Source organism: Sinohyriopsis cumingii, chromosome 4, assembly GCF_028554795.1.
Source record: "Sinohyriopsis cumingii isolate HCF-2022 chromosome 4, ASM2855479v2, whole genome shotgun sequence".
NCBI lineage: Eukaryota > Metazoa > Mollusca > Bivalvia > Unionida > Unionidae > Sinohyriopsis > Sinohyriopsis cumingii.
This window is the reverse complement of record NC_142964.1, coordinates 45,388,164-45,460,089: the sequence shown is the minus strand read 5'-3', so window position 1 is coordinate 45,460,089 and position 71,926 is coordinate 45,388,164. Positions and strand designations below refer to the sequence as shown.

The following is a 71,926-nucleotide window of genomic DNA, read 5'->3' as shown; positions in this document are numbered from 1 at the left end:
GTTGCAACAAGCTGGCCTGTCCAAAGACACACCCTGTGGCATTCCTGAGATGCAAAAATTGCAAGATGCCCTAGCTCCACGCTACACCTTGAAAGTGCACCCTCAAGAAATGCTCGGGTCTCTGTTGTTTCGAGGCCAGGATTTTAAGGACGGAAAATACATTCATGTCTATCATCACGATGACCATTTCGATACCATTACCAGTATCACCGGATTCATGGGATACAGTTATTATTGTGAGAAATGTGATTATGGTTATAACAATCGAGAGCAACACAAGCATTGTGGATTGAAATGCCCAGGATGTTTGGCCTCTCCACCCTGTCTGAGCGAAGAACCAGTGCCTTGTTCGACTTGTCTGCGCACGTTTGTCAGCCCTGCCTGTTACCAGCAACATTTGAAAACACAAGGTTCACAGCAGAAATGTGCTTGTCAACTCCTGAGATTGTGCCCTACGTGTGGACAAGGCATACTTACCAACAATGCCAAGGCACACGTATGTCGAGGAAAGAAAAAATGTCACATTTGTCACCACATCGTGGACTTGGAACACGAATGCTACGTGCAAAAATACCAACCCCCACCAGAGAAAGAGGACGGTCACAAGAAGAAAGGCAATTTCATCTTTTTCGATTTCAAATGCATGCAAGAGACCGGCATTCACATTCCTAATTTCTGCGTGGCTCATCGAGCGTGCGAGAAGTGCATTCAAGAACCTATCTTCAGTCATTGCCCTCACTGCAGCAAGATTCCCGGAGGGCGTGAAAAAATCTTTCGGGGACCAAACACGTTAGCCGATTTTGCCCAATGGGTCTTAGACCCCATCGACAAGACGTGGAGCCAAGAGGACATCGAACGTTACGGAGATTGTCATCGTCATGCCACAGTGATGGCTCACAATTTCTCCGGATACGATGGACAGTTTCTTTTGAGGTACTATACGGAACATGGCACCGAACGTCCTAAAGTGATTTTGAACGGAGCCAAAATCATTTTCATGCAAGTTGGACAAGTACAGTTTAAAGATTCGATGAGTTACTTGGCCATGCCTTTGAGCCGAATGCCTAAAACGTTTGGAATGACAGAAATGGCTAAAGGGTACTTTCCACACTTTTTCAATACGGAAGCCAATCAACATGCTGTTCTACCCCATTTGCCTGAGGCTCACTATTACGACCCCGACAACATGCGTACCGAACAACGAGAAGCTTTCTACGCTTGGTACCAAGCTCACGCCTCGGACCCTTTCGACTTTCAGGAAGAAATGTTAAAGTATTGTCGTTCCGACGTGGACATTTTACGACGTTGCTGTGGAAAATTTCGAGAACTGTTCATGGAACACGGAGGGGTCGATCCTTTGAAAGAAGCTTGCACCATTGCCAAAGCGTGTTCCTTAGTGTACCGCCAACGATTCATGCCTGAAAACACCGTGGCTGTCATCAGTCCTCAAAAGACCCACTATGTCAAGCGTCAATACTCGGTCAAAGCCCTACGTTGGTTACATTACTTGTGCGACAAGGAAGACAAATGGATTCAGCATGCCCGCAACGGAGGAGGCGAAAAGACCATCGGAACGTATTCGGTCGATGGCTGGGACTTAGAAAACCCCAAGATCGTGTACGAGTTTAACGGTTGCTTATTTCACGGATGTCCCGTCTGCTACCCTGACCGTGACACTAAAAATCAGTTTTTACAACGGACCATGGAAGACCTGTACCAGGACACTTGTCAGCGACGCCTAAAGCTAGAACAGCAAGGATACCAAGTGGTGGAAATGTGGGAACACGAATACGATCACCGTTTGAAAACCGATCCCGAGTTTAAACGCCTCGTGGAAAGTTACCAGTTCATGGACCCGCTGAACCCGAGGGATAGTTTGTACGGAGGAAGGACCAATGCCACCTGTTTGCTGTACCAAGCCGACGAAGAGAAAGGAGAAGAAATCAAATACTTGGACGTGTGTTCGCTGTATCCCTACGTGTGCAAATATTGTCGCTTTCCTGTAGGGCACCCGCAATTGCTGACGGAACACATCGACCTGAGAAACATTCGACAATACGAAGGCTTGATCAAGTGTAAAGTTTTGCCTCCCACGAACCTATACCATCCCGTCTTACCTCACCATTGTCAAGGCAAACTGATGTTTCCCTTGTGCCGTACTTGTGCCGAAACGTGCAACCAGGACCAACCTTGCCATCAGAGCCAGGAAGAACGGGCCTTGACGGGAACCTGGGTCAGCGTGGAATTGTTCAAAGCTCTGGACATGGGATACCAACTGTTAGAAGTGTACGAAATTTGCCACTTTCCCAAGACACAACAGTACCACAAGGGTGACCCTACTGAGAAAGGCATTTTCGCCGACTACGTGGATGCCTTTTTGAAACTAAAACAAGAAGCCAGCGGCTATCCTTCCTGGTGTCACACTCCCGAAGACCAAATACAATTCAAAGAGAAATACTACGAACAAGAAGGCATCTCTTTAGACCACATCGAAAAAAACGAAGGCAGGCGATCGTTTGCCAAAGTGATGTTAAATTGCTTGTGGGGTAAAATGGCACAACAACCGTGTTTACCTAAGACGGAATATTTGACAGAACCTTCCCGCTACTTCCAGATGATTCACGACAAAACCAAATACATGAAACACGTGGACGTCGTTCGAGAGGATTTGATCTTGGTCAATTACGAAGAAGATCTGGACTTTGTACAAGACGACCCTTTTGGAAATGGCATCATTGCGGCTTACGTGACAGCTCATGCTCGCTTAAAATTGTACGAAGCTTTAGAACTGTTAGAAGAACGCGTCCTGTACTTTGACACGGACAGTTGCATTTACATCCATCACCCGAGTCAACAGCACCCTGACATCGAAGGAGACCGTTTAGGAGCCTGGACAGACGAGCATCCCGACGACAAGATTCTAAGTTTCGTCAGTGGTGGTCCCAAAAATTACGGCTACGAATACCGGGACAAACAAGGAGAAGTGCACACGACGTGCAAAGTGAAAGGACTGACTCTGAATCATCGTACCAGTCGAGTGGTCAACTTTGGGGTATTGAAAGAAGCCTTGCAATCGGGAGAGGATGGAAACTTTAAAGTGACCACCTATCAACCGAACAAGATTGTACGTTTACCCACTCACCACATCGTCAGTCGACCCTTGGAAAAAGTCTATCAAATTGTATACCAGAAGCGAGTGCGACTTCCCAATCACTTCACCTTACCGTACGGTCACGTCGGTATTGGTCTGTATATGAAAAGGAACCCTAGGCAAGATCGATAGTTCATTGTTCATTGAAGTAACTTACCATGTCGTTGACGAAGAAGAAACCAGATTGGTTAGGAGTCAAATGTTGGACATCACCGAGACCAGGGTTTTGAGGCTTGGACACAAGAGGTGGCCTAGTATGCACGAGAGTTATTCAAGGAAAAAAGTTACTTTTCAACCTGTGTTAGTGACGGTGCCAGAAGAACCCGTCACCCAGGACAGGACTGTCGTGGACAGGCCGGAAAGACCCTTTCGGGAGGACACTTGTGTGACCTTACCCCTACTATAGAACTAGTTAGAACTTTACCCAAAACATGTTGTACAGACACTTGTGTTTATTCCACGTTCATGGTTATCATGTGCCTTTTATTCTTGTACTTAAGCCTTTGGCTTTTATGTATTTTTTGTCTTTCGTATTCATGTTTGAAAAAAAAAACATTCAATAAACGTGTTCTGAAAAAGTATATAAACTCTTGTTTGTTTTTCGTGTCACAAGTGACATTTCTCACACCATGGCTACCTCTGCTGTCTCTGCTCCCTCTTCCTCTACTGTCAAAGTCATCGACGAACACTTAGATCGTGCCAGTTGGGTGGCTTTGTATCTTCGCCATCCCTTTAACATGCTCATTGCTGGACCTAGCGGTTCAGGCAAAACCGAATTCGTCAAACGTTTGATCGAACATAAACATCATTTGATCGATCGACCCCATCAACGAATCGTGTGGTGTTACAAAGAGTGGCAATCGGCGTACAGCCTCTTGCGAGAAAGTCAAGGCGATTCCATCGTGTTTGTGGAAGGCATTCCTAAAGAAGACGATGGCATCGTCTCTGACTCCCGTCTAACCCATTTGGTCATTTTCGACGACATGTTAGGAGAAGACGAAGAAGAAATTAAACTGTGGTTCACGCGCAAAGGGCATCACCGTAATGCCAGTGTCGTTTACATCACCCAAAATTTGTTTTAACAAAGTAAAGCCCATCGCACCATCAGTCTCAATGCACATTACGTGGTCTTGTTTAAAAGCCCTCGAGATAAATCGCAAGTGCAAGTCTTAGCCAAACAGTTAGGAACGCCTTGGTTGACTCAGGCGTACGACGATGCCACTCAAACTCCACACGCCTATTTACTCGTCGATTTGAAACCTACGACTCCCGAGGATTTGTGATTTCGTACCCACTTGTTTCACCACTGGTGCCAAGACGGAGGGCCTGTCCTGTACACGTCTCCGTCCTCGACTTCATTTCACTCCCCATAAAAAAATCTATAAAAACCTCAGACCCTTTTTCGTCTGTCTCACTCTCAGTGCGAACATGACGTCCCTTCAGTCGCATCTTCCCGTCAAATTGATTCGTGCCTTGTATGGCATCAGTCGAGAAAAAGATCCACAAACACGAGCTCGTGTCTTAGAAGCTAGTCTCAAAGAAGTCTTACGATGGTTCACGGTGACGGCACGTCAATTACTCCAAGGAATCATTCAGATTCCTCATCAAACCAAAGGCTTTTTCGATCGAAACAAAGTCGCTTTGGTCCAACTGGCCGATCCCCGCATCGACACTCAAACCAAAAAACAAATCATTTTGAAACGTGGAGGGAGCGGTACTCTAGGAGGGGTCATCATTCGCTCACTCTTAAGATGGGATCCTAATGCCCCCAAAGTTATCCCCAAGACAAAAGTCCAACGAAGCCCCAAGAAGAAAAAGACCAGGTCCCCAAGGAGAACTTCTCCAGTGGCAGGACCCTCCTCTGACCAGACACCACCACCACCCCGGAAAAAGAAAAGAAGCCCCCAGAAAAAGAAAAGTCCACAGAAAACTAGTCGCAAGAGAGGCACTTCGGCCAGGACGCAAGATGTTAGTGCAACGTGGAGGTATTTTACCTCTCTTGTTAGGCCCCATACTGAAAGGAGTCTTGGGAACCATGTTGGGAGGACTGGTGGGAGCAAGATAAAAAGGCCCTCGGAAGTTCGAAGATCTCAGAATCGACCCCTGACAACCCCATGGAAGGACGAAAACTAGCTTTAGTGCCTTACAAACGATGGATGGAATACCATCGGTGGCAAGAACAACGCACCCCGCATTTACCTCCCAATCCCCATTTGAGCGAGATGTCCCAGTTACAACACGAATTGCAGTCCTTGATGGATCGCCAAGATTTGTCCGAAACAGAAAAATCGCAAAAGTACGGTCAACTCTTGCAACGACTGCTAATCTTTCACCAGAAAGCTTTAGACGAAACAGCTCTACCCACTCTGAAAGATTTTAAGACCTTGATGAAAAGTCCAGCACCATCACCAGTACCAGTACCAGTACCAGTACCACCAGTACCCGTGACCAAGACAGAAAAAGGAGAAGAAGAGGAAGGGTTTCAAACTTCACCAGAAAAAGTACGCAAGTTAACAACACCACCTACCTCCAGAATTGGATGGATTAAAAAGATGATGGCCACCCCTTCTTCCTCACAAGAGAAAAAGAAAGTGAAGACAGAAGTGAAGACAGAAGTGAAACAAGAACCGATATCCCCCGCTCAGACATCCTTCTCCTCTTCGACACCTATTGCTGGCCGCACACGCAAATCATTGCAATCCAAGAAAATACCCCAAGAGAAAAAGAGTAGCATCCTCCAAGAGTGGGTGTCTTATTAACACACCAACCAACACAAAAAAATGGAAAAAGTCTTGTCCAGCATTTACTACGATCCCTCCCATCCTGCAGGTTACGCAGGAGTTCAAAAATTGTATCGTGCTGCCAAAACGCGACTGAAAAGTCTCCGTTTACCTCAAGTGCAACGATGGTTACAAGAACAAGCTACCTACACTTTACACAAACCCATTCGACGCAAGTTTGCCAGAAGTCGCACCCGAGTGGAAGGCATCGATCATCAATGGCAAGCCGATTTAGCCGATGTCTCTCATTTGGCCAGCTACAATCGTGGCTACAAATATTTGTTTTGTGTCATCGACGTCTTTTCCAAATTTGCCTGGGTCGTGCCCTTGACTTCCAAATCGAGCAGCGAGTTAGTGCGAGCCCTGCAACGGGTGTTGAAACAAAGCGGTCGTCACCCTCTTCGATGGCAAACGGACAAAGGCACCGAATTTCTGAACCAAGCTTTCCAAAAAGAATTAAAGAAACGTGACATTCATTTTTTTACCACCGAGAATCCCCAAACCAAAGCCAGCATCGTGGAACGTTTTCAACGCACTTTGAAAGAACGCATGTGGAAATATTTTACGCATCACCACACTCTGAAGTACATCGACATCTTACCGCACCTGGTGCAAGCGTACAACCAATCTTACCATCGAAGAATCGGACGTGCCCCGCAAGACGTGACTCCCGACAACGAAGTGTTGGTGTTTGAGCGTCTGTTTGGTACGTCCCCGACGAGGGCTGTCCCCGAGAAAAGTGGAATGTTGGCCGTAGGAGATTGGGTGCGCATTGGCAAAACCAAACGCACTTTCGACAAAGGTTACTTACCTAACTGGACGACCGAATTGTTTCGCGTCACTGGACGAGTGCATGGCCGTCATCCTGCCGTCTATAAATTGGAAGACATGAACGGAGAAGTACTCAAAGGAACGTTTTATTTGCCCGAGTTACAACGTGTGACCAAAAAAGAAGACGACGTGTACGACATCGAAAGCATTCTCGAACGCAGAACCCGTAAAGTGGGCAAACGACGTGTCAAAGAAGTCAAAGTACGTTGGAAAGGATATCCACCCAGTTTCGATTCTTGGATCGACGCTTCGCAAGTCATCGACTATAAAAAGAAGTGACCATCATGCCCTTTCACACAGCAGACGCAGCTACGTCGACCAGTCCTTCTTCCCCTAGTTCTTCTGTGCAAGATTTACAAAAACAACCCTTGTGGGTGTGGTGTGGAGAACGTGTGCCTAAAACGCAAATCGTCTTTTTCTGCCAAATCTTCGTGGTGTATTGTGTCATCGGGGCAGCCATCGCCAATTTGAGTTTGCAACAAGGAGACAAACAATTGTGGACCATTTTATTGAGCAGTTGCATCGGTTACCTGCTTCCTAATCCCTCCCTGAAATTCACCTCGAACGGGTACCCCGGGAACCTTGTGTCCAGTGCCAGTGCCAGTCACGACTTCAATCACAACCAGAATCCCATTTTGGGCGGAGACACGCCTCTGACGTCCAGTAACCCCTCGGACAGCCACAGAACTCTGGAATTATGAGTCACCAAAACCAATTTTACTTAACTTTACCCAGTGACAGTTCCATGGAGGTGTTTCCCAAGAACACGTTGTACTGTTACACGGCCAAATTACCTCAGGCCATCCAGTTAGATCACGAAGCCCATTGGGAAGTGGCTTTAGTAGAAATGATTCACCCGACCCAAGTCCTCAATGTCCTTCCCAATCAAAATTTTTTTGATGTGGAAGTTCATGACGAGCAAATGCAACAGTGGATGGATAGCAATGTCAAATATGACAAGAAAACCCGTACACAAAAGTACACCACCTATCACTTGTTCATTCCCCCAGGCTATTATTTTAGTGGTCAACATTTGGTCAGCACCATAACCTCCAGGTTTAATGTCGTGTTTCTGAAAGCTTTGGAGCATGTCAACAAAAATGTCACCATGGAGTACCACAAAGCAGCTCGTCGCTTCTTGATGAAATCCTGTCCATTTTATTTTGTCCTGAATTGTATAACATGTTGGGCGGAGACATGGACATGAGAAAGACCATGATCAAGAAAAACGAATTACCCATCGTTTACAACAACGAGTCTTTTAGCAAGTTATTTCGTGCCCCGGTAGAACTGAACCAAGGACTGAATTTGATGTTCGTGTATTCCGATGTGGTGGAGTACAACGTGGTGGGACACACCTCCGTACCGTTACTGCGTGTCATTCCTTTCAAAGTGGATTCTGCCACGAACACTGACGAGGAAGGTGGAAACACTTACCACGTCCATCCTCACTATTTGCCTGTCAGTAAGTCGTATTTGGACACGGTCAACATTGCTATAAAAGGAGATCTGGGACAAAATATTCCATTCACCAAAGGAAAAGTCACGGTGAAACTCCATTTTCGAAAACGGTTCTCTCACGACTCTTAAGTCATGTATCCAGTGTACCGAGGGGTTGCTCGACAGCGAGGACACGGCTTAGGAGACATGTTAAAATCGGCCTTTCGTTCGGTGGCCCCGGTGTTGAAACCGATGGTGACACGCGGATTGCACGCCTTGAAAGATGCGGCACTGACGCAAGGCAAAGAATTTCTCCAAAATGTCATCATCGACAAACAGAACCCTAAAGAAGCCTTCATGAGGGCAGGCAAAAATGTCTTGCTGCAAACGGGTAAAGACATTTTAGGCCAACGAGAAACACCTATAAATGCCCTGCACGCTACCGAATCAGGCATTCAGCAAGGACAAGGCAGAAAGAGACGACGAAGAAAACACCCTTTCACCAGACTTCAAGCGAGAAAGGCCAAGAAAAGAAGAACCGTTCGAGACTTAGACGTTTTCGATTATTGAGAAAAGAGACAAAAAAATGATGCACCGAGAATCTTGCGCTTGTTCCAAGACGGAACTGGATCTGTTTGCCATGCCCCCCACCATGATGACCATGCAAGAATCCCAGTGGGTGGAATTTCACCCCGTCTCCTCACTGACCGATTCCGCTCCCATCGAGTTTGAAATCAAGGGACAGCCCGAAGATTACATCGATCTGAATAGCAGTTACTTGTACCTGAAAGTCAAAATTCTAGATAAGACTGGAGGTGCTATAGACGATGAAGCAGTAGCTCCCGTCAACAATTTCATGCATTCCTTGTTCAGTGGAGTGGACTTGTACTTGAATAACAAACTGGTCAGTAGCAGCATGGATACTTACCCTTATCGTGCCTACCTGGAAAATCTCTTGACGTACGGAATAGATGCCAAGAACACTCATCTCAATGCCTGTGTGGTATGGGAAGCTGACGAACCTACCAAGTCTGAAATAAATATTGGAAACTGATGAAAAGAAAGACAACAATGATGGATTTGTAGAACGAAGAAAGAGAATCACGGGAGCCGACACAAGTTTAGAACTGATGGATCGTTTGCATTTGGACATGTGGTTGCAGGAAAAGTATTTGCTGAACGGGGTGGATGTCCGCCTGAGACTGAATCGTAGCAGTGCCGCTTTCCATTTGATGGCTGATAGTGACGGTTACAAAACCAAAATCCTAGAAGCCAGACTCTACGTACGCCGTGTGGAAGTGTTACCTAAAGTGGGAAACGACATCAGTCAGACGTTGAGCAGAACGACCGCCAAGTATCCCATACGACGCGTGGAAGTGAAAACCTTCACCATTCCCAAGGGACAGCGATCCATGATCGAAGATCATCTGTTCCAAGGACAGTTACCCAAACGTTTGATCGTTGGTATCGTCGAGAATACAGCCTTCAACGGAGCTGCCGAAAAAATCCTTTCTACTTTCAACACTTTGGCGTGTCCAAAATCGAAGTCAGTCGCGATGGCAAGACCTTGTGTACCCGACCTTTCGAACCTGACTTTACCAAGAAGAATTACTTGAGATCGTACTTGTCCCTGTACGAAGCCACCGGACAGTTAGGAACCAATACCAGTCACGGTATTACGTACGAGGATTATGCAGGAGGCTACGCTTTGTGGGCTTTCGATTTCACTCCAGACCAAGGCAGCGACGAGGGACATTTCCACCCTATAAAATCCGGCCAGATTCGTGTGGAAATTCAGTTTAAAGACCGAGACCCTGATTAAACGGTGAACGTCATCCTGTATGCAGAATTCGATAATACCATATAAATCAACAGTTTGAGAGAAGTCATCCTAGATTACTAGAAACCACGGAAGACTGTTATCCCTCTTTACCTAGTGGAGAAACTTTTAGTGTCGGATTATTGCTAAAAAATGTTAGAGTTGTTGTTGTTTAGTGTTAAGTGATTTTTGAATAAAAAATGTTGTGTTTTGAAAAAATTGTTTGATGTTATATTGTTGGATTATTGTTAAAAATGTTAGAGTTGTTGTTTAGTGTTAAGTGATTTTTGAATAAAAAATGTTGTGTTTTGAAAAAAATGCCTTTGTCTTTTGTTTAGCTATAAGAATGTTGGATTGATGCTCTTTCATTTCTTACTATCCCTCTCATGACACTCACTAAACGTTGCGACTCAAAAACCGTGTGGAGATGTTTTCCTTCACGTCCGCGCTTTGACTTTAAGAACCGGGTTGTTTCCAGTCTAACCATCCATTGTCGACTCATCCTCCTAAGAAGATGTGCTCCAAACTAGCTAAACTCAACGAAGCCTACGTGAATTTGCATAGGGTCAGACACAGTCTGATACCGAAGCCAGAAGAAATAGAGAATGTGAGAATGTTAAAAATCACTGAAGACCTGATAGAAGAGCTCTTCAGAGAAGAAATGAACAGGGAAAAAGAAGAATGGACAGAGAAGTACAGACTTCAGAGACAGCAGCAACAACAACAACAAGAGCAGCAGCAGCAACCTGAAGCTGACAGAGGCTTTGTCGATTGTAGTATCGACACCAAAGAGTTCTTCTTCTCTTTCCGAAGAAGCAGACCTATCGCCAGAAAGTCTATCCTCAGAGGACATCGCATTCTTAGAAACTAAAAAGAATGCCATAGCAAACAAAAAAAAAAACAGCCCTTTTCAGGGCTACCCAATACTCTAGAAAAGAAATAACAATCGATTTGCCAATGTGTGTAGGTAGAGTAGTGTGAAAATAAACACTAACTCTTTTTTAAAAAAATGTGAGGGTATGTGTTTGTGTGTTTGTGTTTGTAAGTGGTTAAGTAAGTTGGTATGGATAGTAGATTAAAATGATGTCTTTTTTGGTGTTTGAGGTGTATATTTGGAGTTAGATTGGATTGCTTTGCGTATGTGGATAGTCTATTGAAGTGATTTATAAAAATTTTTAAAATAGTGATGGGTAGCATAAAAAAGTGAGTGAGTGTTTCTTTTAGGTCGGCGCGTTGTTTTATGGTCATGATCTAGGTAAGATCAATTTTATGTTTGTAGGGGATGTTTTCGTTCACGTCCGCGCTTTCACTATAAATTGAAACTCGTTCGGCAGTCCAGCTACCCTTGTTGATTGATCAACACCAAAAATGAACACGAGACTGGAGAAACTGTTAGAACTTCATGTGCATCTGGAATATGCCAGGCGCATATTAAATGAACTGGCCGCGGAAGCCATTGTGGAGGAGGGAAGGATAAGAGAGGAGGAGGAAAGAAGAAACAAAGAAGAGGAGGAGAGAAGATATAAAGAAGAGGAAAGAAGATACAAAGAGGAGGAGAGAAGATACAAAGAAGAGGAGGAGGAGGAAAAGGAGAGAAGAAGAAGAAATTTCAGAATCCCAGAGAGCGAAAATTGGGATTCTGAAGCGACATATCCTGCCTCTGCTCTCTCCCCCCAAAAGGTAAAATGTAATTGGGGGATAAGATGTGTATGCGGCGCCAGGCCTGGAAGGTGCCACCATTAACCAGGTGTCCATGAAGTTCCAAACAAAAAAACAGCCCTTTTCAGGGCTACCCAATACTCTAGAAAAGAAATAACCATCAATTTGCCAATGTGTAGGTAGAGTAGTGTGAATATAAACACTAACTCTTTTTAAGATAGTGTGAGGGTATGTGTTTGTGTGTTGGAGCTTGTAAGAGCTAAGGTATGTTTGTGTGAATAGTAGATTATGGGTTTCTTTATTGTTTCTTAGCGTAGGTGAAGAGTATAGTTAGGGTTCTGTAAGCGCTCACGTACGATTGTGTGGATAGTAGATTATGGATTTTGTTTATTGTTTCTTAGCGTATGTGAAGAGTATAGTTAGGGTTCTGTGAGCGCTCACGTACGATTGTGTGGATAGTAGATTATGGATTTTGTTTATTGTTTCTTAGCGTATGTGTTTGTGTGTTTGTGTTTGTACCCGCTCACGTACGATTGTGTGGATAGTAGATTATGGGCTTGTTTATTGTTTCTTAGCGTATGTGGAGAGTATAGTTTGGGTTTTGTAACCGCTCACGTACGATTGTGTGGATAGTAGATTATGGGCTTGTTTATTGTTTCTTAGCGTATGTGGAGAGTATAGTTTGGGTTTTGTAACCGCTCACGTACGATTGTGTGGATAGTAGATTATGGATTTTGTTTATTATTTCTTAGAGTATGTGTTTGTGTGTTTGTGTTTGTGTGTTTGTGTTTGTGTGTTTGTGTTTGTACCCGCTCATTGAGTCATCCACCCTTGTGTCTTCCATGATGTTTAGGACGGACATGCTCATGTATGTCAGGTCCAAGTGGACTGTTGTTGATAGGACAGATACTAGTCAATGGATGAGGAGAGTTTACATAGAAAGACAAGGATGTCTCAAGAGGGTACTTGTGTATGGACCGGCAGTTAGAAGGAGTTTAAGAAGAAGAAGAAGAAGATGTGACAGATGCCATCTATGTTAATATTAATATTAACATAAACCCAAAGGCCCTTTTCAGGGCCAGCCATATTTCTCGAAAAGAGATAGCCTTTCCATTGCCTAAATTTAAATTTAAATTTAAAAAAATTTTAAAAAAAAAATCCCATATTCAATTCCCCTTTTCCCTAGACAAGCCCAAACTCTATTCCCATGTTAATTTCCCCTTGTCCCTAGACAGACCCAAACTCTGTGTTAAATTCCCATTGTCCCTAGAGTTGCCCACGATTTTTCTCCATGTTAAATTTCCATTGTCCCTAGAGTTGCCCAGGGGTCTTTTTAATGCTAAGTCCCATTGTCCCTAGGGTGCCCCACTTAACTACTCACAGATATTGCATTTTTCTCTAGATTTGGTTTCGGTGTTTATGACTGATGCCACAGTATTTGGGTTCATCTGCTTTGTTCTGCCCATGGCCAATTGTTTTTCATGTCGACGATAATTATGACAGGAAGATTATGACGGGTTATTTTTTTTGGTCTAAATGTGTCAAAATGTGAATATATGTGGCTTAATGTTATTTTTGTTATAGAGTGTAAACTACTATAGGGTAAGTAAGATTGAGCAAGATTACAAAATATTTCAATTAAGACTATAATTTGATCGAATCATCAGAAACCTGTTTTGATCATATTTGTGGTCGACTATAACCCAACAGACACAATTTAATTTGACAATGAAATTGATTGATGTAATCCATCAAAGAATTTTTCTGGAAAGACTACGTACTGAGTTGTATTTTTATAATGTTGCTAATGCGCAACCGTTCTCTTTTGTTGAATAACTTCGTAAAATTAAAATTGAAAAATTAAGTTATAGTTATATTCAGCGACTCGTTACCAAGGACGTATGCAGTGTTCTATTCATCTCAGCACATATGAACATGCAGAAAATGTACAATCGGTAGCGGAGAGAGTTCTCACATAGACATTCTTTTGGAACAAACAAGTTACCACAGCTGTGCACGCACACATATTCCCCGCCGTCTACGACATGCTGAACAAGATTGCTAACAGCAACCTCTACCTAATGTGTAGAAAAAAGGTCATGGTAAATTGAAGACAGGGGCATGCTTTTATATCACACTTTTTACCAAGCACCGTCAGTCTCCTATCCAACAAGTGAAATTTGTGTAGATCGACCTAGATTGTTATTCGAAAACATATTTGTTTAGACGAAAAACGCCATGCTACAAATGCTGTTGTTGATAACCATTTAGGCTGAGTTATTGTTTATATTCCCATATTGCTCTAAATCCCGATGAATAAACCACGACAATGTTAAATCAGTCTATAACTTCCCAATAACATCTGTTTTTTTTAACACATTTATAACTTCATTTGCTTTCTGTTAACTGATCATTAACATATTTTTACTTAATATGTAATTGTCCCATATCTGAAAGACAGACATGACGTCATCATAAAATTATTTTAAATGGAAAGTGTGGCCTCATATCAGCATTGACATTTGACACCAAAATCATAGGCTTACTCCTTACTTAAAGTACAGTCCATTTCTACATGTAGATGGCGAAGAACTCGAGTTACTGTGTAGTAACGATAATTGGTAACAGACGGAAGACAATACCATAATATAATACTGTCCGCCTTATGGCTGACATATACAAATCACAAATTACTGTAATTGTTTGTGAATATACTTTGGTCATCCGCGTATGGGAAACATGCGGAATCTTGCATAAAATGTTTTTCAGTATGGTCAGGAGGATGGATGTAGGTATTATAGACGCGATTTAGGTCGGAACACCCACAAAACTCATTTGTATGGTTTCAAACAATAACACCCAATCGTCCACTTAAAGCAATTCATTATTAATCCTTATCCCGAGGACACTAATACAAGTTAATCATCTAAATAAAGTTTGACCAACAAATGAGCAAGTTATAAAAGTGTATTTATGCTTACTAGTTAAGAACATCACAAAATACCATACCGTAGCATACGAAAGAATTTGTCCAACAGTGTCAGTAAGTTATATACGAACTAAATTTTAAGGATTTGTGTGTTTTTTCTGCATTATTGCAGTGTTTCACATTTTCTACGCTGATTTAACTTTGGCGATATAATAATTTACAAATATTCATCTAGTTCACATTTTCCTACCAAAGTTTTAATTATGTTAAAGGTGCTTAGTCTATACCTAGTTGGGGGTTGATTGGGGTGGGGTAGGGTGGATGTCTAGGCAGATGGATTCTGGATTCTTAGCCATATGTTGGATCATAAACTGGAATGAAACAGATTTAAGCAAATAAAGTTGACTGTCTGACGATGTCTCTTGTTCTCAGGCACGTAGCTTTGGCGTGTACTCTTCCAGTCAATATAGATAATTCACCGTTAATAATGCCAGTGGCAGAGCAGAAAATACCATATTCTCTATATAAAAAAATCAAACAAACATTATAGCAGGAAACAACACCATGGTATTAGGGTCGTTCAGATTTGTTCAAATGGTGCTTGTCAGCAATTGTATACGGCTGACATTAATAAAATAGCAACACAAAAGCCACTCTGCACAGTAACATGTCCACAGAAATGGAATAAATTAAGCAGAAACAGTATTGGTAGTATTCTAAAGTGCTATGGTATCGCGGGTCTGATATTTAGCAAATAAAGAAACCGACCTTCCAGATATTATATAATTTGGTGTTTGTTCTATATTAACATACATTTAGTTCAGTTTAAATCAGATGATTGTGGGAAACGATCCATATACATACATCATGTAGATTCCAGGTTATGCAAGCGGCGTTACTATGATATCGCGGTAATAACAAAAAATAATGCCAAATACTTGTCCTAATGTTAGGATCTTGATGTATAGGCTTCACAAATTGTAAATCAATTTGAAAAATGGATGTTACTTCAATGACCATAATTCTTTCAGCGTACAGTATAAACTTATCTGCGAGCATTGAAGCAACGCACATGTAACCATGATTGTCGGTGAGAATGCGCACACAATCATGATCATGAATATACTAGTTTAAACAAAACCAGGTGTTATAACGAAATGCAATAAATCGTGTACAATATGTTTTTAAGTCTACACCTGTCAATTGTGAAAGTCAAAAGAAAACAATATTAACACCCTTCATACTTTTGTTCTTTTTTTGCTACCGTAGATTCGATCTATTTTTCTAGACAAATATAGTAATGTGATCTGACTCTCGCATAAAATCACTGGACCTTGTCAGAGGACCAAATGGTTACCGATTCGTTAGAGTGATATCGATTTCAACAAGATGTTAATTTATCTGAGAACACGGGATACTGCCATAGTTGTGAAAAAGTGAATTTCTTGGGTATATTGATAAAATAGTGTACTCACCAGCAGTACCGACACTAAACTGATAATGCAGAACTAGTTACTTATGGTCATCTAGTGTACGTATGATAAGCAACGATAAGGTGCACTATTCAATAATTTACCGAAAACCTCGAATACCGCGATACCAGAGTCCCCACAATCTCGTAGGAAGCTAGCATATTTGCATTCTAATTTGCACAAAAGGGTTCTGATTGTTCTTAAAATATTGTCACCATTACTCCTTTAAGCAACTTCTTCTTAACACAATTAAACTTTTTTGTAAAAAAGTCTTGCATAACGTCTTCAAAAATAGGACTAGATAAACATTGATGAAATTTGACAGAAAATATCGTAGATTAAATGCACGTCTGATTATTTACAAATGATGGTGTGTCACCCTCAAGCTATGGCTCCTGCTAGCACATGTAGAAAAAACATTTCACAATAGGGACCTTGCTGGATTAGACAAATAATGTTGATGTGGTATCACATATGAATGGAGATACAAACAAAGACGAAACTAGAAGAACACTATACTAATTATTACATCTGCATTAAATGGTATTCGAGAAAAAAAATGAATAGAAAGCAGAGCCTTGGCCTAAAGTTTCTACATTTGACTATTAGGTAGTTGTTGGAAAGGTGAATGACCTTAGGTTTACAGGAGACTCTTGTTTATGTATTAATACATTATTATTATTATTATTATTATTATTGCTATTATTATTATTATTATTATTATTATTGTTATTATTATTATTATTACAGTAATGCCCGACCTTGAAAGAAAACTCTTTCGAAAGTTACCTGTCAAAAAACCCACAACGTTTCCACACAGATCAACTGTGTTATAAATGAGAAGATATTTAATGAGATCACCCATCTTAGAAAATGATCTGTTGCTTGCGCAATGTTTGTTAAGTTAGATTTCACTGTATTATTATTATTATTATTATTATCATCATCATTATTATTATTGATGTTATTTATTTACTGTTATTACTATTATCCTTGTATTTTTTAAGAAAAATGGGAGATGCTATTGGTCAAATGACTTGACGTGTTTGTAGGAGTAACATCAAAATGTTTAAGATATACAATTCTTACATTGGCTATCTTGGCTCTAGAATTCCTCAGATAGTCGCCACTTGTGGTAGACATAGAAACCCTGATACTGATGGCTTTTCCAGAAAACCACTGCTTTATGGACTTTTAAGTTCCAGATCTTGTTCTTTTTTAAAAATATCTCATACCATATATTATTAGCGCAAATAGGCAATGCACAAGTTCTTCACAGTTTGAATAGCCTTGCCCGTAACAAAATTAGCCTTATTCAACAAAAATTATGCGAGTCTCTGTGAAGTCTAAATGCAAGATATCAAAGCTGGAAAAACGTCTCAGGATTTTGAGGCATCTTTAGCAAAACGTCAAGAAATCCTTTGCACAAAAGATGTTAATAATGATATCCGATATCAATATAAATCAAAAGCCTCAGAATAATTGGTGAGAGGAATGATTCTAGCTAAGTCGATGACGGTTGAAAAGTAAATTCTGTCATCTCTCCCGCTACCTCTTACTCAAACTCACTCTTCTCCACCCCACCCCACCCTCTCTCTCTCTCGCTGAAACTTCCCGATCATACTTTTGCGATGAGTACTGTCATTGATTGCCGTGGAGAAAATGGATTTGATCTTTAATTAGGTTTGGCTCTTACTATTTAAGAGGTGTGTGTGTGTGTGTGTGTGTGTGTGTGTGTGTGATTGGAGGCGTAATATTTTATTCATTCTTTGTGAGGAACAAGGCTATAGTTTTCACAAATTACAATGGGAGATACGCGTAAATTAAAGGGGCTACATTATATTTTTTTTATTTTTTTGTACAGCAAACGAAATAGGGAATTATCCTGGTAGATCGCTGTATAATTAAAAAGTGACGATACAGCTTCAGGGGTTAGCCTATCCCCTATCTTTTTCATGGAGAATGGTAAATATTGAAACAATCGGATGAAAAATATTATGCGCTGAACCAATCATCTTTCCTGGGCTCTCAAGTTTTGTGTGGCTCTCCTTCCAAGCCTCTTTTATATCGCTAATTTGTTAGGATAAAATATAAACTATGAGTAGCCTCTTTTCCAATGCGATAGCAACAAATTAGTGCTATATATAGGTCTATACTTATCTGAGTAATAACAATAAAGTATAACGGTAAAAGATTGCCGTTTGGTACCGAGAAAGTCACAACTGTACTGTATGCCAGAATTGAAGAACAACTACATATTCATCCGCAGGAAATATTCTGTGTAAGCATGCTGTCTACTGGCTGTATTATTCTGCGAATACCAATTTAAATAAAGAAGGAAAATATTTATAAATTAGTTGTGTCCCACCAATTGTGGCGCAATACTATTTTAATATATTTTGTCTTTAAAATGCAGCCCATTGTATTATATTTAGCGTAACAAAATTTAAAGGAAAAGAAAACGTGGCAAACGGAAAACAATGAGATTCTTTAATGTCATTGTCGAAAGCTTGGTTTGTATTCGGCGTAGACTCGTGAAAGGCGTTGTTTCAGATAAAAATAAAATAGTTCCGTACATTGGATAATTTTGTAAGTATGCCCATTTTTCAGATACAAATAAAATAGTTCCCTACATTGGATAATTTTGTAAGTATGCCCATTTGACTTTATATTTAAAATTGCGTTTAGTGGTATTGTTTCTGAAACTTCAAGACAGTTTGTTTAATGGTTAGCAAGCACATGTCAGAGAGGGTATATTCTACTGTGTGTGGTATGCAGTATTAATTAAGTTTACACATATTAATAAGGTGGACATCTAATTATGACCCAGAAGCATCATTCCCCAACTCCCGTGTCTATACTCAATGGTGTAATCATAACGGCTTTTAACATGCCATATCACTGGGTTTAAAGCTTATATATTTCAGATTTCAAGTATTCACCGTAAGAAATTGTTGAATAGAATTAAAAAGGATCCAAACCCCAGATTTGTCATATAACATTTGATAAATCTTTTGGCACATCGACAAACTACCACAATTGCATTTCAAAATTTCAAATCTGTTTCTTCGACCATGTTGGAGGACTTTCAGTAATACATCATTAATAATGGAGAGAAGCAAATCTAGGTCAATGTTAACTTGTTGACAAGGTCAAATTCTTTCGATAATTTTCATGACTTGCATCCGGGTCGAGATCGGAAATGTACTCGAAATAAAATGTTACATCGTGGCTAAATGTATTAGTCTACATATGATTTGTGGCTCTAATTATATTTTAATATTAATGACTGTTATGTAACACATTATGGTTCCCGTATGGTTCCCGTACGCAAGGGCAAGGCCAGTGGTTAGCTTAGGTCAGGACTGTTAAGCTATTTCGAATAAAGGGACGAAACTTGACATTACTGCGTATTTTCTAATATACGGTACGTTGCTTGAAACAGTAAATGAAGGTTCTAAACTTAGAATAAACCATCTCAAAATCCGACGCAATAATCTTTTTCTGTTACACAAAAAATAACCCTATCAGAAAACATCAGTGATTCTGCATATATTGTTATATGTGAAAATATTTTATGTCTGAGAGATTTTTCGATTGACTTTCTAACCATCATAGGAGATATGGTATTTCCCTATAAGATCTCCTATTTCCCCCTGAAACCCTTTGAAAATTAAGAAGGTGTCGCATTTTAATTGAAACGAAGAGAACGTTGAATCCTGACAATTCATGCGCGAGAAGAATATAACTGAACAAAATGAAGACAAAATTAATTAAGAAAAACATCCATATATCAATTTAATACTTAAATGTTACAGATCAAACATGTAGTTGTTTAGAATATACCTAAATTGATTTTTATTATCTCGATACAGATTCGGTACAGTCTCCATTTTAATATAAAAGTACATACAGATTCAAAAATGTAAAAAGTTTCATTTTCATCATTTGTACTAAAGACCAAATACAAACTTGGTATCTTTGTCGATAACCTTCCTTTCTATCCAAAGATATTTAGCATAAAATGGCATTTCAGTTATAAAAATAATAAAATAGTAATTCCTTTGTACCATTGTTTGGCTGGTTGTGTGGTTTGTTACATTTTGTTAGCTCATGTAAATTGAAAAATTCAAAACGTGTATGCATCTTAACAATTGGAAACTTTTATCAAGCCTATGTAAGAAATGTTTAGATCGGCTAAAGTCGGGTCATATGACAAAAGAAACTAAATGTTATTAATTCATAACACCAGAGACGAACTACGTATGTATTTATGCGCTTCGACAATAGTTGAAAGCAATGTTAAAGATGTAGCCTTTTTATTCACTTGCTGATCTTCGGTATTAATTTTATAGGTATTTGTACTTATAATAATTGAATTGCATCTTTTACAGGATAAATTAGTCATGTAAATTGAAAATTTGTTACATACTACGCACGACGGCCATTAATGCCGTGTATAATGGAGCTTCCAGCTTCCTGACTTCATGATAATACTGCCTGACCTACTTTTTCTTGGATGATTTTTAAAGAAATAATGAACATTACATTAGAACCTGATTACATATTTAATGACGTCCCAAATATGAAAATTAATTTATTTTATATGAACTGGGACCGATGTCACATGGACTTGGTCCCTAGCCCATGAAACGTTACCACTATCACTGTATCGACATTATCTGTGCATAATTTGCTTGCGGCAATCGTGAATCATTGGGGTCAGTAAAACCAACTAGTGTGTCGTACGGTGGCTCGGCAGATCTTGCACTCAGAAGGACATTTCGGGCAGACTTCCATATTCCGTAGACCATAAAAATCGCGGAGCTCAGATTCAGGAGGCCGGTCAAAATGGTTATAAGTATCCATATCCAGGATGTAAACGTTGTTAAGATTGCATCTAGGATGAAAAATAGGAGAAATACAACGAACCACAGCATACTGAGGATAAAGTTGAAATGGACCTGTAATAAGATGAAATACGCAAGAATTGAGAAAGATAGGTAAAAGCAAATCAATAATGTAATTATAGGTACATGACAATCGAAATCATTTACCTCAAGATTTGTTTCAATTCAATTCAGGTCAATTGATTGTTCTCAGAAGCATGTACATGCTCAAAAAGTACATATTAAAATATAGCATTACTATTAAATGCCGTACGTACAACCTTAAACAGATACTCGGATAAATTAATGAGCAGAAGATGGACACGATACCCTGGACAAATTTAAATAATCTTACAACAAGCAACTGTAATCTATCTCTTTTTTAAACGATTCATACACAACGTTACCTTGTGAGTTTAATGTTTTCTTATACACACTCACTATCATGGTTGTCACATAGCGAACTCTATCTCTTGCATCGGTTGATTTTGTTATTCCCATAACTTCCAGTCAATACTCAGATTATCAGAGACAATAAGTTTTGTCAAAGCTATTCCATGTTTATGGTTACACAACTATGAAATAATATTTAAGGCTGAAGACAGTTTTGAAATGTGTAATATAGAAACAGTTTATCATACCATTTATAAGGTATTATTCCAGTCTGACAGATAAATGTCGCAAACACTTTGCTAAAAGTTGGAGTAAACTTGGAGCAGGTTACAACATCGGGAAAACATCAAACTTCAAAATAACCAAATCTGATTAAAGTAGCACCTATGAATGAACATGATTTATGCTAATATTTGATTAAATTTCAATAAAAATAACTTCTAAATGCATGACTCAGTATGAACTTTACTAAATTTGTAATTCTAAAGCAAAGCTTAACTAATGTAATTAACGGGTAGTATTTACGCGGGATTATTAGTAACTGTATGTATTGAAAGCCAGAGGTGAATATTAAATTGAAGTTACCACGCCCACGTGAAAGACTATAGGGTTATCAAGCCACATTTGCTATAAAGGGGTTTATTGCAGTTATATGATCCGCTCAGTCGATGTTGCGTACAAATGAATTGAGATATTGGCCTTTATAAGTCTTAGAGTGAAGTTTAGAATAGATTACAATTAATTTCAAAATATTGAACTATGCAAAATGACTATTTGATGGTTTTTAAACAAATTAAAATCAAAATCCAGAGGTCACTGAAATTGAAATGAAGCTACATCAATTGTTCTTGTTGTTTTTACTTCTTTCATCCAAATAACCGTGAATCCAATGAATAAAAGTATTTGCACAAAGACGAGAACATTACACAGATCTGAACATTTCTTACTATAGCCAAGTACACGAGATCCATTGGGTCGCTTTATTTTACAAATAAATCGATTTGCAAATTGCTTTGATCGTACTGCTTAACGTCGGATGCTTGTGTCCAAATGACACTGCAGTCTGAAAAAGCTTACTTAAGGTTATTTTACAGTATATCGCCAAAACAAATTTTTTTTTTACCAATAGACATAAATATTTAATCTGTATATTTTCTTCATCAGTCAAATAATTAAAAGTGATAAGGTTCCCCTCCCCAGTTTTCATCTTCGCACGTTTTGAGTTGAAAGGTAAATATTTTCGTCACTGGTAATCTAGGTTATTTGATAAGTACATTCTATATCTGGGGTATTGTTAACGAAGATTTAGATTCTTTATCTTCGTGTGTGCTGGTGCAATTTAGCTTGCCTTTACTTCAAATGTGCATCTTTTAAAAGACTTTTTGCATGCACGTAATGAAGCAAGTATTGTCTACTAATTGAACATGTATTTTCCATGTTTTAATAAGTGCTTACGTTACTATATCTTGGACTAGTTCAAACTAATTATTTGAGCACAAGTTTCCATTAGGAGTGTTGTTGTTGTTGTTGTAGGGTTTAACGCCATTTTTCAGCACACGATAGGCTATACATGGCGGCCAGCATTAATGGTGGAGGAAGAACCCGGAAAAACCCCGGAAAGAACCACCGACCCATGAGAAGCTACTGGCAAGCTTTCTCACATGCCCACATTAGCCGAATCCGAGACTCGAACCCACGCAGACAGAGGTGAGATGGCAGTGATCCGTAACGGAGAACGGTTTAGACTACTCGGCCACTCGGGGCCCCCCATTAGGAGTGAGATAGCGCATTGTTTCCTTAGCACTTTATAAAGAAATTTCCGCCACAGTTCATGAAAGCAACATAGAGGTTTGCAAATATTGTCTCCACTGTGATTGCTGCTAATGCGCACAACTTCACCTTATGTTTGTTCCTCTTTCACAAATACCTAAAACCTATATTTCCGTGCTTTCATTGATCTTGTCTAACCTGTCGCAAACCCGTCGTCCATTTATGAGTACCATTTCATCTAAGAAATATAAACGTCGACAGTGACCCGAATACTATTTCCTTGCAATAAACACATATTTAAAACGTCCAGAAAACAAAATGGGTTTGAATGCCACACATTTGATGATATTCATACAAAACCATACCAGAGAGACAGTTATTGGAATCATCGTCGGTTTCTGTGACAAAGCCTGGGCAGGGTGGTATGGAGAATCAGCTGTTGATAATAGTAATATTGATGCCATGTATAAAAATAAGCTATTTATACCTATCTTGCTTTTGATTACGCCAAACTCCTGATAGTAGTACTACATGTGTACATGTCCTTAATTAGGGGGCAGCTTACAGTTTTAGAACACAGACATAATATGTATTAAATGAAATAGCAAATACATCTGCTTTAAGTACGTTGGACTGAAATTAAATAAGACGGCTCCGGTGACAAAGTGGTAAGAGCGTCCGCTCGGATGCGGGAGATCTCGGGTTCAAACGCCGGCCGAGTCATATATCATAGGCTTATAAAAATGGTACTAACAACTGCCTCGCTAGGTCCTCAGCATTAAGAGGTTAGTGTTAGGACTGGTGACTCTGTGGCACATCATGCTACATGCCTGCATAATAATGCCCCAGTGCTACACATCACAGTAAACCGCCACACTGCAGACATCGTAGCGATATGACTGAAAAATTGTTAAAGCTAGGTTAAAAATCCAAATCACAAACACACTCACACAAATCACTAACATTAAATAGAAAATGACAACAAAGCAGTTTCGCACGCTCCTATATATATTGGTGTTCGAATAACTAGTAAACACCAATTTGACCCTTGACAACTGGGAACCTGATTTGTTTGTTCCCTTTTCAAGCTGTGAAATCTTATTTCAGACATAATTTTGGTAAGTTTCATGTTCCTGTCTATTAGCATAACATGACTGCTAGGCTGATAAACTGCAAGGTGCTTATTTGTTTGGGATGGTGGGAGTGGGACGCGCTGTGTAAGTGTTTGTTTCTAATCGTTACTGTTCTGTTTAAGAAATGCATGTTGGTTAGATTCTTCAGATTTAAACATTTCAGCCATACAATTGAATAATATTAAACTAACACATAGGTGGCCTGTATGGTGCCTCTCTACGTTTTATGCCTACTCCTAAAAGATGGTCATGTATAAGCTATAGCTGGTTGCATTTGCAACATGTACATTGGAGAGAATATTTCCATGGCTCTACGCTACCTCAATGTACTGTGACAAACAGTTCTATGCACGTGCTAATTATTGGACTCGTGCACTATCTCAAACAGTTGATCAAATTCGTTGTTGCTGCGTACATGATAAATGAGGTTGAACTTGTCCAAAATACATCAAAATTAGCAGTTATCAAAAAAGAGAAAACTAATTTAGACAGAGTAGGCTATATGAGTTTCTAAAAGTGGAATAAATGAATTATAAAAAACATACAAATTTCAAAATGTCATCGGCTACATCGAGGCATAGGAAGTGAAAATGAACAAACTCGACAGGCAGTGTTCTGATATATGTACATTTGAAGTCAGGCCACACACACACACACACACACACACACACACACACATATATATATATATATATATATATATATATATATATATATATATATATATATATATATATTTAAGTTACATTGTTAGAATATCCTCATTTGATTTTGATTATAATGGGTTAGAAGTTTTGTTGCAATTACTAAAATTAAGCTTCACGAACGAGACTCGATGATACGAAGGTGTTTGCGACTACTGATGTGTCAGACCTCCTTCTCCTAGTATTAAGAATAAGTAGAAATAGCTTACAATGATGTATCATTAGAGATGAACATATTACAGAGAGATCATCATTATTGTGATTCTTAATGGAAATAGAGGACTGCAATGGGCAGGCTTCATTTTATTACTAAGGGCAAATTGATTTAGTGTTTATAGTTACAGTATCCAGTCCTTTTTTGTTCCTTTGGTCAGCATTATGCGTAGATCCAACCATAGTTAGACTTCATTGATAACATCTCAATGGGCTATACTGAACGTCCAGGCGTATCTAACTGCACATACATACACACACACAGACACAGACAAACAGACACACACACACACACACACACACACACACACACACACACACATATATATATATATATATATATATATATATATATATATATATATATATATATATATGATATTGAACAGTCATCAATAATATATCAAGATATATTATTAATTATTATATTTTATTTTGATTTTGTTGAATAAAATTTTCATATTTATTTATATATCTTTTTTAATGTGCATCATACATAATACAAATATTATAAAACTGCTTATCTCTATTTATTCATAAATTTTATGTATATATATATATATATATATATATATATATATATATATATATATATATATATATATATATATATATATATATATATATATATGTGTGTGTGTGTGTGTGTGTGTGTGTGTGTGTTGTTTCCTATGGTAGTTGAATACTTACAAGAATACGAAGGAGGCCCTGATAATTGCAAATTTTTGCAATGCAGAAGATGATGAACAAAACTGTAGAGATGATGGCCTGAAAGATTGACAAAGTTGAAGATTTATTAGGTTTCTTATTTTTACTATGAATTCAAATTCATTTTCTGATTTGATTCTGCGACAGTCTCTACTCTACATACGCACGCAAGCACGCACGCACGCACGCACCCACCCACCCACCCACACATACATACATACATACATACATACGCACGCACGCACGCACGCACGCACCCACCCACACATACATACATAGATACATACATACATACATAAATACATATATGCATGCATGCATACGTACACACGCACATACATAATTACATTATTATTGTGTAACAATTCTTGACAAGGGGAATATAATTTGTGGTAGTGTGATGTGTGGAGATAAAATGTGAGGGTAATCATTCATTTAAAACTTCGTTCGAAATACAATGTGATAATCGATTTTTTGAACTAAATCACTACTTTTGGAATTATAGTGATTCATTCAAGACTATGAGGATTAACACATTCAATATTGGATTTCGTTCCGAAAATTATCACCTTTTGGAATTATTTGGGATTTAATTCATATTACCGTAAAAAAACTATTTTTTTGTTGATTTTCCTCTTAAATTTTTACTTTGTAACAGAGAAAAAAACTTTATGTTAATTTTGACAAACGTGATGATTTAGTTTTAGATCATAGAGTCATAACACATTGGTATAACAATGATCACGACTGTGATTGCCTTGTTAGAATTGGCTGTTATAATTGAAGTGTTTGCAATAGTAGAATCAGTAACAGTATTTGTAATAATATTGGCATTATCAGTATCTGTATATGTAGCTTCAGCAACAATAGTAGTAGTAGTGTCATTAGCAGTTATTGTTACGGTAACAGTAGTAGTAGCTGCATCAGAAGTAGTTATTGACGGTGTTATTGTAGTCCCCGTAGTTATCGTCCTTAAATAAAGTACGATATAGTTACATATAAAGAAATAATAATAATAATAATAATAATAATAATAATAATAATAATAATATAATACTGTTATTGATTTGACTGACGCTGCTGTATTGACTTTAGTTTCTTACCGAAAGGAATAAAAACAGCAAATAGAATGGCCCCATTGTGAGACCAGTTACGATGCCAAACACCACTGCACTAACCACATGAATTATGTGATTTAGAGCGATGACATCCTCTAGTAAAGGATTCAACTCCATTTCTGCTCCTATTAGAAAACGAAAAGACATGAAGACGAGAAAGAGAAAAAGTTATAAACAATCTGAGAGTCTGTGAGTCATAACATCACAATTGGTCATCATCCTCATGGTTGCCGATGTCATTTCACGATGGGAATTACGATCAAGTTCCAGATCATAAACTATTTATACAAAGGTCTTGAGAAAAAAGCAATAAAACTGGTCATGGGTGTTGATTGTTGACAGCTTATGTTTTTTTCTAAAATGATACCACGCCTTGGGAATATTCAGAAATCAGTCACATTGTCTGTTTTACATACTTTAAGGCATGAAAATGGTATCTACCACAGTTATGTGGTATGAGTACCGTGAACGTTACATTATGCACGCGGCTTCTATATCGGCACTTAACATTAATGTGTAAGTCATCCACTAACTTTAATGAAAAAATATTGTGGATTGGAAAAACCATTTGCAGAGTGACCTTGACCTTCATATATTGATCTAAAATTGGGCAATCTTCTTTCTTACCCCAAGTGGTAGCAACTAACACAATTTGGAAGGTAACGCCACGTATTATCCTGGAACCATTTGGTTTTTTAGTCTTAGTGACCATGATTTTTTGACCCCAAAATTGACGCAGTTCTTCCCTGCACTATGTGCAAACTATCCACAAAGTTTGGTACCTGTAAATAGTGAGCAAATTACCTTATTCTAAGGAAATTAAATTGATAACAGCGATACAGACATTCAACGTAATGCGCTAATCCTTTTAACGGGGGTAGAAAAAACCTCAAAATCCATAAATACTGAAAGAATACACGCGCAGTTGATGTATCTCTTAGTCATGACCTTGTCATTATCTTGATCCAAGCAGTAAATACGTTTCATTGCATACATCTAAATCTCGACGGCTACAAATCTGCATACATGTAGTTCTTAGGAAGTGGTTGCATACAATGGGATTCAAGGATAGGGATAGCTTGTATGAATTTAGTCCACAGGCTGAATTCACATAAAATTGATAACAATTTAAATGTAGAAAAGGGTTTTTGGAAGAAGAAAGAAAAAAAAAACTAATATATAAATGGTTCTATAATGATAGATGAGAAGAAAAGCCTCGCACGAACTGTAAACATGTTCAAAACAGTAAATGTTTGTGGTATAGTAACAAACAAACAAATAAAACAGTAAAGAGAGATAAAATAGGTTGACAAATTTTCTCATGTCAACGATAAGTATGAGATATTCTTGCAGCCCCAATTACTCACTCTGAATAAAAGGTCAGACAGATCATTATTTGTATAAAAATACGATATCAGTTTTAAACAATATTAATTAACGGAGTGATGTAAAAGCCAACGACAGCTACAATAGCAACTATAGTAATATTAATACTAAGCATGCTACTACTAGTATTACTACTTATAATAATAATAATAATAATAATAATAATGGCGTGGAAGGGTTATGAAAAGAAAAGGAACATGTTGACCACACAGTGTGATATTTACAGCTACTATGGAATTCTTTTGTTAAAATGTTTACATGTACAGTTCATTCTGTGGTTTATTGTCATTTTGCATTATTAAAAAGGAGTTCATGAATCTGTTGACATAAATAAAAAGGATTTTGATGAAATATGTTGGACCCCGCTTGGATACATTTATAGCCGCTATGGCATCAGGGATAACGTCGGATTATATTTGTCATATATGACTGTACTATGTTGCTTTAGTATTTTAGATACTGCATAGTTAGTCGATTTTCATATTTCATCTTGTAACCATACATATATCACATTCTCACTTGCACAGTATAAACAAGCATATCGTTTTTTTCCCTTGATAATCCTATCAACTCAATAGCGTAAAATATTAATCTATTTTTTCTGTCCATCCATCCAGCATACTACAAATAATAGTTATATATGTATTGAATATTTCCCAATTATGTAAATCAGAATTAATACAAAGAGGATTGATTCATAGTTTGTACACAGGTAACAATGCAGATAAGAAAGCATTTGTCTACTCCATTAGACTTTTTCCAGTAAGCAAGGATTTGAGACAGACGAATGGACAACATTTAAATATTATCAGGAATTTAAAGGTATTTAATCGGATTGTAGTTAACTTTAGATTTTATGGCTGTAAAAATCAAGTTGTATATGAATTTATTTTAACAGTGATCATCTGTACCAGACAAGTACAATTAGGAAAATTAGACCATTTGGGTTTGCCAGTGTATGGCTGGCTTCGGAGTCAGACTTCGGAAGTGACGTATAATTGAGAAAGAAGAGCAAGCTGAGTTAGATGGTTTTACAGCACTAGGCATCGCATAACATTGAACAGAAGTGAGGAGCTGCAATGCAGACTGAAATATAAACAGTTTTATGATATTACACTAATATCGGGCAAAAAATAAGCGAGCATGCTCTGATGAAGTACGACAAAAGAGATTATCATTGTTTGTATAAATATAGAAATATAACTAATATATTTTTATTAATGCTGTGCAATTCGTGATAAATTCAAAAGCAATAAATTTAAACAGATCATCAAAATATAACAAGCAGTCATACAGAGATTGTATGGGATAAATTTGATAAAACTTGAGAATATTGGAAAAGTACATCAAAGCAGCCCATAAGGAATACAGGCTCATAGTGTACATAGGGGACATACTGCATCGGAGTTTTTATCCCGATTTAATTAAAAACGTAAAATGGGTGTACAACATAAAAAATCCAGTGAATAGAAAACCTGGTGCTCACAGAACAACATGAAAATGAAAAACATCGTAATTCAACAACAGTTCGTATACGTGAAAGACAAATAGTAAAAGACAAAATGGGTGACTTGGGTTACCTAAAGATACATCCACACATTCTGAATCACAGAGAGAGAAATTAAGTTATAATATTTATTGACAGCTTGTCTATTTTCGATAGCAAGTCAGTTATTAAAACATCATTACAAATTACACAGACATGGACGTGCAAACACTACTAAATGATAATTAGAAATACGTTCAATTTAGAATTTATTTTATAGTTAATAATTCCAAAAGCAAAAAAAGGAGGCATTGGGTAAAATGTCAGCGAGATTTTTTGATGGCTTTAAATTCATGGTAGGTACTAGTACGACTATTTAAAACCTTATCGAGAGAAACAGTCAACCAGATAATGAAACATTTTGGAAACATTAAACTCCTGTAAAGACGGAAAGATATTATTCTCAAAGTTGTCAATGGATAATTAAAGAAATGTTTTTCAGGTGCAGTCTATTTGAATTTAACAAAATGAGCAAATTACCACTATATTCATGATGTCATTGAACATTTGGCCTTCATACTCCTGAAGATCGTGATGATTAGATCGGTATAGGAAATACTTCAATGTTATATGATTTAGACGAAAGATTCAGGAATGTTTATATGCAAAACTCAGCACTAAACTCTGCTTATTACTGCAGTGATTTGTTTTAGCTAATGATGCGTCACTAACACGGGTAAAGTGGAATTAGAATGTCCAACAGAATATTATAAAGCCATGACTATTGAACATGGACTACGTAGAGGAAAATCAAAATGAAATCTAGTATATATATATATATATATATATATATATATATATATATATATATATATATATATATGAGAAAACCATACGCATTACGTGGACAAAAGAGAGTAAAATAAAACGTATTGTAAGCTCGATTTCGACAGGTCAGGGTCGTTCAATACGTACCTGTATACGAACAATCCTTACGTTTAGGAATATCTCTGTACATGAGGCTAAAAGGACCAAAGCCATTAAATGGGGAACTGAAGAAAATTACAATCAGAAACAGAGAAGAACATAACTGTGCTTAATTGGCTCATAATCTTAGATGAGCTGCATATGAGCTAAAATAGCGATGCTATTACACATGCTTTACTATTTTAGGACTCAAATTTCCAATTAATGTCAAAAAGCCACGAATTCTTCTGGCAGGACTTATTCAGTTAGCGAGGAAGGTTATATGCTGACGAAGAACTCTTTTACAGGCATCAAAACGATTTGACATTCCTGATTACTATATGTACTTGAGATTTTGTGCTCATGCGTGTGCGCATTTGTGTTGGGAGAGAAATATTTTTAACTTATCAGTTTTGTTTTTTTATTTCATATTTATCTTGACATATAAGTTCAAAATATTTAAGAATTTTCACATACGAAAGTTCTACCTTTATTAGTTTATTAATTTTCTATGAAGGCAAATACAAATCTTACTACCTGGTTGAATCTGATTTAGATTCATATACGTGCAAAGAAAATATACAAACAAAATACTTAAGCTTAAATCCCGATTAACGGATTAACGTAACGTTTTGATGCATTTGTTTACTCATTTTAAGAAGCATCTGCGTGTACTTTTTGTTGGTGAGGATAAAAAATAAAGTTAACTGCATCAGTGTGCAACCAACGTATTGCTAAAATTATACATGGTACTCGAGCTGGGAAAATGGGTTACATTGATCAAGATTTTGGGTTACTTGAGTTACGTTTTAAGGCGGATTTACATACTATGTTTCAGAGGTGCTAACTGAAAAAGGTACACTATATCGAGTGTGTAATGAACATTAGCAGTTGAAAATACATTTACTCAAGCGTGGACATTATGTTTCATTGACCTAGTCTAGATAAGCTTGTTGTGCGCTTCCTATAAAGAATTGGACTGGTATGAGAACTGGTAATTATTGTCGCATGGGTGCTACATGGTTTAAGGTATAGAGCGTTTAAGAAATAGATTGCTGAAAATCTAAAAGAAACTGTCTTGAAAATTGGATCACAGTGCCTTGTTTTGGTATGTATGTTACTGAATGCTGAATTAAATTCTTAATAGTCCTAGAGGTTCTATCACAAGTCCAAAAGTATTGAGTATTCCTAATGAGTTCAGTTGATGTACAGAATGAAGTTAAATCTATTGTGGTGATGCGCCAATAGTTTGGATTAGTTTGATGTCCTAACAGGCTTGATATACCACAGTGATATAATCCAAAATGTCTTTAAATGAATTAACACCAATTCTAAAATAGTAATTTATTCATAAAGTTTATAAACACCTTGAGTAGTGTCATCACGCCGATTTTGCCATGTTTTGCAATTGTGAGCTGCTTATACACGTAAAAGCCCCCATCACTCATGACGTGGCAAGCTAGCTGTTTTTTATGCGCCACCTATGGTTGAAATCATTAATAATCCACGAAAGTGACCAGGCATGGGTGATAGAAGCTTATGACGTACATCAGAGCCGAGAAGGGTACAGAAAGATAAAATAATGCAGATTGACACTACTCATACAACCCATGTAATTATAGCATGCTTTTGAGAATGTGTACCGTATGTGCACACATTCAGGTCACCTGGCAGGCAATACCGGATCGATTGATACATCACAAGTTTTATATATAAGATTGCTGTGCGATTACAACAGATGCCGATCGTATCGAAACTGCCCATCGTGCGAGCGTTTAAATTAAAGGAGAGATAATCTATTTTGATTTAATCTGCACTGGTGGTAGAACAACTTTTGCTAATATCGGAAACAACTGAATATTTTGAGTGAGCGTTCTGGGAATATCCGGTTAGTCTTTACTTATTATGTATGCATACCATTACACGACTTTTGTTGTCTCTTAATCGGCAACCGCACACTTTTTTATCTGTGTTCGGAGTTGACTGTTATTTTCCATTTTCGCAAGCACAATGTCAAACTCGACCATGCAAATTATTTTGTCCTCGATAGCCATCGAATACAGTTTACTGATCGTGTTGCTGCTTGATGCTGTTGCAAGCAGCTCTAGATAGAGATGTACTTTTCAGTGTAATCGTATCAAAATTAATTTGCTTGCACAACCAGAGACACCCATTATTATCGATATAGCCCAAACAATAATACCGATTGGTGTACCTACGATGGTTGTTGTTGCTGTGATTCCAACCACACCAAGATCAACAAATGCTGCTGAGGCAAGACCACCAATATCATCCATTACCAAACATAAGCGTTTGAGTTTTCCGAGTAGCTCGGTTCTCGTAGTGATTTCATCTCGTAGCTGTTGTTTCGCTTCGATTATTTTTCCAAATAGGTAACACTGAGGGCCTGTCACAGTTCTTCTATTAATTAAACAACTGGGTATTTAAATTGCTCGACCGGTAAACCCTGTCCTGATTCATCACGTAAAAGTGCAATACGCACAATAACTTCTAGCCAATTACCCTTTTTTAACAGCACAACACTCATACAGTCATAGAAAACCTCTGCCTCGGGAATACTTATATTTCTAGCGATTGTGGGTTCTGCGGGTTTAGCACCATTTTCATTTAGAAATAAGCCTATTGCAGAATAACTGTTACCCAAACAAGCGCGATCTTGTGAATAATAGCATAGATCTTTCCTTTCTCAACTGAATCGATATTGCTGTAAAATACGCATCGGTGAACTTAACTGGTGTGTATACATCGGTGAATACCACTTAGCCGTTATAGAAATTATCCCAGAGTGTTTTCGCATCTGGCGCTGCAGTCAACGTTTGGGAGTTTGACAGTGCGATTATTCCAAGGTTACCTTGAGTTGGTTGTAGCAGGGTAAATCCAGCGGCAGAATTCTCCTTAAACCCTGACAAAATTATATGGCAGTTCATACAGGGGTTTGGTAACAATCCTTCCAAGTGCAATGAATCCAGCAAGGGATCGTGTGTGTCAGGGATTGATTCTAAAAAAATTAAAAATGAACAGTGCAAACTAGTTTCTAACTAGCCTAAGCGCTTTCGACTGTACAAAGGTTAGTCCAACACACAGACAAGATCAACAAAAAAACATAAAAAGCGCTGAACATACAGACCTTACGTGGCTATTAATACAGAAATAAAAGCTTGAAAGTTTTGATCTTTCTACTAGTTGGCTTCAACTTGATGCTGATGTTGAAACATATTTTATATTGACTTAGAAATCGATCAGTCATATTACCATTTGTATTATTATGTACATTTGCGTAACCGCAAATTGTATACCCCAGATTTCACTGTTTAAGTAGTACTTGTAGGATACTGGGTAACTAATAAGCAAATTGAAAGAATTATTTAAATGAAAATGTGCCTGGTGCAGAACTATGATGATTATATTTGTGCGTGGCTTCTTTCTCTAGTCTTCTTGGTTTAAAAGATTTGGTTTCAACGTGCTAAGGCGGCGAATTCAGTAAGATACCTTTTTTCATGGTTTCGTAACTCCAGTTAGGATTGTGGGCAATTGCAATAGGTGTTACATAACTGAAAGTGTGGTCATGGGAGAATAGGTGGCCTGCACTTGGGCTTCTAAACAGCTTCTTTGTCATCCAATCAGATCTTTGAAATTTGACCCTTTTGTGTAACTTTTCATTTTGTCTGATATGCTGAAGGCTACAGATCGTACATGCGATGAGATAAATTACATTCTCTGTTGTGTGCGTTCTGTTTGGATCATGTAGATTCATATGTTTTGGTGCAGTAAAGCGACGTTGGGTTCTTATTTGCCAAGTAAATAAACCGTCTCGCTATACCAGTTGGTGGGTACGCGTCTGTGGCATGCGCCAGAAACGAAAGAATTATAATGATTCCAGATTGTTTAAACGACAATAACGCGATTCTTTACAACGTGAAGTGAATTACACATAATGTTATTGTTTCTAATACAAAATCTACCATCATCAGCAGCTGCACCACGCAAAATCGTTGTAGATGTTCATATGGGTTATTTTGACTATATTGGGCCCCAAAACAAACTTTGCGAACATCTCTACAAAAAACCAAATATGTGATTGAGTGAAATTGTACACGAAGTTATCCTAAGTGCTAGGCAAATCCTCCAGTAAAAGTGCCTGCAAAGTTTACAACTACAGGTTGCACATCTGCATCAGCATTGCGTTCATGACCTTGAGGTCGACCATTTGAGTACGGTTGAGAATCCACATTATCAGATGTATCCTTGATAAACATAAAAGGTGGACCAACCGATCTCGCGTAGTCATTGCTGTATCTGACAAGTACATAATCGTTCTGGCAACATCCACGTTGTCAAGAATTGATTCTATTTCCTTTCCATCCATGGAATAATGTGTACTGATAAAAAACGCCACTTTTCCGTTGTTAACAAATCTAACTGAGGTATTCTCACGTGTCCACCTCTTTCAGTTCTATTTCTAATTGATTGCGGTGTCTGGCCGCGTATGAATAATACGTTTAGATTTCTGAGCACGTTTGATACGCCCGTAAGCAATCCACGAACATCGTAATCAAAGCCAGTTCCATAATATATAGCGTAAAACGGTTTCATCGCTTTAACAACGCACACGGGTCTCATATGTCCACGTACAAATGTAATTACAGAGGAATGTTCGTTAATCTGAACTCAGTTTATCCGGAAACCTCGCTATTGGGAACATAATTCAACGGGAACGGAATTCCTAAACGTTAATTTGCTCCGTTAATCAAGAGATCCGCGTTCCGGATCCATAAATCAAAATCGGGGACCAAATTGTAAAATTGTTATAAAACTTGTCTCGATAATCAGGAAATAATCTGTCCAAAAATAAAAAAATTCCCAAAATCGTACATGAAAATATAGTCATTTGGATAACATTTTCACCTACGCAAATTTGGATATGTGTCAATGTATCAATCTCTGATTGGTCACATTCTAGTGGTATATTAAAGTTATCAATTGATCACGTGATTATGTGTGTGGAAAAACTAAGTAGGGTGACCATACTGTAACCAATGATTGTATAAACAATGTCTGTTTTAGCTAGTCGCCGACGGGGCTGTTAATAATTAAGTAATAACACTGGGATCAAAACTTCCACCCTTTTTGACATAGCATATGTGTGTCATAATGCCTCTTTGTTGTTTACCAATTGTATGTAACAATCACAGTTTATTGATGGCTGTACAAATACAGTTGATTGATTTAAGCTGTGGACCGTATAGGGCTTCATTTCAGAATAAAATGGTGACGTCAGTTATCATTAGCAGCTATAGTAGCTGTAAAATACGACTTATAATATGACTGCATTTTATTAGCTTACCATAACGCATTTAACTGCGAGATATCAGTTTGTGTTCGTTCTACGTTTTACATATATTATGGCGATACAATCAAGCAAGCGTAGACGAGTAGAGATATCGGCCAGCATAAAATTTTGTTGCCAGCATATGTTTGTACAAGCGCATGTTATAATAATGTGAAATAAACACAAGTCAATATATGCATTCATTAATTTATTTCAACCATTATTGAATATACAATACATTTACAGCTAGCATATACATGTACATGTACATGTATACCATATGATGACATCGTAAAATAAAAATGTGGATGATTCAATTATCTGGAGAACTCGCTAATCCGGATATATTCACTGGGAACAAAGGTGCCTAGATTAACGTGGCTCCTTTGTATTATATTATCTATCAGATCAATCTCTAATGAATAATTGTATTCGCAATGTCTCTCCTCTCAAATCAACAACGTGTCCGCCTTGATACACAAAAATATAACAAATATGTGTCAGCCGATTAGTATGACACATATGATGAGCAGGTGTCATATGTGTAATCACGCGATTTCACGGTTGACGAAAACCCAAACAGAATATAACCCCGAACAAGTACGCCTGTCGTTTTGGACTTACTTTCGTAATAACCAACTATAGCGTCCCAGGTTAAACTTGATCTGCGTCGTTGAGGTACTTTTCACAATGTCCGGCGCAATATGATAGTCCTTTAAAGATTGTTTAATCTGAAATATCGTTAGGCCAAACACAAACTGATCTAACTGAATACCGCGCAATGTCAATCGCGTATGGTGCAGATTTTGGGTGTATGCTCTTTGGCCTGTATGGAAAGTTTAGAGTTATTGACGGTCACCACATTGATTCTTTGTCGAATTCCTTTATTGGTTGATTATATTTAATATGCGCCGGACAAAGTTTAATAACATTCACGGTGGTACCAGTCTCAGATGCTCCCGCCCCACCAACCAGACGAGTTGCTTTCGGCAACGCAATAAACGGTTGCGAGCGATATTACACTTTCAGCGACGATAGCGCGATCACACGTGTGCGTGATTCATCAGTCCAAACAGGTGCAGAAAATCTCACACTGAATTCTGATTTCGTTGATGAGATTGTAATCTCGAGGCAACACTCTGGGTTGTATTTACAACAACCTGTTGAATCGAGGCATATAACTCAAGTAAAACGCGAAGCGTCTCAATTGTTTCAGAACTCATCGTCCGTGTACGACATTCGTTCGTCGTATAACTAATGATGACCTTCAACAAGTGCATGCTTGAGTGAGAGCGATATGCAGTTTTGTCCATGATATCATTTGCCGCCAGTAGATGACAAATCGATACAGCCTCATTAATGTTTTCAGGTGCATTTATGCCCGCACTAACTGATGACACAAGTGATTCCAATCGATCCATTAGGTCGTTAGGGTCACACAGGCACCTAGGGTTTCTCCCTTTTTTGGTGTAAGTTGCTGGCCTTACGTTTCTACTTGTTTAATTATGAAGTTAGCTTGTTCGTCTTCTTCCAATGTGCGAGAATCAGGTGTTTTCGCAAGTTTTATTAGTGGAGGCTTAAGGTATGGTTGAGTTGCGGCTGCTTGATCGGAATATTACTCTGACTCAATATAATGAGTAAATACTGGTCGAATCAAATATTTTTTTGTCGTAGTTTCAATGGCTGGTCGATATGAATATTCTTCTGGCACACTTTCAAAGGGTGATTTATGTTCTCTTATACCGTGAAGGAGTCTCATAAAGTATTACATCGCTTCATCAAAGCAGTTATTTTATTAAAAGACTCAAAACATTTTTCCTGAGGCTTTGTTAGACACAGCTTACACCCATTTGACCAAAACCATTTTGTTTGTCCTTTGATGGTTCTTTGGTCACTAAATCTTACCAGTTGGGGGTATCTTAAGACTTGCACATAATGGGTCTTCGTTAGTATTTTGTGGCGGTATATTCATCATTGACCAGTATCAGGGTGGTGGAAGTGATTCTTTGATGACTCACTTTAGGTTCTCTGACCGACCTCTTCTTCTTTTTGGAGTTGAGCCACCATCCCTTGAAAATGTGTAATAACCTCTGCAGTTGCTTTTGTTGCTCTTTGGATAAGCATGGTATGTTTAGCAATCTTATGAACTCGACCGATTCCTTTTCTGTTCCAGTTAACGTTGTCGCTTCTTATACTATTGCGCTTGTAGTCTTTTTAATATCCTCGACAAGTTCAGCAATTTAGAAACAATAGCCAAGGCAGATATGGTCACTCATATGGCTGCTTGAACATGGATTGGCAAAGAAGGATTGTGGCATATTTGCCTACCTGTGCCTAGGAAAATTTCAAGTGGTTGGTTTGATGTCCTAATACCAAACTAGGTTCATCAGGTTGATTTGTTGTTTCTTCCACTTGATCTTGTTCGTGATCGACAAGTAGCCACTGACGTCTGAGATTCTTCAAGTGTCGTAAGTGTTTGGTGATACTGAGTTTCGATTATTTTTTAATTTGAACGGCAATAAGTCCACCATCAAAGCTCTTTCTGGACTCAAAGGCCGGGTCAGTGACGAGCCTTCGAAGTTTTCCTGTTCAGTATCACGGACAAAGTCAAATCGAATTCTTTTGCGTATATTCTCCATGGTTTCTGAATACAGCATCGTTCATGAGCTTGTAAAGGTCCTTCTCAAACTCATTAGTGGCCTTACTAATTAGATCTATGTTCATCTGGATCTATGGCGTCATCCAAGCGTACTGGTACAATTTAAGCACTCGATGTATCTTGATTACACGCATTCCCAGCAGGAGATACAGCTGGAGATTTTGCACGTGCAGTGCATAACTGAGTTTGGTCCATAGTCTAATACTAATGTTATTCAGTGTATTTGTTTCCAGATTCATCAAATATTGAGCACTGATGCGGGGACTACCACCGACGTGGCACCGGCAAAGTTTCTAGCGTCAGCGGATGATCGCTATGAGTCTCATGTGAATGTTCAAGGTATTATAGATCAACTTCAAAGAAGTTTTCTAAATAATTGTTAATGAAATCGCACTTCTTTGCACGTCAGTGTACTTTGGGTCAATATAGTGAAACCCACCATCCGGTAACGGTTTCTTCATTGACAAACCATAAAGGTTAATCTATATAGTTACATATTTTAACTGTTTAGGGTAACGGAGTCATACCAATCCACGTTTAGGTTCTTGTTGCGCCCATACCTATGACTCATCATAGAAATCCCGCCACGAAGAGATTTTTTCAATGCACAGATGCATATCGATATCGGTGAGCAATTACAATTTGATTTTCGTTTTGAGTAACAAAGCCTCACAAGCCATTCCCGGCGATGAGAAGTAATGTGCAGAATCGAGCTTGTAAACGTGCATGGCAGTGTCACGAAATTTCTCAAACATATCAGCGAGCAACAATAAGTCAGTAAGTAGATACAGATCGTGATAAGCGCCCATGCATTTGCACTCGAATGCAGATCAAACATTGTTTGCGTGCTCCTATGTTTTTGTGTGACAGCAATGAAAATCAAAACACTTCAGTCAGTGGCAACGGAGTTTCGGGAAACTTGTAATAGTCGCTCAAGTACTCGTATGGATACACACCTTTGTTTGATAGCACGTCTATGTTTAGACAGTATGAACTAGTCATTGTGATCTTCTCCGCTGTTATAATGCACACCCACTTGTCCAAGAATTAATTCATAAACTGTAAGTAATCGTTGAGCTATAATTGTCCGAGCCTAAACGTCATTTTCCATGTTGTTGTGGATCACGATTCTTAATAAGTTTATCCACGTAAGTTAAGAAACACTAATGGAAATTTTGCTTTGTTTGCTAAATCCCTAAACTATTCATTAAACAATGCATCTTAGGTGGTTACTAGAGCCTATGTATCGTACAGGTGCCCTAAAAGGAGATTCGGCATATTTAACAGAAAGGTTAATTTTGGAAAATATATTACAGATATTAGCTACAAATGTCATAACTTGGTGTGATTGCATAACATATCATGGGTGGATACCAGTATGTTCGATGTTTTGCTTCTTCCAAAAATACCCAACAAATTTATATTGATCACAAGGTTTTGGCTTTGTAATCAAGTGAACTATTACTTGACAAATTTAGAAACTTTAATAAGAGCTAAATTAAGCCAAACCTAATTTCAACTCATAATAATGCGTACATCTGTTATGAAGCTGATACATCTGAACCATGTAAGTACAGCGGCGAAGATGTATTTCCTTTTGTCTTTAAACGATAATTGTGGATAAATATTGAAAGAGGGAAAATTATATGGCACTTATGAAATATAAACTTGAAGCCTTCGTTTTTTATATACCTAATAGTAAATGGTGGTCTCTTTCTATCTTATCCTCTTTTCTTCCTTCTTTTCATAAAGTTTTTGTATAATCTCTGCGTGGCCGAACAGAAACTATGATAAAATAAGTCCTTTGCTGCTGTATTCTAACGTGAACATATTCGCAATTATGAAAATATGTGTCAGTAAAATATTTAGCAAAAATTCATGCTTACGAGGGTGGCGTCTATTCGCATTCATGTTGCTATTGTTCTAAAACTGCTGCTCTAATGAGAATCAAGGATCTGTAAATAAAAGAAATATAAATATTAATTTAAAAGATTAACTAATGCCAATTGAAAAAACAAAACATTTTTCAATACAGCTGAAGGTGAATCAATCAAATCACTAATACATCTCACTACTAGGGCTCTTTGCATGAATCAAACAGGATAGATACTGAGTTTGTAGATAGACATATCAGATAAATGACCTACGAAATTACATATATTTTTTACAACTCGCGTCCAGCTTATCTTTAATGATTATAAAACATTCTATTTAAGTGTTTCTATTCTGGCTACAAAGCATTAGCTTAGACAAATGCCTTTTGCATTGATACTTATCTTTGACATTGTAATTTACTTTACTTTATCTAAAAGTTTCTCGTTTACATAAACTCCTCGTATTTTGTCAATTGTAAGGCAGGTAAAGACCGAGCGAAACAATACTGGATTTTGTGTCGTATTTCCCGCTTTTGAAGAAAATGTTTTACCTTTGAGCTAGAGAGGTTATACAAGAAAAAACATGATGGGAAGAATCAAAACTATTTATTATTTAAATCACAATGGAATGTAAGCAATCGTTTAAGGTTTGAGCGTTTTACTCGTTGAAACATTCGTCATCGCAGCACAATGTCTACGTGGATTAGTCCAGTTACGTTCAAGTTTCAAGCAAGAGCAGAAAATACTATACGATCTTTAGCGGCGTAGTCGGTTTTCGATTTTTTGCAAACAGGTATGTTATTAAGTGTTGCGGTTGTTTTATACCCTCATTTACCCATTCTACTGTTTGAACTAATCTCTAGGAACCGATGTGAAGTTCTTGATTCTCTAAATGCAACTAATTAGGCTTAAAATTAATATTTAGACGACATTATTGCTATTTTACTTCTGACATGTCATTATGCGAGTGCATCGTTTGCAGGGTTTGTGATTGGTGATAGTAAAGCAAAATAGGTGTTGCGAATAATATGATATGCTTTTTTTGGAATGAAAGAAAATTAGTACACTTACCAGTATCTTCTTATTGTGGCAATACGATCTTTCACCCACTCAAATATTACGATCTGGTATCTAAGCCCTGCCTTGCCTGTACCGAAAATTCCTTATCCGGTATAATGTAATTTATTCTTTAAGGCTGGAGATAAGAGGAACTATAGTCAGATTAAACACTTATACCCGATGTAATCATTTATTGTGATTCATATATTTACTTTGTGCTGGGAGAGAGAGAAGACTATCTTTTGAGTGAGAACAAGAAATATTTAGTCTATTTTTTACATGCAACATTACATTAATTGATACTCAGATTGTGTTTTGCATTTTGTATGATGTTCCAAAATGTATCGTTTGTGACAGAATAGCTCTTACCTCCATTTAGTTCCAACAAAGTTAATATCTTTTAAGTACTCACGATGACAATGTTTAGTACTCACGCTGGACTAGGATATAAGGTGCATTTATTTCAACAAACATCAGCATTGGCGACTAATGAAAAAAAGAAACGCAAATTGGTATCCTAAGACATCTTTGTGTGTGTGTGTGTGTGTGTGTTTGTGTGTGATTTGGATTAAGATGGTGATTCTATAAATACCTGTGTGGGTATCGGTATGAATGTTTGCGGAGAATACTTCCTGAGACACGATTTATTGACCCAAGTAGCAGGAGAAAAAAAGCTGCACAAATCTAGTTAGATTTCCCTCTATAATCAATGATATGCTTTGATCGTATCACTAGACACAATTAATTATAATAAACGACAAGAAAGTAAATAGTATAGAAACAAGGTCCGACATATATATTTCTCCACAGCTTGGACGACCGCCCGGTTCCTCTACATTTGATTAATGCATGAATACTAAAAAGGCCAAAATAGTTAACCAAATCCTTCCGCCCTACTATTAAATTTACATCTGAGTCATGAAACAGGTCAAACGTCTTGTTGCATACTGAAGTTCTGACATATCATGGTTTTTTTTTCTCTTCCTGATGTGACTTAGTTTAGCCAGGGTATTGTGGAGAATGGTTTCAATAGCCCATAACGATCACCCAGAGGTTTTCCCCTCCCATCTGCCCTTAGAGTATGTGTACCTGGTGATTTTGAGGTTCGATGCACTACTGTATGTACTTGCTTATAAGTCACCCGTATTTTACTGAAAATACCAGCTTGTAAGCGCAACTTGCAAGAAATAGATAATCTACAGGAAATGTTGGAAACTCAAGATATTTTGAGTACATAAAATACTGTGAGTTCAAATAATTTTACTTTTTTATGCCACTATTCCCATTCATAATGTGCATATGGTATATACATTTTTTACCCTATTCGCGACGGTATTCATTTCAAATTGCGTGTTTGATACAATTATTCTGATTTCAAAATATTACGGGTATATTAAATATTAACTGCCGCAAAGTGAACTGTTTACCGTGGGTGTTTGCTGCATGTACATTTGTTTACATTTTCATGCAAGTCCTAACAACCTGTACTTGTATTCCTATTTGTATTTTGCTATATTTCATGCAATAACAGTTTTGATTTAAGATGCATTTTCCTTTCAGACAAGTTAGATTTTAATTCCCATGTGATATTTCCCACTTTTTCTGCCAGTGCACGCAACCCGAGAAGCTCTTGGCTCGCAAAGGTAGCACTCACTTGTTTTCAAGCTGCAATCCTGTTGATGGAACCACGAATTTAGCACATGTACTTATCCAGTGCCAAGTAGAATTCTACATCTTCGAGTAACTGTTTGACCCTAATAACGTTTAGCTGGTAATGACTGCACCGTCTTTATTTTACCTCATGACAACCCTCTGATCGAGCTGTGAATTTGATGCTTGTTCAATGTCAAGTAACACAGTATGGTAATTGTAACTCTTGATGCACAATTGACACGAACGTTTATTTGCAACATTTAATAGACTTCACAAACTGTTTTTTCAAAGTGTTACTTACAGAACCCGAACTCAGTATCTACATAAGCACTCGCATAAGACTGTGAAGCCAAGGTAACTGAGGCAGATGACAATTTACTTGACGACGATGGAGGATTGCAGAATATTATCGGACAACGAAGATGAATTCTTGAACTTTTTATACTAGAGAACATTTATAGGATACTGTGAATTTAAAAATATGTGGATTTAACTTTCAATGTATATTTGAAGACACATTGAATTAAAATATTAGATATTGTGAATGGGATTATTCTGGACTATTTTCTTACTATATGTGACCTATATTTGAATTCATGGATTTATCATATAAATGGATATGAATGTTAGGCATTATGGAAAGTAATGGATTTAATTAGGGCAACATTCAAGTAGCGAATTTAGTTGTGACATGTTGCATTCAATAATGTAATTGTAATTGACATTGGTTCTGTCGTTTGTTTCTCATATCTATCTATCTTGTTGGGCTTGTTTATTTTTCCAAATCGGAACGCTAACTCATTGACCACAAGTCAGCCATTTCAGACATAAATGACTTGCAAAATACACCTCGACTTATAGGAGGGTCAAATAAAGATTTGCTTTCTGCAACCCTAAAAAGCTGGGGTCGACTTATATTCTAATAGACTGATAGGCGAGTATATACGTTATGTATCTAGGTCTGGTTCATACTAAGTTTAGTTTCCAATATGCGTGCAGTTCTCTTCTTCACTAAATATAGCGTTCAATATGTCATATAGATATTGTAATTATATCTAGGTACATACTTTTTTACGTTAAAAATATAATGTGATAAACATATACGCACTAGTTTTTAGCTCGAATATGTTTGCCTGCCTGTCTCTCTATCTTAGAGGCATGCACAGATCCAATGTGATATCATTTACTGGTAATACTTTGTTGTCAAATGCGTTCAACTAATGTTCCGATTATAATCATAAATTGACTAATTATTCATGACTATACATACCATGACTTAAATATATCTCATTCTCTAGTTAGAACATTCATTTTGAAAATCCCTTGTGATGATCATTTTTCGCTGATCTGGAGTAAGTGGATTATTTGTGAGTTGTGTGTGTGTGAGTGTTGTGTGTGTGTGTGTGATTTGAATGTATGTTTAACGTAGCTTTAACAATTTTCCAGTCATATCGCTACAATGTCTGCAGTGTGGCATTTTATTGTGATGTCTAGCACATGAACAACATGCCGCAGCCATGTAGGATCATATCCCACTTAGTAACATTATCTTGATTCCATGTCAAGCAGTCCTAACACTAAACTCTTAATGCTGAGCACCAAGGGAGGCAATTGCTAGTACCATTTTTGTAAGTCTGGTATGACTCGGCCGTGGCTCGAACTATCCAGCTCCCGAGTCTGATGAGGATACTCTAACCCCATAGGCCACCGGAGCCTGCATGACAGTTTAGTTTCAATATAGGTGGATAATCGGTGTAAGCATAGTGGACTCAAAAAACGTGTTTAACAACTCAATAAAACCACATACGTTTGCTTTAATCTGACGTATGGCAAATTCGTTATACTTGTGACTAGACGTAGTCCTGTATGCTATAAACCTCTGGATAGAGCTGGATGGAGTATGGGGTTCTTGATAAGTCGGTTTATCATACAGTTTTAGCTTGATTCTTTTTTCTTTGTGAAAAAGGTAAAGAGGCCCTTGCGATAAATACCAAGCTTGAGCTTTGTTTGTACGTCTTAGTTTCTTTTTTTTTAAGATAAGAGACATATGTTTAGTTAGCAGAATAATTTACATGTCAGATTCGTACAGTTTTATGTATGGCTTTGTTATCAGTTAGACATCCAGGTTCAATTTAATCATAATATTTGCCACTAACCGCTCTGGTGGTCTAGTGGTTAGAGCGTCTTCCTCTGATGCGGGAGGTAGAAGGTTCGAACCACGGCCGAGTCATACTAGAGTCTTATAAAAGCGATACTAACAACTGCCTTTCTAGGCACTCGGCATAAGTGGTTAGTGTTAGGACTGCTCGGCCTGATGTCAGGATAATATGACTAGGACGAACATCGTGTTACATGTCTTCGTCATGATGGCCCAGTAATAGACATCTGTATAAACTGCCACACTGCAGACATCGTAGCAATATCACGGAAAAGTTGATAAGGCTGCGTTAAAATCCCGAAGCACGCACACGCACATATTTATCACTGCTTTAGGAAAAAAAAGCTATGTTTGACTTAAACGTATTCCATCTAGTTTAAATTTACATGGAAATGTAAGGTAGTCAAATGCTATTGGGCTCATACGGTTACCCTCCCCAATTTTGATTGTTTTGTTAGGATGGTTCAGAAATGATAGACATTGATGATATAGGTGGAAGCATCAGATATCGTCCAGTTTTTAAGCTGTATCACAGTGACGAATTATGCTTGAAGCCTAAGATTGGCATTAGTGAAATAAACGGCTACCGATAATTACACCTGTAATAAATTAACTGGTTTGAGATTGATGTAATTTCTTAAAAGTTAACAGTGAAACTGTATTAATAATAAGTCGGGTGATACAACAAGGCAGGTGTAATCTTGGGTCAATACCTGAATAGTTGATATGTAAATGTTCTGGTTTTGTTCGACTTTCATAGTGTTACATTTCTGGAAACGTACTATTTTTTTACTATAAATTATTTAGGACAATAATCATTCTACACAGATGCGGTTTTTCACGATTGTAAAGTTTTGTGGCAGAAGTGAACGTGAAAATTCATCTTGTGATATGGTCACAACCGGTTTTAGATGAGCCAAAAAGAACAATTCACCCCCGGTATTTTTTGATAGACTGTTAGACTGAGGATATACAGTGGTGCCATTCTATGCATATGTAATACTACGTCGAAAGCACGTTTTGTTCGTGGCTGTCAACGTATTTTGCCTGTATAAACGTACTTAATAGATTAGTTTCGCGCTGCTAAATACACACTTGAGCGGGAGAGAGAAAGAGAGGGAAAGGAGAGAAATATTGCAAATATCGATCCCAGATTTGTATTCTCTCCAGGCTCATTCGAGGTAGCATTTGTTATGACTTCCCACTAAATTTCTCGACCAAACTGTTACACATTGGGTGACACGATGTTGTGAGCAAATGTAAATTGATATCAACCATAAGTTATGAATTTAGATGGGCACTATATTTTGTGAGAATCCACTTAGGTAATTCTACGCAGCTGAACACGTCATCTAGTGGATCGGCCGAAAGTTACGTTTCAATATAGGGTAATGCTTAGGCCTCTAGGTATCTATTTACGTAATCTATTTGCGTGGGGATATGAAGGTGTTTCTGGTCTGTAATTGTAAACATTGGTCCCATAATGTTGACGGCCACTCACGATCGACATAATTGTGCTACGTGTCTATCTACGCAAATTCAATACAATTCGTCTGACGCCCTGTGGGTTGTATAATGTTTCATTCCTAAACGACCAGCTCTACCGGATTCGAGCGCCACTCATAAGTATATGTGACCTAAAGTTTTGGAGGACAATCAGTTGGAAGCATTATCTTCCATCCATTGTGATATATTACCGACACATTAATCATCGTAAAAATTTAAACCTTTCGCACTTTTTCTAACTTTCACGGTACTTGACATATTATTTTCCGCTGTCGCGTTCAAGAACGCGTCGTGCATTTGTTCACGTATCAATTCATCAATCAATATAACAATCAAAATTACAGGGCTTTAAGTGTTTGATCGCCAGCATCTCCGTTTTGACGCTTGCATGATGGGAACGCAAATATCTGACACGGGGACTTGCATACACGGGAATTTGCAAAAAAGCGCTTTCTCATCTCTAAGGAGACTCATCGTTACGAAGACGCCCGTACATCCAATGTCATTTAGTAACACCAACTTCTTAATCTTTAGCGGTATCACTAGCTGTTTGTTTCCTCACCTCATGGATAAACACAACTACAAATCCACTAAAAAGTATCCTGACAGATGCGCATTCGCTGTGGACTATTGTACTGTACTCGTAATATTATTACACTTGTTGTCTCCTGACCACCCCCAGATTTCAATAGCAACGGGTACTCTTTGGACAAAGCCCTTTCATGTGGAACCGTTGGGCGAGCTGTGACCTAACTTCTTACAAGTATAGCATTGTGTATGTTTGCTATTGGACCCTTTCTAGAGGGAAAACTTTCATCTTGATTAGGATGCTTTCTCGAGACCACATTCTGAATATAGTCTTCATGCGTAACTATGTTAAAGATACTTGTGAAGGACTTGACCATCACAGACAGGTACAACTTCTGAAGAAAATTAGTTATAAGTTAGTCCTTGATAGAACAGTCTGTCAGACACTGAAATATGTTTTCCATTTCACCACGTTCAACCCATCGTTATTGATAATAAACCGTTCTACTGACTAACTGTGCGAAGGTTTTCCCTCTGTCATGTTTACTGTACTGAAACGTCTTAAAGAACCATTGCTGAGTGCACGTCATAATTTATTGCGTCGTTCGTGTGGAGACTATATGTCGAACGCTTTAATCTTAATAACGCTCTAAGATGGGGTGGCAAATCACCCTGACCCCACTTTTGGACAGCGCATATCATATCATTCGTACTTGTGCAAATAGCTGCCAAAATTATCTTAATTGTCCTTAAATTGGGACAGTTTTGAGCCCTTAACTTTCTGGAGCCAGAGTCATGTTCCGCTTCTTTCTTAGCCGCTTATAATTCTAGTTTTCCTTTAGTACTCCTTCTCCTTATTTCTGTCTTCTAAGTCTACTGAATCTGGCTCTGCTGGTTTCTCTATATCTAACTTCCCTTCTTGTAATTATATTAGCTTCTTCATTGTTTCCCTTATTTTTCCACCTCTGCCTACTTGTTCAATTCTAGCTTCTTCCATGCTCACTCTTTTAATTCTATCTTCCGTTCCTCAAAGGTTATCTTTTTGCCTAAGCTTGATTTTAAAATATCTTCTTTACCGCTCTGCCTACATCTATATCGAACTACTCCCTTTCTGTAACACTCTCTTTTAGTCTCTAATCTCTCTCCCGAGCTTGCTTCTCCTGAACAAAGTTTATAAGGACTCCACCTCGTAACCGACCTGTTTGCCGATCTCCACGAGAGCTTTAAGTGATTAATACTGCTGATGAGATCGCCAATTACATGTGCTCTACCACCTACGACGTTCATTTATGGTAACAATATACAACTGAACGGTATCTTTCTGTGTAGAGTGCAAAGTGAATTAAAATGATATATATGCATACACATGACGTATAAGAGAACCATATAATGTGAGCGAGCTATTTACTCACCCAGCTATGTTATCCATTGTCAGGAAAGTCGCAGTCGGAAACATATGTGAATCAATGCTAGCGTTCCGCCTAATCCTACCCTAATTCTGACATCATCGTAACATGTTTGTGACCGGATTTGATCGTCGAAGAGATCTGCTTCCATCAGTTAGGGAAGTACAATAATAATAGTATCAGCATTGGATTCTGTGGTGGTGCACTTACTATGGTGTAAAATTGAATTCCGCGTTTTCGTTTTAATTATTGAAGTATTGCAAATATTCACCGTTGCCAGTTTGATGTTAACCATTGAAATATTTTTAGGTCCAATAACATTCAGTTACTGTTATTAACCCTTGTGACATATGACAATCATTTGTAAACTGGCTGAAAATAAACTGTTATGGTAGACTTACTTCTTGTATACGTCTTTATATATGTCGAATCTATTAACATTTTACAGATCTTCTTTAACAGCATACTGTAAATTTATTAGAGCTGAATTTATACTGTTACAAGATAAATGGAAAAAATTTAGAGCTTGTTTGCGTGGTTCAGTTTATCTTGTAAACTTCGCCTTTGCGTTTGCGTAACGTGTTTAACTGGTTTTAAAGTTTGCTTATCAGACTGAACCGTTTTTAAAGCAGAGCTCGTTCGATCTGCTTTTGAATATTCTTTTCCCAGACCTAAAGCATCACCTACACTACTTCTGAAGTAGAACATTTGGGTACCTTCTAGTTAGTCTATCACACTTTAAACACAACCTAGCTTAACTTCATGCTCTTGTTTCAACGTTTCTGCTTTGGTTATTTTTAGATTGTTGTTCAAGTTCAAACCTGTCCAGATGTTATTTATTTGTCAATCTTAACTAAATGAGTGAAACCTTGTACAATATATGATTCATTTTGTTGTCATGCAGTCTTCTTCTAATCGTGTGTGGAATTCATCAGAATTTCAACTGGAAAAATGGTCTCACCAGCGATGTTACTTCTAGTAATATTACATCTGATAATTAATGATGGTTTAAAAGACCATAACTTTTCAAAATGTTTTTTTTGTTTTGTTTGCTGAATTGATTGTCATCAACTGTTGGTTTTTTACTTCTCTGAAACCAAATTAATTTTCAAGCTGTTAATTATCTTTCTAAAACTTGCAAATTGGCAAACGTTGGTGAATGGAAATTTTTAATTCTGCGAACAATGACTACGTTAACGACGTCGACAATAAAGATGAACATGGGGAACAAATTACGTACGCGATAACTGATGTAACTTACACTGTAATTGTATCTAACGAGGGGTTTTAAACACCTCAAGTGTCACATTTAAATATAGTTGATGAATACAATAAACGTATAGAGCATGCTTTAAACATATATCAAGATAAACTTTAAATTAATTAAGCCTTATTTATGCATTCTATGCATAACATTGTATTGTACTGAATTAGATAAAGAAATACAAGCACTTAAAAGATCGCAAATTGTTGAGCAAATAAGAAATGTACAAAATATGTTTTGAGAAACGATACCCATCATTTAATCAACAGTGGGAGAAAGGTTGTCATTAGGTGGAAGAATGGAATACCTGTTTTGTGTAAAAGTGGCACAATTGCTGTTATTTGTTACGTCTAAAGGTTTGATAGCATCAATAATTGGCGAATTATGTATAGGTCTTAACAGACGGATGCAGAAGAGAAACATGGCGACATAGGAAATGCAGATACAATCATTTGAACCATTAAAAATAGACGTATGATAAAGATTTGTCACTGTGACATAGTAATATGGGTATTTACTATAACTATGGTTATTTACTAACCTGGCTTTTACATTAACCGGGAAAGTTACTTATTATATGCTCGTTTTTTTCTCCGTTGACCAATAGTGTATTAGGAACTACTTTGTAAACAAATCATGTACATTCGCATAGTAGACGCAATATGTTTTGGCTGATTAAATTTGTTTCTGAATGTACTAAAGCAGATGTTTCGTGGACTGCAACATACCAACTATTTTGCTACATTCCACGTTAACTTTTTGGTACATTGTTTCAGATTTTGCGATAGACACCAGATTTCGTAAAATTGCTACTAATAACATGCAAGCTATAAAGGCATAAACTGTCTCCTTAAGCCGGTAATAAGAATGGCAAAAAAATATACTTACAGTTTTAGATCCAGAATTTCCTCAAAATGTATTTTCTTAGTTTTGCAAATCAGAAATTACATGAGCCATGTCATGAGTTCTCAAGCTTGATTACACATTTCGAAAATGTAATGTAATTTCGACTATATTCCAAGTGCAATTGCATCTTTCTTACTGTACTCAAAATGAAATAAACATTAAATTCAATAGCGTCTCTTTGATAATTGCAATTGAAACACTTCATATTTTTCCCGCATAATGATTTCAAATAGTCAATGACAGAACAAACACACTTGCAGATGTAAACACGCTTCTCCCGCGCCGCTTCAATCCGATGTATTTCATGTATAATTTCCATAGATGAATCCAGTCCAAAATCACAAACTTTCGTCGAATCGAAACAAAATACCGAAATATATTCATTCCAGATCAAATGGAAAAGTTGTTGCAATGCGCATTCATTCACAATATGACTGCAAATTTCAATTTTAACTAGACACGCCATTTTCTTTCGAAAGTTATGTGGAGCGCGCGACTAAGTTCAAATTTATCTGGGCGGAGTTATGTGTGCATTAATAATGATGTTGTTGTGTAATGATAAATCTGCGTTTGTGTATTTAGTTTGGAATACGGCATTCATTCATTTACGTTGTTTCGTGTAGTGTATTTTGTATTTTGTTATATAATTAAGCCTTAGGTAGAATAAGAAAATGAGCATATAATAAAAAGGTTACTGCATTTGTATGGGAAAATATGAACTCGTTTTGTGTAATGGATATACTGCATTCCCAAGGTCGTGCAGTATTCCAGCCAAAAATCTCGGTTCATATTTTCCCATACAAATGCAGTAAGTTATAATTCTTCATTATTTGATTATGCTAGTATGATAATTCTTGCATTAACTGGCTTGTTCAATGCAATTGTGCTAAAAGGATAAATGATCGCGACCATAATAGAAAGGAAAAGGGCTCCTAGAAAAGTGAAAAGATGAATATCTTTCAAAACGTAAATTACGCTTGCTCCTGCAACCACATGCATTATTATATAGAGGACATTTTTGCCAACATTAATACAATATTTATTTTATTGTCTGGTACCAAAAAAGTGATATTTTCCCGATTGACGAAGTCAGGAGTTAAAAATATATCGTTAATGGTACCACAGGATGAAATATATGAACGTCTAGAATCCTATTTTTAAAAGTCGTTCTTTACAGACTTATTTATTTCTAAGCTACTTATAATGATGACTTTTGCAAATTGTTTTGTATCCCGCTATGCTACTCCATTTCGTCAATAAATGACTATCAAAAAATTTGCCATCTGCGCTAAGGGCCCAGTTTAGTTTAATTTTTGAATCTGAAATATATTGCCAAAATTTTATTAACATTTGTTTAGCTTTTCGTACAGTAGAAACGAAATACGTAATACATGTATAATGTCGTACTTTAGTACTTATAACAGAGAAGACTTCACACTTTTATTTAATATATACGATTTTCCCCCCTCTTTTCGTCCCTCGCTATCTTGTACAAATTAATTAGTCCTTGCTTTGCCATTTTATTAATTTCTTCAGGTTACATTGCTCCTGAATTCAGCAGTTCCGGTTTCATAATTTTAGTCTCGCTAGCAGAGACATTTACATGGTCTGATATAGGATCTTCAATTCCTATTGTACGTCATTATATTTATTAGTTAAATTGTCAAACAAGTAAACTATTTTTGTATCACCAATTACTATTAAAAATATCATCATTACATATTATGTTAAATTGTTTGAAATGTCTTTTATTGTTTGATTAAAATCTTGATCATGAATTAATATTATTTTACTTTTTGACACTAGTTTGCATGTCTGACTCTAGAATGAACATATATTTATTCTACTACGCTCTATATTTAATGGAAATATTTCATTAAGATATTCCACATCCTGACGACGTCGAATATACTGGCCATTTTATTTTATATCGCCCGATATTCATATATTACGCAGTTCGTTTTCTTTTCAGTTTAGTATCATCAAAAGTTGTATTCCCTAACAATTCGTAATGGCCTGTATTTTACGTACTTTCTTTTTGTTGAATGCATTTGCTATTTTAACTTGGATAGATCTTTTTAGTCAATTTAAAGTGTCAAATAAGTTGCAGAAAAAAATAAGACGCATTTCTTGTTAACTTCTTTAAAGAAATTTAGTCCATTATTTATTTATCTGCAATTTTAAATATTTATTTCATTTTGTTAATGCTGTATTATGTATAGCTTATTGTTTATATATATATATATATATATATATATATATATATATAGAACTATTACAGTGTACTCAATTTTAAATTAAAGAGTGACGATATATACATAGGAAAATCTAATGACTTATGGTCTATTCAAACCTACTGATTTTTAGTTTGTACAAATCGGTTTCAACCTCAGAGCTAATGACAAGAATCATTGCCTATAAGTTGTGCAATCTCTCTTATGAGCTATAGCATTCATATTACCTGAATGTATCGTGGGATATGTCACCTTGTCTTTCAAACCTTTCATATTTTATTGCTTAAATGTATTTTATGATTTATTTACCTAATCTAATAGGCATACGTACAACTTCTTAAACTGTGTGTTTGCTGATCAACAAACGAAATAAATACAGATTTTTTATTTGACATTTGTTTATTCTTGCTATTAATTAATTTTGTGAGTGGAGGGTAGGGTGTTGTTTTTCAAAGAATAATACTTGTGGGCAGTCTGGCATGAGTCATTCATACACTTCCTACATCAATATTCCTTAACATACCAATAAACAAACGTTTCATGCAAACTATCGTTAAACAGACTCAACGTATATTTCACTGCAGATATACAGGTGACCTGGTTATACGTTTGAGCCATTACAGCAATTTTCTACTTGTATACACCCGCCATCGGGTATTATGTCATGATGTTTTCTTCCGTCTGTCTGTTACCAATTTCGTTACTGCATAGTAAATCGAGTTCTCGGACATTTTTATTTAGCAGTAAGCCGATAATCTTTGGGGTCAAAAGATTAATGGCTAACGTCATTACCGCTGAAAGAGGAGAAATGGTTTCTGTAAAAAGATTCAGTCATTAACGATTACCGTGACTTGACCTTATGGATGACTTACTCGCTGGTAAGATTGCAATCCATTGATTTAGATGCAAAAGTACAACAACCAAGATAACTGTGACTGAAACAATAACGTTGCTTGTTACATAGTACCATCAGGCATAGCTTATGTACTTTGATCATAATTGTGAAGGTCGTACAGTGTTGGTATTGATGAAACCTGTTGATTCTTTGCCAAAGTAAAACAGGCCGAGGTCACCGTGGAACAGATAACGATGGACTGTTTATGAATAGTTTTTGTTTTTGCGTACGTTTTCTGACCATGCGGATGGTTTGGACGTAGGGTTTTAAGGAAATCAACAGAATCTGGGCTCTAAATGTAAGAGGCGATGGACAAGATGTGTCTAACTACAACATAACGGCTTCTGCCCATTTAGGTAAAGACCACACAAAGTTCGAGATCACTGAATCCCGTTTGTCAATAATTTCCGCGCCAGCCATGCCCTAAGAATATTTATATAAAGAATACTTATATCAAAGACTGGACAGGTCTTGTAGTGGTATTCTTGTTTTCGATCGTTTTGTACTTGGACACTTTTGCACTATTATACAAATCTACTAGAGACAGACAGACACATGACATTTGACATGCAATCATACAAATATGTATATGACATGATTAGTTATTGAAGCCGTTATTACAGAATTTCACATTTACTACATTGTTTGACTTTCGCGATTTAAGCTTGGTAGAAACATAAATCTAGTACATATTATTGCAACTAATGTTTTAAGGTAAAATTAAAGTGCTTAGTGGATGCGGGTGTCTATATACACATATTCTGCTTTCGTAGCTATATGTTGGATTATAATACGGTTGATTGTCTGACAAAGTTCGTTGTTCGTATGCCTGTAACTGTAATATTTACTCATCTAGCCATCATATACAATGTCCAATTATTATTCTTAATTATGCTTCTTCCACTTCTGCAATAAAGTGAAATGTTCTAGCTTTAAATGCTAGTTTTCTTGAAAAACCTTGATATAGCTGATGTTTCCATTCCGCTAAGAATCTCTTAAAGTGGTATTTAAAAATATACCATAATTACCTAATGAGAGGCCAACCCCTCAAACGTTGACCAGATTTTGTAAACTACAGTTGCTTAAAGCATATTTTGTTCTGATTATAAACCGATCCTTGTATAAAACAACATGAAAAACAAAAAATACCCCCAATGATAAAAATCCAAATAGACCCCAAATGATAAAACATCCCAACGAAAAACAAAAGCATCAAAAAGAGAATTATGAATGGATTTGGCTACCCAACTCCTTTAGTGTTTTATTGGTGTTTAATTATTGAACAAATGAAGACAAAATCCCTATCATCAGACTCTTACATCATGCAGAAGGTATCTTGGGCATGTTTGGATATATATATCCTTCTGCACAGCGTAAGGGTATATATATATATATATATATATATATATATATATATATATATATATATATATATATATATATATATATATATATATATATATATGTGTGTGTGTGTGTGTGTGTGTGTGTGTATGTGAGTGTGTGTGTGTGTGTGTGTGTGTGTATACAACGTGGTTTTTTAAGTGATGGTATAAGGCAATTTGATATAAAAATACAATTGATATATCAAATTGTGATTCGCCCGTGGTGCATAGATACGCATGAATAACTTTTATTTCAGCATCAGGTTAGAATGCAATAGTGGGTTATCGCCTCTGTAGCTTTAAATCTGTGATGAATTTCGACTGATTAGTAATTAGCGATGTAACAAAATAACGATAACAATATTGATAATCCCCGACTCCTAAATGAATTAAACACTACACAATTCCATCGACATCATCTGTCTCTCTTGTTCATACGGGAGAGAATGTGCGAAGTCTGTGGAAAGAGAGAGAAAAAGAAAGCTGAACTTAGACCGAGTAATCTACAAGAACCCGTGACTTCTTAATGGTAAGGTGCACACGTTCCATGGGATTTTAATACGGTATTCACAATATCAAGAATTCAAAGTTGCAGTAGCCTGTCAAGATTATATACTTTGCATTTACTGGTTAAGATTAACACAGGTATCGTTTTCATATTTTGTCTGTTTTATTTATTCTTTCTATTTTCCAGACCTATTAATAAGAGTCTACCCTCTCCCCAAACCCCTCTCTCTGTCTTTGTCTCTCTCTCTCCTTCTCTCTCTCTCTCTTGCTAAATGGCAAACGTTGGTGAATGGAAATTTTTAATTTTGCGAACAATGACTACGTTAACGACCTCGATAATAAAGATGAACATGGGGAGCAAATTACGTACGCGATAGTTGATGTAACTTACACTGCAATTGTATTTAACGAGGGTTTTAAGAACCTCAGGTGTCACATTTAAATATAGTTGATAAATGCAGTGAACGTATAGAGCATGCTTTAAACATATATTACGATACATTTTAAATTAATTAAGCCTTAATTACGCATTCTAGGCATAACATTGTATTGTACTGAATTAGATAAAAAAATGCAAGCAATTAAAAGATCGCAAATTGTTGAGCAAATAAGAAATGTACGAAATATGTTTAGAGAAACGATACCCATCATTTAATCAACAGTGGGAGAAAGGTTGTCATTAGGTGGAAGAATAGAATACCTGTTTGTGTAAACGACGATTCACAATTGCTGTTACTTGTCACGTCTAAAGGTTTGATAGCAGTAATAATTGGCGAATTATGCATTGGTCTTAACAGACGGATGCAGAAGAGAAACATGGCGACATAGGAAATGCAGATGCAATCATTTGAACCATTAAAAATAGACGTATGAAAAAGATTTGTCACTGTGACATAGTAATATGGGTATTTGCTAAAACTATGGTTATTTACTAACCTGGCTTGTAAGTTACTTCTTTATTATTTGATCATGCTAGTATGATAATTCTTGCATTAACTGGCTTGTTCCTTGCAATTGTGTTAAAAGGATAAATGACAATTTATCCAACATTAATACAATGTTTATTTCATTGTCTGGTACCCAAAAAGTGATATTTTCCCGGTTGACGAAGTCAGGAGTTAAAAATATATCGTTAATGGTACCGCAGGATAAACTATATCAATGTCTAGAATTCTAATTTTAAAAGTCGTTCTTTACAGACTTACTTTTTGTCTAAACTAATTATAACTTATGAATTATGCAAATTGTTTTGTATCCTGCTATTCTACTCCCTTTCATCAATAAATGACTATCAAAAAATGTACCATCTGCGCTAAGGGCCTAGTTTAGTTTAATTTTTGAATCTGAAATATATTGCCGAAATTTTGTTAACCTTTGTTTAGCTTCTCGTACAGTAGAAACGAAATACGTAATACATGTATAATGTCGAACTTTAGTACTTATAACAGAGAAGTCTTCACACTTTCCAAACCTATTAATAAGAGTCTACCCTCTCCCCAAACCCCTCTCTCTGTCTCTGTCTCTCTCTCTGTCCCTGTATGTCTCTGTCTCTGGCTCTCTCTCTCTCTCTCTCTCTCTGGACCATATAGAAAGACACCAGCAAACATTTGTGAAACAATGATCGTGGCAGATTTTCGCTTTTGTTATGCGACGATATCTGTGGACCTATAAATGAAAGCAAAACGTAGTTATACGAATCTACGGAAAAGGGAAATATGAAAAGGAGGACAATCATAATGTCCATAGCTATGTTAAATAAATCATAATAATAACTTTGATGAACTGTAAATACATTTAAATATTTGACGTACCTCTTGCTGGTTCCAAGTTTTGCTTAGCTTATATTTCCCGGTAGTCTGAACGGATGCGCGTTCAATATTTGTGTAGTTAACCAGGTTTGTAGTGTTCAACTTTCTTCATACTTTCTTCAGTTAAACCATCTTCTATGTTTGAATCATAAGTGTGTCTTATATTTATTTAATTAATATGAATGAAAATATAAGTCCAAACAACGAAAGAAGCAACATTTGAAATGCAAGATGACAATAATCGCAAAAGGTAAAGAACTTACGTTTGGTAGTGGACACGCTGTGCAAGGCTGTGCACATTTTTATTAACTGCGTCAATACGCAGTTGCTTGGAGTCAGTCTTAACTGTGGTTGAAATGCCAGTATGTGTATTTGTATATGATATAAATAAAATTATATGTATAGTATGTAAGCTGTATCTTTGATACAGCACAATAGAAAATGTTATCACACGTAATGCAGTTTTAGACAAGTTTTGATAAGAGAAAACCCCGTGTATCGCATCTTTAGCCAGGGTATAAGCTTTGGCATCAAAAGCTGTGTCAATGCTTTAGCCGATTACAATGAATTGATGACCCTAAACTCTATCTGGATGGTTGTCTAATTTCTGTTTTGAGATGGCCAACTTTTGTGAGATTATTATCAATCTTACAATAACGTGTTTCGACATATTACATAGCTTCAAGTGAAATGTCACGAACCTTGGATTTAATAAGAATCATCAGATACACAATTCTGGAACCGATTTGATGATCATTTCATGCAATTCATTTTGCAGAGGTTCGCTTCTGAATTTTACTTTAAGATACTTGATATTCAGTTACTGTCGAATTCTAACATGGAACAAAAGAAAGTTTAAGAACGCGAGACACTAAACATATTTTGCGAAATTATTTCTTTTTTACTAAGGCAGTCATCATTCTTAATTATATTGGTATATATTGTAATACATCTGTTCTAATCAATATCGGGGATCTCTAATCATATATAAATATGCATATTACCCATAAAGTTTAGTTTAATATACATTTTTTCCAACATAGCTGAAATCGATTCAGTCGAACCGCTAATAATAGACCTCCAGTCTATAACAAATTGTAAAAGGTACGAAGGACACATATTGATGTCATATTGCAGTTAAATTGCCTGTGAAATTACACGTGTTGGAAAATTGAGTTTACATGACTTCATCTCTTTTATCCATAAAACCTTCTCATTCTGTGCCGATATTTAATATTTCGTGCTTTTGAAGAAAATATATTATCTTAGAGCTAGATGATTTATGCAAAGCAAATACGGATGAGACGAATTAAGAGTATTTACTATTTAGGACAATGATAATAGGATGTCTTCACTATACATTGCTTTTGTAAATTAGCCACGTTCCTATAAAGCATTAAGACATGGTGGAAATTTTATAAACTCTTTGTTGATTTTCACCTGTTGGTTACAGGTTATCTATCAATTGGTTATATTATCAACGCAGTTTTCATTATGCGTTTACATCTATTCATTTCAACTTCTTCATAACTCCAAATACTAACACTTATGTCAAGAAACCAATATTAAAATGACATTATTCCCATTCTACTTCTTACATATCATTAAGCTAGTAGATTTGCTCCAGTAATGGCGAATGATTAATACGTTTTGTAAATTATATCACAAGAGACAAATTCGACTTTGTGGAATGAAGCAAATGGAATGCACTTACCTGCAGCTCCTTATTTTATTAGCATGATTATTTTACCTACTCAAATAACTACTGGTTATATAAATAGTTTCCTCTATACTTGACCAATATTTATAGAGTAAATAAAGGAAGATACATAACAGTGCCATAAAGTTTATTCAATTGAAATAATAGTGCGAAAAGATGGAGAGGAGGACGTGTCCATAATGGAATACAAAAGCTCATTACAGAGCTAAAGAAAATGAAACGAAGATATTGTATGCCAAACTGTATGTTGTATAAAAAATAAATTGGATTTGGAGAAAGTATGAATTTAAATATACCACATAGCTGACGTAAGACAGTTAGATGATATTAAACAAAACATTCAGTCCACATTTACTAATGATTATTATATATGCTTTTGAATTCCTTTTGAAGAACTGTATTCGCTTGGCGAACACATTGCTTTTACAATGCATCACACTCGGCTCTATATATGTTGAGTGTACTATAATCATCAATTTGTGAAGTTTGTTTCTTAACAATGCGTAGTTGTCTATATTTAAAATAGCGATATAGCTTCATATAGTAAAATTTATATGGCATATTAACTTCGATAGCTTTAGTTTGCCAGTTTAACATGTTAAAACGGTTTGCTGACAGTGATCAGATGTGCTAATTATTAAAAAATTCGTTTCGATTCTAATTTAAGTCCACTGTTAACTTAACTAAAGTTTTATAAATATTCGTTTATTTTGAAATGTTATTATTTTGAAAAGTAAGTATAAATTATACATCAATGTTCTTATATTATTTTTGCTTATCACTCGAATGCAGAATAATACGAATCGTTATTTTGAATTAAAGTGTTGGGTTAATGCGTGACTCATTCAATAACCACATATACGCATCTTCTGTGCACAGACTTTATTACCCAAGAGTTTCTGGATATAGTTTACGTCTATTAGTTATTTGATCACTCTTATGAAATACATCATTATTAATTAATGATTTAAAGAATTGTCGGCATTTCACCCACTTTATTGGTTCGAACGTGAAATAGTTAAAGACATTATATGATAATAGTTAAAGCTTAAGAGTTGGTGTTTTGATGGGTTCTTCGAATATAATGCAGTTTCCTGAACTAGTCAGCATACATAGAATAATCTGGATTATGTGACTCATGTTTAAACACTAAATAAGGATTTTTGAGTGGCCTTGGGTTTATGGTTTCCATTACTTGTCAGTGGTTGGGTATATTTAGTTTTGACACAAAAACAACATGTTGTGTGTAGTACAATCCGAATTACGTCTAATTACCTATTCGTATATGCCAGTCATTAGGGTAGAGCATTAACTTATGTTGTGTTTCGTCTATTACCAATTTCGTTTTCGTACATAAATTCAGTTATTGGCCATCTACCTCCACTAAAATGTATGGATGACTTACATGATGATGGAGAATTTAGCTTATTGGTCTTGAAGTGAAAATGATGGTAGTTAAAGTAACAGACTGAGAACACACAAACGGATTTTAAATAAGGTCTCTAGGTCTAGAGCATGTTCTTTAGACAATTGCAAAGCCATCCAACTGCAGTATCGATAAGGCCTGTTAATTCCGAGCCAAAATATCAAAGGTGAATCTCTTTGTGGTGCATAGAAAAAATGGGGTTTATCAGAATAACTTTGTTTTAGAGTAAGCCCTCTTACAAAACTAGAGTAACAAAGAAAGCTATTGGTCCCGTGGTCTAAAGATTACTGGTTGTACTCATGGCACGTCCGATAAAATTCCCCAATCGTTTTCTGCGTATTAAGTTCAAGACTTGACATATTTCGCTTTCAATGAAACAAGTTTGTCAGTAATGTCCAGAGCTATCCATGCTTCAAGACGGCCTTTATAAGATTGTAATGATCAGCAACAGGGGCATATTCAGTTGCTAAAGTCATTTTTGTCTACACATGTTAACACTTTTGACTATATTTTTTAACACACAAATCTAGTTCCTACTTAAAGCGTAAGCTGAGATAAACTGGCTCTCGTTATGCATGGTAGGGTGGTTTAGGAAATGAAGGAGATTTAGCAAAAAACAATGTTGATTATCTACCCATATGTCATATTCTCACACACATAGTTACACATACATAACCAGCAAAACTATATAGTTTATCTTATATATTACCCATTATACAGTTTGTCCACTTGAGTAATGTTGTAGAATGTTGCAATTAAAATGTTGACGACCAGGATATAGTTTACGTGTGAGTTCTGCCCAGAATCTCATCGAGTTGTATAGCGAATATCGCATATTCATCTAATGATAAGCCAAGACTAAAAATTGCTAGTTATTACTCTAAAATGATGTTTTTTTAGTCAAAATAAGAAAAACATTAGTAAAACAGTTTATTGGATGCATAAGCAAATACAACTAATTTCAAATAATGTTTGGCAATTATTTTACTCTGTAAAATATTATTACGTAGTATTTATATTACATGGTAAAATATTAAGTATTAATAGTTATTTTATTAAGTAAAATATTATTTCTTAATCATTATTTTTCTCGGTAAAACATTATAACTTAGTAATTATTTTACTCAGTAAAATATTTTTTACTTAAAATTAATTTTGCCAAGTAAATTAATGCGTAGAAACAGATTTACTAAATGAAATATTTTTCAGTTACTAATTTTGCTAAACAATTTTTAAATAAACACAGAAATAAGTAATTTTGCGTAAATAAAAGCAAGCAAATGCAAATACTTTAAGTCACACAAATCAAGATGTTTTAGTTTTTAGTAAGAGCGAGGTTAAATCATATTAATGTCAGCAGGCAAACTTTTTAAGAATTAAAATAATGTCCATTCAACATAGCAATTATTTTACATTCTGTGGATAAGACATACAAAATTATTGACCCATGTACTAAAGATGTCTCAAGATTGTGAACAAGAGAAGTAACCGCCGTTAAGGCCTCCATACCGAATTCTTTCTCTGTATCAGAAAATCACATTTTATCGTATTGATTTTATTTATTGGATTTATGTTTTTAATAAAAGCAGAAGTCATTCAGCTTAATTCTTTATAGAACGTTATAGAGTGGGATGGGTCACTCTCTATCTCATAAATGACAATTATATACATTTAAAGTTTCTATTTGTGCCCATAATGCATTAACAGAGGGATATAGAGAAGAAATCGACAATAGTGATTGTGATACAAAAGATGCAAATACATTTCTTGAAAACTTTAAAAAGATGTATGTAAAAGATCTGCAACTGTTATGTAGCTGCATGGGTATGTGCTAAGCTGGCTTTTATATTAGCAGGGAAAATTATTTCTTCATTATTTGATACTGTCATTATGATGCTTCTTACATTAACTAGCGTATTCCGTGCAATGTGTGAAAGGTTCAGTGTAAATGAACATAATAAAAAGAGAGAAGGGCTCTTTCAAAAGTAAAATTAATTATTAAGCTTTCTCCACATTTACCGTTTTCTGTACATATAATTCGCTCACACGTTTTCTTGTTTCACATGATAATATGTATTCTACGAATTTTGACATAATGATTATCAGCTGCTGGAAGTCTACTTTAAGACATCACTATTTATAGATGTATTTGTTTGAATAGTAAATATGACATGATTGTTGACTTTTGTAAATTGTTTTCATATCTTGCTTTTATACTCCTTTATATCACTAAAATGACTGGATAGCAAGATATGAAATAACGGCGCAAAGAGAATAATTTGTCTCAATATTTTTAACTTTTGTACCTTAGATATATTGCCCAAATCGTGTTATTTTCACTGTCTCGTATAGTGTAAACATACTGTATTCTACATGTTTAATGTCTTACTTAAGTAGCTCTAATATGTAAAATTTTATACTTTGATTTAATCTAGATATTTTTCATATGTTCGTCCCTTGCTCTCTAGTACACGTGAACTAGCCCGTAATGTTTTATTCAGGTTATACTTTTTCTATTCCGTATATATAGTTTATCAAGTACATTTGTTTAGACTGATGTAGATTCTTCAAATTCGTAAAGTGCTTTATTATATACGTTAGTGAAATTATCAAACATGTATTGTTTCCCATTTATGTAGCTGCCGTTAATATTAGTAAAAAGCATATTTATATTAGTGCAGATTATTTTTGAATTGATCTAAATCATTGGATTCCATTTATGTTATTTTACATTCAGATAATACCCTTTGTACACGACAGTAGCATGAAACATATGGATTTAGTTCATTAACTTCGCTGTACTTTTAAAACAATTATTTCGCATCCTAACGAAGCCATTAATACTGCCCAGCTTAAATGATTTGGCACGAAATCCAGAGATTGTTAACAATGTGTAATTATATATATTTAAACACATTTTTCTTTATTTGGCTTGCTAACTTTAACAGGTTTGTTTATCTACCTTAATGTGCCAAAATATGTTGCTAAAGAAGGTAAAACCGAAGTCAACCTTTACATTTATCTAAATTTTTAAGTACTCTTGTAGTTGCAACATTTATATTTTATAAATCTAAAAACATAACATAATCGCTGTTGGACATACATTTTTATGTACAAGTTTATTCATTTATTATTTGTAGCATATTGCTTAAATATAAAATAATTTATACTCTAAATTTTAAATTAAAGATTGACCTTGTATATATGCAAACAAATAATAATTTTAGGTTGTACAAATAAATTATGTCCTCAGAGCAAGAGGCAAGAATCTATGTCAGTTAGTAACTTATAAGGTAACGGGAGGTATATCACCTATTGTTTTAAGTATTTTTATATTTGATATTTAGTTTTATTTGTGAGATATTTAAATGAGCTAGTACGCATGCTTACAGTTTCCTCGATTGTGTCTTTTTTGGTCATAAACCTTATTAATTACTGGTTGCTGTTGGATGTTTGGTTTGGGTTGCTTATTAATTAATGTTGTTGTGTGGATGGTTGGGTGTTGTTGTACAAAATATAAAATGTGTTTTGTGGGTAGTCTGGCTTGAATCATTCATATACTATATATATCGTCGTCCTGGCCATATGGACAAACATTTCACGCATCAGTTTGCAAACATCCACTCAACGTACATTTCGTTGCATATGCAGATGATCTGATTACATTTTCAAGCGAATACAGATATTTATATTTGTATACGACAGATATCAGGCACAGCGTATTATTTTATAAGTTGTCTTAGGCCTGTCTGTTCACAATTTCGTTGCTGCACAGTAACTAGAGTTCTCCACGTGTACATTCAACAGTGGCATGCACTCTGGAGAATACCTACACGTTTTGGTGTAAAAAAATTAAAGGTAAAATGTAATTGTAGCTGAAAGAAGAGAAATGGCCTTTGTAAAAATAAGCTAGCAGTCATTAACCACGTACTTTCAAAAAAAATTATGGATGACCTACACGTTGGTATGAATGAAATCGATTGATTATTTGGATCAAATGAATAATGGTCAAGGTAACTAGTGAGAGTGTTCTTATTCAGGGAGTAGAGTGTGGCTATGTTAATGCTCCTCTCTGTAATGTAACTTTGCATCAGACTTAGTCTCAGACCCGTGCCACTCTTTACCCAATGATGGCATTCATTTATTACTAAGCAATGACCTAGCTAGATATAAGGCGTAGTTAATCCACTTAGAACTGACAAGCCTTGTTTGGATCAGGAAGTCGATCATATTGCTTGTGCAGTTACTAAAGTTTAGACAAAGAAAGCTCTTGAGAATGATGTTGATCGGGAAAGTATTCTTTTAGTTTGGACACATGTATTGGTCAGACTTTTGAAGAGGTCACTGTCACTCTTCGTTTGGATCAATCATAGGGTATTGATCACATTGATACTTTCTAACTACTTATTATCTTTATTTGTATCAGGCTGACAAACGACAATCACTTGTCGTTTCAAAGGGCCATTAGTGAAACTGAAGCCACACCAGTACCTGTTTGTTATTTTATTAAACATGGGATTCTTATGAGAAAAGGGAGACCATGTGAGGTACCTGTTGGTGACAAGTGGTCAGTAAACTATCAAACTGTAGTTCCAAAATTGTACAAACACCAGATTCTCAGTATGACCCATGAAATGTCTTTTGCTTGTTATTTAAGGTTTAATAAAATTTATGACAAGATCTTGAATCACTTTTATTGGCCACAAATTAAAGGTGATGTTTGTAAATACTGTAGATCTTGTCACTCTTGTTAAATGAGAGACAAACCCAATCAGAAGATACATGAGGCTCATCTGCAACCTATTCCTGCATTTGATGAACTATTTAGAAGAATAATGATAGATTGTGTCGGTCCCTTACCAAAGACCGAGTCGGGTAACCAATACTTGCTAACCATAATGTGTGCATGAACAAGATTCCCAAAGCCAATTCCTTTGAGGAATATTAAGACTAAAACAATAGTAAAAGCTTTGATGAAGATTATTTAAAACTCAATTTGGCCTTCCTAAATCTGCCAAATCTGATCAAGGGTCAAATGTTTTGTTTGGAATTTTCCAGCAAGTTATGTACGAATTAAGCATCAAACAAATCAAGTTTCATGCCTATAACCCTGAAAGTCAAATGGCAATAGAAAGATTTTATCAATCATTATAAAATATGAATTCGTGGTCCATCGAAGTTGTTGAAAGAGAAAGTCCTTTCAAATGAAGATACCGAAATTAATCTTCTTAATTATGTTCACAATTTTAAGTATAAGTTGTTAAAAACTTATGAGGTTGCAAGAACTAATCCTCACTCTAATCAGTCAAAAATGAAATTAATGAGTAAAAAATTCGAAAGGAAAGAAGTTTTCAGCCTGGTGATAGAGTTCTTGCTCTATTGCCAGTAACACAAACTCCTTTTAGGCCAAGTATTATGGTCCTTACACGTTGGCAGGAAAGTACGTGTTTTAAACTACACCATAACTACTCGTGGGAGGCGAAAACAAAAAAAATAAATTTGCAATATAAATATGTTAAAGGAGTATGTTAATATAGATAGGTTAATCATGCATTTAATTTATAATTTAAGCGACGGATTGCAATCGGACTGTATTGACTTTGGTGGTTACACATCTTCGAAATTCAGAAAGGATGAATAATTTGGACCAGAAAGTTTTACATTTGCAGCAACAAGAATGAACTAAAATAGTTCTTACTTAAATATGAGTACTTATTTCCAGATGTTCCTACAAGAACCAGTAAAATCTATCATGACAGTGAAACTGTAAATTTCACACCTTTGAAACAACACTAGCACAGCATGCGGACTGATTATAGGAAGGTGAACAGTGTGACTACAGCAGATTCATTTCCATTACGAAGAATCGACGACTGAATTGATAAAATTGGAAATGGAAAGTGTGTCACCAAATTTGACCTTCTGAAAGAATTATGGCAAATTCCACTGACGGAAAGGGCAAGGGAAATTTCGACATTCGTGACTCCAGATGGATTTATCAAAATAAAATGACGCCGTTTGGGATGAAACGATCGCCTATTGGTCTGGTCTAGATAATTGCAATGCATAAATCGATGACGTCATCATCTACAACGACACCTGGAAAGACCATTGCGCGACAATTCTTAAAGTCTTTGACAGACTCTCTGATGTAAATCTGACAATTAATTAATCTAAAATTGAGTTTGCCGTGCTTTTGTAACATTTCTAGGACATATCGTGGAACATGGACAAGTTAAACCTATAGATTTTAAGGTCAGTGTTATCTCCGAATTCCCTGTACATATGAGTAAAATGCAGTTGATGAGATTTTTTGGTATGGCTGGATGCTATCAGAAATTTTATTCCAAGTTTTCCAAAATTGCTAAACCCCTGACAAATTTATTGAGGAATATAACCAAATTTAAGTAGTCTGAAAAATGTCAGGATGGTTTTGGTAAGTTAAAGATCATACGTAAGAGTGCACCAGTTCATACAGCCTCAAATTTCAATCATTTGAAAGGTCTATTGATGCAAGTAATGTTAGGATGGAGCAGTATTGATTCAAGAAGACAACTAAGGTGTAGATCATCCTGTGTGTTATTTTTCTAAGAAATTAAATAAGCATCAGGCAAATTATTCTATTTTCGAGAAGGATTTTATTGTTGTTGTAGGGTTTAACGCCGTTTTTCAGCACACGATAAGCTATACATGGCGGCCAGTATTAATGGTGTATGAAGAAACCGGGAAAACCCCGGACAGAACCACCTACCCATAAGAAGCTGCTGGCAAGCTTTCTCACATACCCACATTAGCCGAATCTGAAACTCGAACCTACGCAAACAGAGGTGAGATGGCAGTGATCCGTAACGGACAGCGCTTTAGATCACTTGGCCACTTTTCAACTTGTAGGCTATATGTTGTGACCATTAGTTTAAGACTGGACTCCTTTTTGCTCAAAATTATTCAAATGATGTGATTATGTTCTCTTGTAGTTCAAAAGACCTCTGATAGAATTCTTGGATAAAGAAATTCACTGGAATAGATGGTATATTCAAATAAGGAATTAGTTTTATGGGACTCAACAAAAGACCGTAGAAACGTCAACACCATAGGCCATAACAGACAAGTTACCGACTTTAATTTTTTGGATTCTTCAGGACTTGTACTCAGTTTTATTCAGGACCTTAAATTGTTAAGTCTTGTGTCTGAAATTCTTGGATTATTCTGGGATTTAAATCGCAGTACTGTAAGATCTTTTTTTTCTTCTTCATTTTCACATTGTATTCTAGGGAAATAAATTGGTTGCTAAAGTCAACAAAGGTTGTTGCCTTTGACTCTTTTCTGTTACTTATTTTAAGAGCATAGACTCGTAACACTGATCATGTGGATGGTTTGCACATACGGTAATAAGTAAACCTATAGATTCTGGGTTTTAATGTCAGAGGTTATGGTCCAGGTAAGTTGAACAACAAACTAACGGTTTCTTCCCATCTAGGTAAAGACCACAGTAAATTTCAGGTCATTGAAACCAGTTTGTAATAATTTTCAGAGTCATCCATGGCCTAGGAGTAGTTATAGAGAGGGCTATGAAACACGGGGCGGGCATTGTTTTATTATTTACACATTTTTAAATATTTAGGACTTCGTCTGTTTTTAAAAACGGCAAACAAACTTTAGCACCTTTAGGCAAATCCACCTGAGATAGAGAGATGACATTTATTACGCATATCTTCAATCATATCAATTTGAATATGATAGTAGTGAATGGGGATACCGTAGGGACTGTAATGCATACCATTAAAAACACCCTTGGGTCAATATAGGGACAATGTAAATTTAACATGGGAAAAATGGTTGGGTCAATATAGGGACAAGGGGAATTGAACATGGGAAAAATGGCTGGGTCAATATGGGGACAAGGGGAATTGAACATGGGAATAGATCGTGGGTCTGTCTAGGGACAAGGGGAATTGAACATGGGATTTTTTTTAAAAAAAAATAAAAAAATAAAATAAATAGGGCTAGACAGTTGAAAGTCTATCTCTTTTTCGAGAGATTGCAGTGGCCCTGAAAAGGGCCTTTGGGTTTATGTTAATATGCCCTTAACATAAAGGGCATGTGCGGCATCTTCTTGTCCTCAAGCTGCGTCTTACTGCAGGGCCATAAATTAGAATCCTCCTGAGGCAACCTTGTCTCTCCATATACACTCTTCGTATCCACAGAGTGGTGTCTGACCTATGGACAACTGTCCACTTGGATCGGACATACATTAGCATGTCGGTCCTGAACATCATTGAAGAAACAAGGGTTGATGATTCGACTGTGGTCCACATCTTGAGGCGACGAGAACAGGTGAATCAATACAGTGAACTGCGCTTATTTATAGGTAGAGGAAGGATTGAAACGGATTGAGTTCATTGACCAATCCAAACACGTGTTACAAAATTCAGTCAGCCCGCATCCAATCCAAAGAGAACAGTCTGTGACGGCACGTGGTCTATATAGATTCGCTAGCGCCTGTGCGCTGATAATCCATGCGAGAGTGATTCAACATGACGGAAACTCAGAAAACGATTCATTGGGGTGCACCAGCAGTGGAGACCGCCCAAGGGAACCCGGACTTACTTTCAGAAGAGGTAAATTGGGATTTTGTGGATTTTCTTACCTCGCAAGAATTTGTTCCGGAACCTTCGTCTCCTTCTTCATTACCGCAATTGGAGAATTTTAGACAGAGACAGAAAGAAGAATTGGAGAAATTTATATAACAGCAAAAGGAAGCGGAACAAGGTTTTCTCCTACAGCAACAACAGCAAGAAGAAGAGGTAAGAAAAAATCAACAACAAGAAGAAGTAGCAGCAAAGAAACAAGGGTGTGAAAATCAAACGGTCACGGTACTGTTAGACATTTTAGCGGAGTTAAGAAGTCTGAAACAAATGTATCAGACCTCTTTATTACGACCGAAGAGAATACGACCTTCCCGAGCTAAACACTCCAATCCTGTGACTAAGCCTACCGTGCCACCCTTAGTGATTTCAACCAAATCATCATTATCATCATCAACAGTACGCAGTCCAGAAGTAGGCCTTGGCCGTGGCAAAGGCTTAAGACAGTTAAAGTTGATTGCTTAAACTCACTCCTACACCACGAAAAAAGGCCCTTTTCAGGGCCACCCACGTCTCTCGAAAAGAGATAGACTTTCAATTGCCAATAACTCAAGAAAACATTTTACCCCTATAGTACGTGTCTGTGTATGAGTGCGTGAGTGTACGTTCTTATTTTAAAATCAAAATCACAGAGACACTTACCTATTATAATTAATTTATTCTTTTATAAATATTTACAATTAAATTCACAACTCACAACTAAACACTCTAAAATAGTTCATAGACTTCTTCTCCCTCATTATTTACTCTCTCTGTTTTTTAAATTTCTTTACCCTTCTTCCTCCTCACTTTCTTCCCTTCTTCTTTTCTTCTCCTGTTTCTTTTTCTTCACCTGTCTGCTTTCTTTCTCTTCTTCCTCTGAAGAATCCCTCTCTTCTTCTGACTCCTTTTGTTTCTTTTTTGGGCAATCTGGAGACCAATGTCCTTTTTCTTGACAATAATAACAGGTATCTTGACTTTTGTCTTTTCTAATCCCTTTTTTTCTTTTTTGACGGTCTGGACACTCTGAAGACCAATGCCCTTTCTTCTGACAGATATAGCAAGTATCTTCACTTTTATCTCGCAAGGAAGGAGAGTAGTCTGTCGGCTGGTCTGAAGAGAATTTTCTAATGACCCCTCGCAACGCTCTGATGAAACGTTCGATTTGGGTAGTCTCTTCCATTGTTGTGCTCGGTTTGAGAGTGAAATGAATAGTGAAAGGACAAGACACACACCCTTTTATATACGCTGGTCTGCCATGACTATAAATTAGTCCATGGTGTTTTAACAGTGGTCATTTGACATTTTGCTATCAAGATGAAACGATCCAATTCATTCGAGAAGAAAGAAGAAGAAAGTAAGAGGCAGAAACGTGATCTATCGCCTCGTACCAGGGCTGAAGTCTTGGCACAAATTCATGCCAGTGATTTTGAAGAGGACATGAGTGAACCAGAATTCAAACCCAGAGAGTCTTCCTCTAAATAAAGTTCACCACCCTTAGTCAACCCTGAAAATTACTATTCCATTCGAGAGACAGAAAGGCGCTCCTCTAGAAAATTTAGAACCACGGCTTACACCTACACGGTGAAGTTTAAAGATTTCAAGGCTGAAGTACCGTTAGAGAAAGCAGAAGGGTTCATCACTGAGATGTGGGATTCTTTGCTTACCACACTCAAGCGACAATGTCAAGCCAAAGAAGACGATCGCTTGAGACTTTCCATACAACACGACATCTTGAAATCCCCTGTTTGGATGGAGTTTAGTAGCCCTGCAGAATTGACCCCTTCCAAAGACATGGACAAAATTCAACACGTACAACAATCCAGTTTAACATCACCGACGGAAAAGCCACACTGTTTATGACCCACGTCTCTCCTCCTCAAGGGACTGGACTCAAAAAGATGTTATTGGTGAACGAGCTTCGCAGCATTAAGCGTAGCCTCGTCCAAATTCACAACCCTCAAGACCAGATGTGTTTAGCCAGGGCTACTGTGGTGGGACGAACCTATGCCAACAAAAACGACACGGTATAATGGAAAAGAGCCTGGGAGAATATTCGAAAATCGGATCGAGCCAAACAACGAAGTGAAGCAGAACTCCTGTTGCAACAAGCCGAC

General features: G+C 36.6%; 1 protein-coding gene across 2 annotated transcripts; it reads right to left on the bottom strand.

The window, feature by feature from the left end:
- Positions 1 to 19,866: 19,866 nt before the first annotated feature.
- Positions 19,867 to 42,566, bottom strand: LOC149801079 (uncharacterized). 2 transcript variants are annotated; one of them, XM_089955113.1, is made up of 6 exons: positions 42,382 to 42,566; positions 41,802 to 41,925; positions 40,743 to 40,811; positions 26,995 to 27,134; positions 25,874 to 25,951; positions 19,867 to 21,045 (listed from the first exon to the last, which is right to left on the bottom strand). In XM_089955113.1, exons 3-6 carry the CDS (start codon positions 40,765 to 40,767, stop codon positions 20,746 to 20,748), a joined length of 543 nt encoding a protein of 180 aa, XP_089811239.1. In that variant the 5' UTR covers positions 40,768 to 40,811; positions 41,802 to 41,925; positions 42,382 to 42,566; the 3' UTR covers positions 19,867 to 20,745. The 2 variants fall into 2 exon arrangements, 1 of the variants encoding a protein (XP_089811239.1); XR_016420577.1 differs by lacking the exons at positions 25,874 to 25,951; positions 26,995 to 27,134.
- Positions 42,567 to 71,926: the final 29,360 nt, after the last annotated feature.

Bases quoted from the DNA above. Each gene is read 5' to 3' on its own strand.
- LOC149801079 (XM_089955113.1), bottom strand. From the start codon at position 40,767: ATGAATGCGAATAGACGCCACCCTC. The intron at 25,952-26,994 runs GTAAGAAACTAA...TCAATCTTTCAG, and splicing joins TGCTGTTTTTATTCCTTTCG to GCCATCATCTCTACAGTTTT. The intron at 21,046-25,873 runs GTAAGTATTCAA...ATCTTATTACAG, and splicing joins AGGGCCTCCTTCGTATTCTT to GTCCATTTCAACTTTATCCT.